The sequence below is a fragment of the Gavia stellata genome, chromosome 11, assembly GCF_030936135.1.
Source record: "Gavia stellata isolate bGavSte3 chromosome 11, bGavSte3.hap2, whole genome shotgun sequence".
Taxonomy (NCBI): Eukaryota; Metazoa; Chordata; class Aves; order Gaviiformes; family Gaviidae; genus Gavia; species Gavia stellata.
The window spans coordinates 28,996,598-29,057,545 of record NC_082604.1 but is presented as its reverse complement, the minus strand read 5'-3'; the positions used below and the strand labels follow the sequence as shown (position 1 = coordinate 29,057,545).

General features: G+C 47.4%; 1 protein-coding gene across 1 annotated transcript; it reads left to right on the top strand.

Annotated features, from left to right (window-relative positions):
• Positions 1-3,114: 3,114 nt before the first annotated feature.
• On the top strand, positions 3,115-28,217 carry TIPARP (TCDD inducible poly(ADP-ribose) polymerase). Its single transcript, XM_009809485.2, has 6 exons — positions 3,115-3,158; positions 5,295-6,295; positions 20,224-20,392; positions 21,928-22,109; positions 26,283-26,558; positions 27,597-28,217. Exons 2-6 carry the CDS (start codon positions 5,358-5,360, stop codon positions 28,042-28,044), a joined length of 2,013 nt encoding a protein of 670 aa, XP_009807787.2. The 5' UTR covers positions 3,115-3,158; positions 5,295-5,357; the 3' UTR covers positions 28,045-28,217.
• Positions 28,218-60,948: the final 32,731 nt, after the last annotated feature.

Genomic DNA, 60,948 nt, shown 5'->3' with positions numbered 1-60,948 from the left:
TCCTGGGAACATGTGAAATACAACTGTGGAAAAGGTTAGACTTTGATTTCTGGGTCTCTATATTAATTGGGGTCTATTGGAACCTTCTTAGCATTGCCTGATTTTAAAATGGTGGTATAGACCACTCTTGTTGGGAGGGGAGAGGTTGTGGAAGACAGAGAATGTGGAGTCTTAACAGCTTGCTTTACTGCTGCATTGTCTGGCAGAAATACATTGAGCTAAAACAAGAGCTTGTGGCAGTGACTGCTCCTCTCCCTTTTCCTTCTTGCTGAAAATGCAGGGAGCGAGAGTCTGTGCCAGGCAGACTTGGGATGCAATGGCTTCAGAGGGACTGAGGAGATGCAGCACACGGTTTGTGTGCCACCTTGTTCCCCAGCATCCTTCCAATTCCCACCAACATTTGTTGCCTTCACTTCATGTAGAACTTGATCAGAGAAGGACAGGTAACCTTCCCGTAGTGGGATGTGTTCTAAGGAGTTAAGAATGTTCATTGTGCAAGTACTGAGGTAGAAAAGGAGCTCTTGTTGCTGTCACTAGAAAAAAATGTGTTGGAGCCTGAGAACTTTTTTTTTCTTGTGAACATTTAAGTCAAAGACATTTCCTTTCTTTCATCAGCAAATAAGTGAAGTGTGCATACTGATTATTCCATTATTTGCAAGTCAGAATTGTAAATTGCTGCATTCACTCTGATGCAGTTTACCATCTGAAAGAAATAATTAAAGCTTTCTTTCTCTTGCTTAAGATTTAAACGTGTATTTAAAAATGAGATCATACTTCCATGGTGATCATAGTTTCTTTATATATTTGTGTGGGGTAGCCTCAGAAGTGGGTGTATGATCTGCTGGTGTGCCGTGATGTATTTTCCTTAATTATACATTTGTTTTGAGAAAGATGGTTATGCCAGGCCCCCGTCTTTCCGCAGTTACATCCTTGCAGTCCCACTGCAGTGGGAGTTGTGCGTACCTTAGTGTGTACTTCAGCCATATGTGCTACTTATTTATATCTCATGCATGAAAGAAGCTATTCCAAACAGATAATTTCTGTTCTGGTAATAGAAGATAAATGCAAGTGCGTATACAGCTCTTTCTCACTAAATGAGGATGTGACACATCGCCAGTCACCGTGCTTGGTAAAGCTCTTGTTGAGTCCAGACGGAGTGCAAGGCTGTGCCTGTCTGGTGTTTCAGATGCTCAAGAGTTCAATTAATTTACAGATGCTAATTTGTTTTCGGCTCCTGTAGATAGGGATGCCTTCTTTACTCAGCCTCTATTGTGTCATTCTGTAAGAAGTCAGCTCCAACTGCATGAAGCTCAATTTCGGTAATTTGTTTGTAGAAATGGCATATTCTCCCTGCATTATAAACGCAGCTGTGCAGCATTTTCAAAACGCCCTGTAAAGCTTATGTCATCTTAAAATGACACTTTCTTTCCAGATGCCTGTAATGTCTGCATTCGTAATTTCATAAAATCACTGAGCATTTATATACATAGGGAATGAAAGACCGGCTTTATTTAAAAAGAAAATGGTAACAGAGATAATATGTGTCCCATCAACATAAATTTTACCTTCCGAAGGTATTTACCTCTTCAGGAGTTATTTTATCTGGCCAAGTTAGTGATGCAGCTGCATGTACTGCCGGTGGCGTCAAGCCCGCGTGAATTGATGGACGTGTCCTGTTGAAATTCACTGCAGCAGCCCAAGCGTGTGATTCACCGGGGAGCATCCCAGGCCGTCACAGCGGCAGCCGTGCTCTCGCACACGCACAGCGTGCAGCCAGACGATGACAGCACGCTCACGGCTTCTGGAGAAAAGAAAGTTAACGATGCGCTTAACGAGTCCCACCTATAGTAACTTACTGGAATGCATTGTATTTGCTGCAGTCCGTGCTTTCTTTTTCAGGGCGTGTCACGGGCAGTGAGGAGCACAGGCCCAAATCCTGGCGGCCCCGTGCGAGAGGCGGGCTGAGCTCAGGCCGCGTAGGTACAGAAAATGAGTCACGGTGACTGTTCCAGGATGGACTCCTGGTTTGCTTCTTAGTCATTAATTAGTGTTCTCTGAGTAAGTTACACTGTGAACTGCAGTGCCGTTTGGAAGCTGAGAGTGCTGTCTTTGCCTTTAGCGAGGACTGTTCCTTCCCGTGCCCTGCCTGACTTCTAAGCGGCGCGGGCTGGCGGAGTTGCCCGTTCTGGGAAGCGGCTCCCGCCTCGCGCGCAGGCCGGGGGCTGCCGCTGGCCTCCCGCCCCTTGGTCTGTCCCTGAGGAAACCCTCCCCGCTGAGGCGCCGGGGCTCGCGCGGTTTACAGGGGTGAAACGAAAGGCTCACGGCGCGGTAGATCAAAGGCGAGGGAATTTCTTGTCCCTTTGCTGTTGGGAAGGGTCTAGTCACGGCGCTCTGCCTTTTCCCTGGCGTCCCTAGTGAGAGGCGGGTGCGATACGGGGCCCTCAGACGCGCGAAAGGACACGAAGCGCCGTCACGCCTGGGGGAGCAGGGCACGCTTCAGCCTGCCCGCCTTTTGTCCCTGCCTTCCGGAGCCCCCGCGCTGCCCCCGGGACCCCTCGGCGGCCGGGGCCGGGGCCGGGGCCGGGGCCGGGGGCGGTTTCTGGCGGGGCGGAGCGGAGCGGAGCGGAGGGGGCGGGCCGGCTTCCCGGCACAGGCGGCGGGGAGCAGCTGCGCCGCCGCCTCGGAGCTCCTCCCCGGGCCGCGCAGCTGCCCGCCGAGCGCTCTGGGGAAGCGATATTTAAAACAGCGAGGAGAACATGTGAGGAGCAGAGGGAGCTGCGGGGCGGGATGGGCGGCGGGTCACCTACCGCTGGGCGGGCAGGGCGGCGGTGAGCCCGAGCGGCCGCTCCCGCAGCGCCGGGCTCGGCTCCGGCGGCCCCCGGCCTGCTCCCTCCCTCCCTGCCTGCCTCCCTCCCTCCCTGCGCCGCCGTCTCTTGGTAACCCCGAAGGCAACTGCAGAAACAGCCCGGGACGGGCGACCTGGGACGCGGGCGTTTCTGCCTCTTTAAGGTGGAAATACGGGCGTGCGAGCGCCCGGCTGCAGCAGTCAGTTAATGCATGTATTTTTTTTTTCCCCCACCAGAAGGCTAATCGTGTTCTGGAGGTGCCCTTAAATTGGGCCACCACGCAGGAATCTCCCTCCAGGGGAGCAAAAGCCGGTAGGTCGCTGCGGGGGGACGCCGGGGCAGGTTGCGGGGCGGTCTGTCCGTCAGGGTTTGCGTGCTCTTGTTGTTGTTCGGTTCTGCGTTCGGGCTGTTGCTCTTATTTTTCATTTTTTAAATTTATTTTGGGACCGCTAGACTTGCTTTCTTCAGCGAAGGAGGTGTGGTTCGCCTGAGATGGCTATTGCTGAGGGACTGAAACCTCCCCCCGAGAGACCCTCCTCTGTTGAACTGTATCGTGCAAATAGAGCATTGCTCTTGGTGATTGTTAATGTTCTTTCTAAGTAAGAGCGACTGGTCTGGGATGTTAAAATGCTGAAAGAGAAACGCCAACAAATTCTGGTGTTCTTCACTCCTGCTGCTTTCTGTGTTTAGAGCTGTTGAGGGATTCAACTCTGAACAGTACGGCAGTTCTTTAAAAATAGCAGCAAAACTTAAATGATAGTCAAGTGAGCAACACCAGTGTTGAAATAGCATTAAAGATACGGCTGAAAAATGACCACAGGTCACTTATTTAGTTCCTCGGCACAGCAGGTTTCCTTGAACCCTGGGAGACCCTCTTGCATGTCGCAGGGGCTGTTAAACCTGGGCACGATGAAGCGAAGCGTCCGATTCCTTTCCTTTCGGAGTTGAGGATTCTTAAACCTTCAAGTAACTTCAGAGGTTTAAGGTACCCTTGGTCGTTTAGAAAGAGAATTCCCTGGGACGCCTGTGGAAGAATAACAGAGATACCGATAATTTTAGAGTGTGTTTTAACTGGCAGGCAACTATACCGGTAGCTTTAAATTTAATCAGAAAAGGGGAAACCGGAGAGGTACAACTTTTTTTCCTGGCAACCCTGGTGTGCTGTTTCCCTGGGTAATGCAAAAGCCTTATAAATGAATGTTCCAAAATAAGGAAGACTCGGTGGGAAATTTTCCGGAGCAAATCATCAGTAGTAGGAAATTATTGCCAAACTTTATCTGTTTTCTGGGATTTTGTTTTGCCGTGAGAAGTTGCTCTGCTTGGAATGCATTTATCCAGGAAGTAGTCCTTAATGTGCTCCACTCTAAGCTTTGAGGCTATGTGCAAGGAGATTGAAGAGGGTTTAATTAAATGTAATCAAATATTACAAGATTCCTGATTAAAAGGTACAGAGCTTGCTTTCTGGTGACGTACATGGCATACTATTTATTTGTACTTTAGGAAAAAATATTTTTCATCTTGCAAATAATTGGATTTTTCTCTGTTCCTGAGTAACTAGCACCCCTTTGTTTTCTTCACTGCCCGGTTTTCATTCTTGTTGACTGGCCTTGCCAGAGGGAAATGAGCTTGGTGTGTCCCGGCGGGGTGACGGCGTGCAGCCTGTGCGTCTGAGTCAGAGTGTGTGGGCATGTGAGAACGGCTGTGTGTGAAGTGGGAGTGTCTGGACATGCAAGAGACTGTCAGTGTCAGATGCGCAGCAGGAGGAACAGGGTGTAAGCACTTGAATTCCCGTGTCTAAAAACCCAAGGATTAAATCCTGGCCCCTGCTGAAGTCAGTAGGAAGTTTGCTGCTCGTTGAAGTGAAGCCAAGCAGTTCTCTGATGATGCTGCTGGGTGGCTGTGTGAGATTGCATGAGGGAAGATATATGTGAATGGAATGGGAATGTGTATGTCTGCCCGTTTATCTGGTGGGAGAAGAAATGGTGCGTGAATGTTTGAGGTGTGGTGGGAACATTCAGGGCTGTGTGTCTGCTAATGGGTCTGTTCTCAGGTCTGTGTGTGAGGGAGGCATAAAAATGAACAATGCGATGTTCACTTTTGTGGAATATAATGAACTGAAGTGCTGTTTATTATTAAACATTGTCACCAGGAGGAGGGCATCAGACCATCCCCCTTTCCTGCTTCCCCCCCCCCCCCCGGGACTGTGTGTGCGTGCGTGCCTGAGTGTCTCTGAGATTTCATGTGTGAGAAGACGATGAGTGTGTGTTTGGGATTAATTAGCCTGAGTTTAGCTGGTTTCATGCTTTACGTGCCTAGGGGCTACCCACAGTCACAGAGAAGGGAGGAGTTTGCTGTTGCTGGCTCGAAATCCTCTCCAGGGGTGATCTTGTTCGTGTCAACCATGAGCAATTAGAGAGATTAACTGTCTTGTTTTCCTTTCTGCCCTAGATTGATTCTTGTGAGGCTCTGGGACATTTGAAAGTGATTTGGAGAGAGCAAAGTCTGTGTCTGATGGACACCGAACCAAAGCCAGCGTGTGTTGTGCAGCCGGCTCACTGCCCAGGAATGAAGTGCCCTCCTTCAGAGGACTTTCCTCCTCAGATAAGACTGTCTGAAAAGATACCACCAGTGAAGCCTTGCTTCAAGAAGAAGCAGCAAGTGCAGAAGAGACTGGACACGGAAACTCTCCGGGCTTTGCGGCCAATCTTCACCAGTTTGCTGGGAGCTGGGACCTTGGATAGGGTCTTTGTGCCCCGAGGCCAAGGTGGTGGTCATAGTGATTTATGTGAACCTGCTGTGAAAAAGACTCTGGACCTCGGTACTTCCTGCCCCCAGCCAGAAAGTAACGTGACTGTGCTGATGCCAGCAGCTCCAGATGTGCAGAGCCAGTTGCCAGTAGCTTGTCCTTCTTCTGGGCATCCCGAGCAGGATGTCCAGTCAGGAGAGCAAGGCTTCTCACCAGAAACTACTCCTGGAACTGCTGCTGATAATCGTAATGAATCATTCCAGGATCATCCTTTGCACCCCGCTGCTAGTGATGGTGCAGCTTGTCCTTTGTTCCCAGACAAGATTCTGGAAAGCTACACATCTGGCTTATGCCAAGAGAGTAGCTGTCCGATGCAATACAATTTGAACCCAAGCAATAAATTCAGTGCTGGGATATTCCAGGATAAAAGTGAAGAAGCTTCTCTTGATCTGGTGTTTGAGCTCTTGAACCAGCTGCAATATCACACCCATCAGGAAGACGGGATAGAAATCTGTGTGGATTTTCTCCAGGGCACTTGTGTTTATGGCAATGATTGTCCCAAACATCACACCGTCTTGCCTTATCATTGGCAAGTGAGGAGGACAGCAACCCAGAGTTGGCAAAGTGTGACCAATGACTCCCAGGAGCATCTGGAAAGACTCTACTGCAACCCTGACAACGATAGGATCAAAGTGAAATATCGGTAGGTAACTCAATTTACTCCCTTACTAGCAAAGCCAAGGGCACTTAACTCGGCAGCGGTGCAGAAATATAACAGAATGTGCGTTCTTTTTTCCCCGATGTTTTGTATACAAGTGTTTTATAAACCCTGCGATGATGTTACCTCAATAATATCTAACAAATTTGCCACAACAGAAAATTATTGCATGCCTAATTGAAACTGCTGTTTATCGTCTGGAAAGTATTCTTTGAAGCTGAAGGACTTGAAGTGTATGAAATAAGAAAATCTCAGTTCTGTAGACATAGAGAGTTGATAGAGACTGTTGTGTAACATTGTACTTGCCCTCGACATTCCTAATGAGTCTTTTCTCCGTATTAGAAAAAGTGGCAGCAGGAATGAGCCTTTGAAGCGATTCAAACAGGAGTGATAGAGCAGTTGCTTTCTGTCACTGTGAATCCAGACTGACTATGCACTCCAAGCGCAGTTTTCATAATTACATTCTGAGCAGCTAAAATCAGATGGGTACTCTGTTAAGTCCTTTGGCTGGTAATTTCATATAGTTGCTAATACATGGTGATGTTTCAGCTAATTCACTGTGAACGACCTGAGCAATACCTTCAGAAACGCCGATCATCTGTTAAAGTTGTCATCTAAAAACGTTAAATCATTTATTAGATGCTATTGTTTCTTCTATACATAGTAGTGTTTATCTACTCATTTTCTGAAATTAGAAACCAGCTTTTAAGTTTCCCTGGCTATCAATTGAGGCTTGATCCTGCACCCTGAGATCTAAAACAAAACTTTAACTTCTATAATGCATGTTCCATTTCGAATAGTAGCAGGGAGTGCTCATGTTTACAAGTTCATCAGATCAATACAGTCCATGGTTGTATGAGCGCAGGGTGTAGGCTGCTCTTCTTTTTTTTTTCTTTTTTCTGGAGAAAACATACAATGCAAATTTCTCATATCTTATCTGCCCTGCCATAATCTGTAAGCCCGGTGCAACTCATTCTAGCCACAGTCAGTTCAAAGCGACGCTTCTGTAGCTGCGTGGTAAAAACTTCAAATTGCCTTTGCCATGAGTCCTCATGGATTTGTTCTCGCTGCCTCTTCTCCCTCCCACTTCTGAAGAAGTATATCCCTTCTTCCTTAATGTTTTAATTTACATTTACTATGCTGAAATTTCTCATTTAGGCATCAGAGACCCAATCTAATGCTTAAAGTCAGTGCGAGTCTTTACTTTCACCTAACTGGATGTTGGATTAGGCCCTAAAACTCAGGCTCCATCAGCCTACGGATTCATCCTTTTTACTGAAGACAATACCAGAATATAGATACCCCACACTGAAAATGAAAGTGAAGTAGGAAATAAGAATTACATGTAATGGGGAATAATAATATTTTATAAAACTGTCTTGAAAAAATGTGCCAGTCTGTTTTAAAAAAAAAAAAAAATCCTGTAACTGCATAGCAGATAAAATTTGCTGTATTTTACAACAGAGAAACTTCCATTTTTTTCCAAGTATTTTAAATTATTTCTGAAAACAAAAGAGCAAATGTAGAAATAAGACAAGCCCATGCAAGTAATTCAAATTTGAGCTCTGTGCAAGTGTGCAAAAAGTTTTCTTTTTGAAACCTGTATCACAGGATGCATCACTACACACATGACCTCCATGTTCTAAATGGTGGAGTTAAGAATGATTAATTTTACAAGAAACAATGCTTCATATTTGCTTAGTCATCTCCAGCCTGTAAAATTGGCTGAATAGCGTTGTCCGCCTTTACACTTACTCTGCAGGTTTCCAGTCTGGTGGGTATTTTGGTCTCTTGGTACACAGAGTTTCTGTCTGTCTGAACTGGTGAGGAAGAAGCTTACTGGCTGCGTTGCCAGACACATGACATTGTTACCGTGAATGAAGTCAGAGAAACAGCGTGGCCTCGGAAAACCCAGGTGTGCTGGGCCAGAGCTCTGCTGCTGGTTCCACGCTCAGCGTGAAACTCTGCTGTCGAAGTGGAGGCAGATTCTTTGAATACAAACTAGACTTCATCTCGCTGAGTTGAACTGGCTACCCAGTGAGCGTCTGCCTAACGGTTTTCTTCAGGTAAAAGTAGTCTACTGAGACTAAAATTATTTTGAACAGCAGTACTTCTAACTAAATTCTGTTTCAAGCTGCTAATTCTATAGCCTGTACTCTTCCTTCTCTTAAAAGACATTGTGAAGACCTTCGCTTCACTCAGTGCTACAAAATCATGCCCCAGTGCAAGGTTGGATGACTGTTGTAAATTTGTAATAGACGCTTACCATGGAATGACATATTGGCAGTTTCGGTAACTCCTGTATGTATTTCATCCCGTGGAAGAGCTTGGAGAGCTTCCAAGCTGTTTGTGGATAAGTATCAGTGAGAACCTAGGAGTGAAACTTGAAGACTAGAGCTTCTGATTTCAAACATTGAATCTGATATGCATTAAAACCTAGACTTAACATGGGTTTGAATTAAATTTTGAAGTGGGGGGGTGAATGTTTTTCTATGTACTGTTGCCAGTTTCTTCTTACGCAACATCATCTTGTATCAGAAGAACCTGTTAAACCTTTCGATGTGGACTGCTTGGACTCAGCGTGACTCTCCATGGAGTTCACTGGTGCACACTGCAGCCTGGCTTCCCTTCTGTTCCCAGGCGATGTTGTGTCTCCTGGCAACAAGATGCAGATAGCAGCGTGTTGAACCTTGCCGAGAGGCTCGCAAACATGCTAGAACAGCTCATCGTTCACATGGTTACCGCATTATTTGGCTAAAGCTATTAATCTCTTGTGGTCAGACTAGCTTTACAGGCCGATCTATACAGATTGCATACAACAAGGAAATGTCTGTTCAGCAGTTCGCATGTCCAAGAAGGGCCGTGCAGAAGCTAGGCTGACAACCAGTGGGTGGTAGTTGTTTATTCTCCTTTGTTTTAAATACAGTTTATATGCCATAGTAAGTAATCATTACAGTCTGCATGCATAATATTGCCATTGTGTGCTGCTCCAAGAAAGTTGGGCCGTTCAAGAAAGTGTTGGGCTATTGGCTCAATTAGAGAATAAGCTCTGAATTCAAATATGATGTTCTTCAAGTAGCTATTGATATGAATCTTTCTTCATCTCAGTGTTACTGAGATGACTAATGTGAAATACACATTCAGTTGTTGTCTTTCACCTAAGGGAACATGATCTTAAAGGAGGAGAAGTGGTAAACCTTGTTTAGTTACTTTTTTGTAATGCGACTGCCCAAGATACTCATTGCAGTTTGGCCTCGAACTGAATATAAAACTTCATCATAAATTGTTTATACTTTTGCTTTCTTAAGTCTATCAAATACCAAGCTCCCTAAACAAATGGGGAATATGAACTGAAGCAGGTTAAAACACTGAGAAGCACTCACTTTTCTTCACACATGTGAGGAGAAGCCCTGGAGAAGTTCCAGCTTGCAGCTAAGTATTTGAGAGAACAATGCCAAGTACTGCTTTCCAGCACGAGAGTACCCAAGCGGGGATATTTTCAGATGCTCTTTAGTAAGGGGAAATAGTTGGCTGCAGAACTGAGCAGGTTTTCCCCACATGCACACACCTGTCCAATCGTGCATATGTTGCTTTTCAAAATAAGCAACATCATTACTGATTACAGGAGGATTTGTTTAAAACAACTCTGCAGTTCCTGACCCATCAGTTCCCCCTCTTTGGCTGAAAATTCCACCCTTTCTCTTGGCAAAGAGGCATTCCCTGTGTGCCATGGGAACTGCAGCGTCTGTTCAACTACGTGTACCCGGCATATCCCAACGCATGTGAAACAACACCTTCTCATAGTTGCTTTGGTTTTCTTTTTTTTTTTTTTCCCCCCCATGTAACTTCTGTAAGTTTTATGAAATGGCTCCTTCCAGTGAGAAGAGAAAGGCCAAAATGAAATGGCTCCAGTCAGGGAAAAGCAGGTGGACCTCCAGTGGTACGTAGTCTGCCTGGGAGCGGTTGACTAATTACTCGGTATACATGCATGGTTCTTGGATGAAGTCAGAGTAATTACTGCGTGTTCCCCAGTGGGGTTGTCGATGGGCACATGGAGGCACCTGGGAAGGAAAGGTAAGAACAAAAATAAATGTAAAGGAAACTAGTTTTCCTTCGTTCTTGTGTTCATGGGATAACTCGTTTCTCTGATGCTGTTAGAATATGCTTATATGATTTTAAAATCATACAGGGCACAGTGGAAGCATTTCAGTTGTTCACAGACTTCTGCGTGTCATCTGACTAATTGAATAGTTAAATTTAGGAAGTTATCTTTCTGGTCTGCACAGCTGCCACAGTGTATGAGGTAACTCATGTTATTGATAGCACCGGAGATGAGAAAACAGCTGAAATTCACTGTGTCTGGTGATTTTGTGTGTGGTGTTTTCTTGAATGTACACAGCTGAATGGTTTTGAACTTCTTTTAATTCCTTGCTAGAAGGAATGCAAGACAGAGACCCTAAATAAAAAGCATGTGAAGTGATTTTAGAAGTGTTTGCCTTGTGCTTTATAATAGTCCACTTCAGTGAATTCCTGTTTGCTCCACTTCATAGTATCATTTCCATATGAAATAAAACTAATTGGCTTCTAGCTATACAAATCTAGGGAATTTAGAAGTGTTCTGCTGAGCTGCCGTAGGAATCGTCAGTCACTCATATATCCCTCTTCTTGTTTCATGTCAATAAACAGATTACAGTTTTGGAAACAGCTGTCACCTGGCTTCAGGTTGAGGTCAGTCCGTTCCCTGTGTACTTACAGTAATAAAACAGTCCTTTCTGAAACAAAGATTTATAATTGGTGAAACAGATTGCTCAGAAGAGTTGCTTACAGGCAACAAGAGTTGCTTATGGTTGTGCTTAGCAGGCACAGTGTTGTAGCATTGTCTGCCTGCCCGTTCCGGTAGGGATGAGGAACAGAAAGAGTCTGTTACAATTATTTGCTTAGCAAGAGCAGTGATCATGAAGTTCCTTCCTAGCTGGTACATGTATTTGTTGAAATCAGTAGGGATTTGAGCTGAGCAATAATTGCAAAATTTGGTACTCGTAGTCAAAAGTATAAAGGAGTCCTTTTTTTGGGAAGCTGCCTGTGGCGGGTGAGGCATGAAACATTGGATGGAACATTCAGAAACTGAAACATCCAGAATTGGTGGTCACTAGTGAGTGTGAGCCTTGTATAATACCATCTTATGTAAAGCATTGATGAAATTGATGCAGTTTCATTATTTATTGTAAATCTCAGAGGTATTTCAAGCCCTGAGATTGGATAGAATTCTAAGAAAAGGCAGTAGGCGTGTCTGTGCAGAACATTTTTTAAAAATGGGACTTCAGACTCCATCTAAGTGCTTTAGAATGTGTTCATATTGCAGCTTTGTGAAAGCAAATACCTTGCTCGAGACGTGAAAACCCTGCGCCGTATCGGATCTGTTGCCACTCGGAGCTGTGCTTGTGCTGTCTCTAGAACATCTACTGATACAGAAATTAAAACTAACAAATAAAACTCTCTGCAAAATGTATCCTCCTCTGGTGTGGATAGGAGACCTTTGAAACCAGCAATCTATCTCAGACAGGGACATGCATGTTTGTCCTCTACTGCAAATAGAAGGTGCAGCTTGGATTTGAATTATGAAATACGGTACATGCAGTAATCCTTGGAAGATTTGAATGCTTTTGACATCCTCATTGCTACACATTTTTAGAACTTAGCAGTAGTTCACACCAAAGGACTGTTTTAACCCAGTACCTCATGTCCAAAAGTGGCCAACAGTGAGTTTCTTGGGAAGAGTAGAACAGAACAAACATGCTTCTCAGTACAGTTGCTTATCTTCCAGCAGTCATGCCTTAATGACTTCCCGATCCAGAGATGGTATCTCGGTATGTCAGACAGCTTGGTGGATTTTTTTTATTTTCTTTTTTTTCCCTGCCAGAAAAGAGCTGGGGCCAGGCTTTCATCGAAGCTGCGTCTGTATCTGGACCAGCATCCCAGCAGTTGGCTCAGCTTTACAAACACCAAGTCAGGCTAGACCCTCTCACTGTGGGTATTACAGAAGATTGCTTTTCAAGCACCCCCAGTCAGCTTCTTAAAAAATAAATATAAGAAAAGCAGTAAAGCTACTACTCTATTGATAGGTTATTTTTTTTTCTCTTTGATGATGGAGCCTTTTAAGCGTAGAGGTAAATCTGTCTGTAGCACCTTGCTCTTTTCTGAGTCTTTCTCACTGTACACCTCCTGCATGGCTTTCAGTCGCAGCAGAGAGATGAGGGAACAAACTGAGTAAAATACGAAACTAATTTCCTGCCCTGTCACCTGCTGCCCCCTCTTCAGTTTAAGAATGATGAGGTACTGATAAGATCAGGACTGCAGGACCATGTTTACCAGCTTGTTTTTGTTCTTGCCCTGGTGCAAAGTATTGCTTCTGTGAGGGAAGGCTCCTGTTTTCCTTTCATGCTCCTTATAGCAGTACCTAGGATTTGGCTGCATTTTTATTGCTGCCTTGTGAAGAGCTGTTTGAAGAATGTCCCTTCGTGAGCGTTACCTGGGCCCTTGCTTACTGTTACCTCCTATGGAATTGGTATGGGTTTCAATGGGAGCAAATTTTGGCTGCTGTTGTCCGAGATCTGACGTTCCTGTTGCAGTACCTTTGCTTCAAATATATCCTCTTAATAAGATCTTTCTTTTTAAAGTGAAGTTCAGTTTCATACAGTGGCGTTTAAACCCTTGGTCCCTCGCCCAAAGCTGAACTACAGCTTGCAACTTCAAACAACTGTTTGCTACGAAAAAGATGAAGTATTGCCGATTTTGGGTCCCCAGAAAGTCTAAATGCCTGACTTGTACCTCCTGCAGTAGCTGAGTTCCATCTGACTAATCTTTCAACCTTAAGTACAGAAGGTTGTACTGTTTCATACCTGTTTGGATCTTTTAAGCTCATCCGTTCCCCGGAGCGGCTTTCGGGTTGTTGCTATTGCAGAGAGGAACTGGTTTAGTCATAGAGAGAAAATCAACAGTTTCATCACCTAAGTGGTGTTTAACTCGCAGTCTTGCTTTGTATCACAGCTGTTCTGATGGGAACCGAGTTTCATTTCCTGCACAGACCTTTGTTGATCGCTACGTTTCTTTTTTTTCTGAACCCTGTTTGCGATAAGACTCATGACATATAGCTGAACTTGGGAGAAGAGTTCGAAACCACATGCATTTTCATAGCACTTACAAAAAATATTTCTCCTAGTTAGCTATTTGTACATAACATCGAGCGAACGTTTGTCTTAATGGAAAGAGCGCAGGAGATTGATGCATTAGGATGAAGTTCTTCAGAAGAATGCAAGGAAGAGTGAGTCCCAATACCCTTATTTTAGCAGGCCACGTTCGCCTGAGAAAAGACTTCGATGTGTGACTTGCTAGTTGAGACACCTACTCGGTTCAGTGTCCTGACGAGATTATGTCTTTGTGTTATTTTTTATAGAAAGGGTACAGGGATAATGTAACTTAGTCGGGGAACCAGGTTCTGCTGTTGAAAGCACTTGTGGAATTTTATTTTGAACTGCACTGTTGTACAGCACCAAATTTGGGGTTGTGTGCTGTGTTCTTAAGAGAGTTCAATATGCTTATTCTTTCAGTGCAAATAATTCCATCGAACTGCTTTATTTTATAAATAGAGACCTTTATTTGGTTAGTCAGTGAAGAGAAGTTCTTAAGAAATCTCTGTTCCCACCTCTGGCACAGATTCTCTGTGGGACTTTGGAGTCTATTTTAGTCTCTCTCTGCCTCTGTCTCTCCTGGGGAAAAAATGGGGCTAGTAATTCTCTACCTCAGAAGCAAGATGAGGCAAGGTTTTCTGGTGTTTGCAGAGAGGTTTAATAAATTTTACTGTAGAAAAAGCATTGTTTTTATTCCTGGTTTCAAGCTGTACTGAAGGCTGTTCTGCTGCGTGATGCAAAGAGGCAGTGGGAGTAGCACTTTGCCCCACCAAGGAATTTGAGTACGTTTCCTGCTTTCCCAGATGTCTGACAAACAGTAGCCTTCATCATCTCCTTCCCACTCTTCTCCAGAACAGTATTTCCAGATAGAGACTTCAAAGTCCATGAGTAGCAATACTAGATTATTTTTTTAGTCATCTTATCTACAAAACTCTCCTCTTCCTTAACACGAACTGCCCAAGAAAAGCGTAACGAGCGATGGACCCTGTTCACGGAGCTCGTCTTTTGGAGACGGTGCAGAGGAATCGTTGGGATGGGTCTGTTTCACCCCTGCGTACCAGAGAGGATTTTAATTGCTGGGTTTGTGTGGTTTTGTTCTGCCTCCGTCATCATGATAGTACCCGAATGGTTCATCGCCGTTGCATGCGAGCATCTCCCGGAGGTGCAGTTACCCGTGCAGTCACGTGCCCGTGATGTGTTACGTGTTCTCTTGTGCTCCTTTCAGGGCACAAAACCAGGCGATGTGTGTCTTGCTGCTTCATTGTTGGTTTTTCCCTCTCCCAATCTATATGTTATCCATAACCTATACCCTTTACTTTAGCTAGTGTACGCTGTACCTCAGAAGTAGTAAATCATTATACTGTGTGAAGATAAAGTGATGTTATGCTAAAGAACATATCAAACGTAACCTTGAGCATCTCGCATTCTTACTGTTCTTGAACCCTAAATTTGGGGTCTTTCGCCTGTATTTAGGCCTCGGGTAGTTGAGAGGTACAGTTGTTGCATTTGCTTTCGTCACCGGTGTCTTAAAGCTGAAGCCAGGAATGTAATCACGCCATCGCTTGCTGTAATCACAATTCATTTTTTTTCATGGCTTTGCATTATGTAAGCTGGTAATAGGCTTTTCAATACACGGGGGAAGTGCTTTAACTGAAGAGCTATTATTAAACAACTTTGCTAAATATAAATAAGGATTTCAGAGCGTGAAAGCCAGTAAATATTATAATTTGAAAAAGTTAATACTTCTGAAGAGAGAAATACACTGTTAAAAATGTAAATGAGCATTGGAGTAATATATATTTTCTGTGAATCAAGGTTTTTTGTGAAAGGGTATCTTTCCTTATTCCCAATGTTATAATTAGGAAAAAAAAAAAATCAGGTAGGCTTTTGGGCACATAGTGTGTTTTTCAGATGCAGTCATTTAAATAAATGCATTTGTCTAAAATTTTCAGCTGTATAAAATAATGTGGTGTTATTACAAATAATTTATTGTTAGGTAGAAAATGTGTGTGGAGTTTAAAAGTTTTTAAAGTATTCAGCGGAAAAATAAAACACTGTTGTGTAGATTTCAGGGCGTTTAGATATTGTGGTCACTTAATTTTCTGTTAAAATTAATGGGAAGTAGCATTCCAGACACTTTACCAAGTTGAAAAATAAAAATACCATTTTTTAAAGCATCCCTAATTTAACAGAAGTTTGAGTTTCAGGAAAATTCTGCATATGTTACATCCCAAAACTGCTGAACCTTTCCCTGTTCACAGCTAAGGGAAATTGGTAGATACCATACCAAGAAATGACTGCATTTTTTCTTCAAGAAACAATTAGAGAGCACTTTTTTGGGTTCTGAGCTGCAGCTCTTTCTCTGAGAGAAACTGTAAGTAACCCAGGTAGCAACTGCCTGGAGCTGGCATCCCCATCTTTAGGTGAAGAATGATGGATTTCTGTTAAACAGGCTGAAAGCCAGTGCTAGGTGTGCAGGAGCCTGGAGAGCTCTGCTCTCCGTGGCACGGGTGCACACCGAAAGGTGGGTCACTCAGAACTGCTGTGACCTTTACAGTCTGATAGACTGAGCCGTTCTATTTAGGAAGGGGGAGACAAGAACAATGCATGTGTTGTATTGTACATAGGCTTTCAAGAAGAATGTCTGAAGGGGTGGTGATGGGCTGTTTCGGTGCTTGATGCCTGGGTTCTTGTTACAGTGAATTGTCGCCGTAAGTCAACGAGCGATGACCATCCTGTCCTCAGTTTGCTTACAGGGGAGGGGAATCTGATAAAGAAGAGGCAGAAGCAGTGAGCTACAAAAATGTAAAAAATCCCAAACAGCAGACAACCATTACATTTTTCAGTACTGAGAAGTAATTTGGCACATTCTCTACAGGTTTCGCAGAAAAATGTTGAGCTTTCAGAGAAGCTATTTTCATTGTAAGCTGTTGTTAGCCTTACAAATCTTAAACAGAGCCTTACTGGAATTGTATGTGAAGTTTTCATGTTGTCGTTAGCACTGCTAGCAGAAAGCCATGCAGAAGCCCTATGGTTCCCCACTCGTTCTGCAGTTAGAACGTGTCTGCACGCAACCCCCCTTTTTTGCATAGGCGCTGTCAACCCAGAGTTTTAGGAGTTCATCCTGAAGATCTGCTTGCTCCGCATTGAAAGCGTGAGGAAAAGCAGTCTCATACTGTGTTCATCTCGGGAAGCGTTTTTCCTTCTACGGGGTCCTTCCCATTGCATTGCTTTGATTCTCCTTGCTTTGCTACGGAGCTGTGCATGTCTGTTGGAGTCTGTATTTTAACACAGTTAAGCCCATGTTAGAAATACCCAAGTCGTGTATCAGAAGCCAGCCATATTTTAAGTGTCTGTGGAATTTGTTTTCCAGTCTTCAAAATCTTACAGACCTTTAACTTTTTAGGATATTAACCAGTATGTGATTACTTTTGAAAGAGCTCAGCATGCTAGTGGCTAATCTTCATCGTGTTTGGAGTGTTATGTTGATTTTCAGATTCTCTTTACTTTGCACTGCATTAGCATAGAACTACTGCAAACATTTTTTCATTATCAGTTTTCAGTATAACACATGCAACATGCAAAGTTATACTAAAATTAAATAATCCGCTGGGTTTTACCACCTTTAAAAGAAAATAATTTACTCATAAAGAAAAGGTTTTCCATTTCTTTGCACTTTCTTGGAGGTCACAGATCTTTGGGGTAGGGAGAACCATGTTACGGTATTTGACCTGGAAAGAGATCGAAGTGAGAATGAATGCTCGAATTGTGAGGTTTTGTATTGGGAAATACCTGTTGAGGTGTTCGTTTCATACAAAATGCAGCACGGTACCTGGGGGTCTTGATTCAGGACTTGGATTTGTAGGTGCAACATAGCCCCAAAACAGCAAGTCCAACTTCTCACTCCAAAAGGATAATATAAATTATATCAATCGCTAAACGCGCTTTTCTGAAAAATGACAGCTTTATTAGGGACTGAAATTCAGAATTGTAACACTATGTTTTGATAAGAAAAAGCAAATGTCCCTAAAGCAGCATTAAAAATATATTCATGAAGAAATTCACTCAAAAAATCATGCTTATGGTGCTGCCTGCAAATACTATAAATAAAATCACAGCCTTGGTATTTCAGAGAGATGATTTCCTCATGATTTCACACATTGTTTTCAAATAAAGTAGATTGTAGCTTGCTGTTATGGAACAAAATGACTACATACCAGGAAGGTGGGGTGATCTGTTACTAGTTTTTTCACTCCAGAAAGTGTGTCTGGTTTTTTCAGCCCTACTTTTTTAAGCCCTGCGTTTACTTTAAGTCCCTTTGTACTGATCATTGATTTTGCCAAGTGCTAGTTTGCCTTCTGACAAGATCTGTCTTGTGTCACTTGTCTCTGACGTTTGTCTTGTCGTCCTATTGTTATATGTGTTTTCTTGAGTGGCGTGGGTGCCCGTGCACTAGCCGCTGATGCAGCGGGCTCTGGAATGTCAGCTTTAATTAGTCTATCGGACTTCTCGCGGCGGGATGCAGCTTGGATGGGAAGACACGGGTTCTTAAAATACAACTCCTACGCAGAATAGCCAGTTTCCTCCTGTGCTCATATTCTAACCGTAATGAGTTTGTATGCCGTTGACGCAAGTAGGGAACACACTGTTAAACCGTCTACAGATTTGGTGTGATAGTGTCGTCTTGACAAAATTTTCATCTTAATTAGTGTGGTTCTATGCCGGTTTTTAGAGAACCACGTGCAGGGACTGGCAAGATGTTCCTTTTCGGTAATAAGTTCTCAGCGTAAAGGGGAAGAAAGCTGGCTGGAGCCGTTCCTGCTGCAGGCAGGTCTGCTGTGGCAGGGACAGATGTCCCTGACGCGAGTGGGACAAACCCATGCTGGCTTGGCTTGGTCTGGGGGTGCCAAGGGAGTTGCAAGAAGAATGATTTTTGTGTCCAAAGAATTTTAAAATTGTGGAGCTGCATTTTTAAGACATTTGATTTGACTTTTGCAACTGTTCTGTCTTTTCTTTAAGTCTATATGAACACTTATTGAAAACACAGACAGCAATCTAAATTTACCCAAAGAGCAGTGGGTGAGGTCCCCTGACTGTGAGCCCGGAGGAACAGATGCGTTGTCCTTTCGTCTATGTCAGGAAAGCGCTTCATACTTCCAACTGTGCTTAGCACTTCACAGACCCAAATGCAATTAATTGATGATGATAAACACTGGGAACAGCTACGCACCTGAACCTCCTGTTGAGAAATGAAGGCTCACTCCAACTGATCATCGTTTTTTTGAAGTGGGAACTCTTCAGTAGTTTTCTGTGGAAGTAGTATAATAAAACTCTTCAGCAACTGTACCAGTAAGAGTGTGAAATAGCTAGCAAAATTGCAGCCATTCTCAAGCAACTCTGTATTCATAAAATCGTAGAGATGTTTAGAACAGCTGTCACTTGATGTGGCAAATTTCATACACAGTACTTTGATCTCTATGGTATTCATGTGCCCAAGTTTTAAAAATAAACTGTAGATTTCAAGTATCAGCTTGATTTCTGTTGGCTGTTAAGAAGTCAAAGGAAATATTTTATATTGTCTCAAAAGCTGCATTTCCAGTTGCCAAAGATTAGTAACTGTTAATGAATAGCAGTAAGCTGGCAACTTGTAAAGAGATTATAAAAGTATAAAACTAATTATGTAAACAGCATGATTTTGGAAATACGTTAATCCCAGTTCTAAAAAAATGACTTTTGTAGGAATAAATATTACTGTTATTTCTTCCAATTTCTATGAATTTCTGAAGTTCTTGATTGCTAAGAAACCAGTGGTTGTCTAATGATCAGCAGAGCTTCAGAACTCCATGCTTTACTTGAGAATGTTCTTTAATTTGATGCCTCTCAACACTGACTAATGAAACAGCGTTAGAAACTGTTTGCCGAGGCCTTCCACAGCGCTGTTAAACATGACTTTGTAAAGTGTAGAGGAAATGCACTTCTGTTTTTCTCCTCTTGATGAAGGGTATACTCTGGTTCTTAGTCCGTAGCCCTCTGTTGTTGTTAGGTCCTTTTGAAAGCGCTGCTTCACTTTACATGAAGTTGCATGCTGGCATTGATTTTTGTAGCAGCAATAGAGCTACTGGAAAAAAGCCGGTATTCCTAAGCATAGGCTCCAAAAGTGCGAAATCATGTTTCCTTTTCATATTATGCTAGTTCTTTCCTGCTGCACGTGATGAAAGATACTGGAACTCTCTGGTGGATTGGCAGCAGATGCTCCTCGTCTGGAGCCATTTACATTTTCTTTTCTTCCCTGAAGCACTAACTTTCACAAGAATAACCTTTTGAATAGTATGTGGCTGCTTCATCCAATGTGGTTGCGTGTTGTATTTACTTAGTCTGCTCAAAATGTCAAGGATATGTATATTGATTTTTGTGCCATTCATGCATACTGAATAAATACCACTGGACTATGAAGACTGCTGGGTTTGGGTTTTCGTCTTTCTGCACTGAAGCCCACGTTTTTTCCACCGTTGGCCCTGGCAGCTCTCGAAGAGTTACTTTGCTCTCACAGCTCTTCAGTGGCCTGCTCTATGCACTTGTCTCTGTGTTGTGCCCGCTTGAAGCTCGTGGGACTCCTGAAGTGGACTATGCTAACTGTAGTTCTGACTGTCTGTTTTAGTATCTCTGAAAGATCTTTTTAATGGATTACAAAAGGTGAGAATTCTTTGGTTTTCTTGTTCTTTCCAGGGGACATGAGTTTTGGGTGGATTTGAATGTTATGAAATTATATGAAACTGTTGAGTTTGACCAAATGCGGCGGCTGTCCACACCTTCCTGCCCCAGCTCCAGCTCCAGCTACTACACGGTCTGGAAATACTTCTGCAGGGACCACTTTGGCTGGAGAGAATACTCTGAGGTATTTAACACGTTCCAGAATCCTGCTTTTGGCTTGTAACCCAAAACGCTATGTACAGTGTATACTATAAACTATAGATACATTTTTAGTCTGTTTCCTCTTTGAACATTCAGGAAAGTTACTTACTGTTGAGGAAGATAGTCAAGAAGGTCAGCGTTGAACTGAAAAAGCAATAAAAGGAGAACTCTGCTCTGCTGAGCTGCACCTTGAATTATCCCTGAAAACATCGGAGACACAGGGGCTGACCAAATTGTCGACTTAAGAGAGCAAACTGGCCAGTGTCAGTACCAAGAAAGTCCTTTCTAATCCCTAGAAATCTGGTTTTAAGATGGGGGGCAGCTTTCTGCAGCCTTTTTAACACCACTACCATTTTGCTTTGCAGTTTTTAATTTATTTACCTGTCCCCAAAGATACCGCGACGCAGGGCGTGAGCCTCCAGGCTCACAGGATCCAGCCTTTGCTGTCTTGTAGGCTGCACCACACACGCTGCGGCTGGATGGTCCTGCAGCTGCCTGCCCCTGCTCCTTCGGGACCTTTTCCTAATGTCTAGTTCAAATCTATTCAGCGATGGCTTATGCACACTCGTTCTAGTGTCACCGCTGCCCTTTGGTCTTTAATGGCCACAGTTTTCCATACCAGGTACCTTCCAACCCAAATTATTCTATGATTCTATGAAAGAGGGCTTCTCTCTTCCAACCCTGTAACCCCAATGATAGGCACAGAAGTCAAATTCACTGTCAAACAGGATTGTGCTAGACAAAAACCAGAATACTTCTGTTCATTCAAGTAAGCTCTCCGGTAAGCCTTTTAAATACCAGTGATAGTTAAGAGCTGATCTTTGGCTGGCCAGAGCCGTACATAGTATTTTGAATAAAATCTCATCAGTGTCATACAATTTTGGCAGTGCCAGAAATACCTCCACCAGTGTAAACTAGATCACATTCATCTTTTTCATGCGTCAGGCTGACTTTATAAGCGTGGTAGGAAGCTTAAGGTGGAGCACTGTATACAGTTTGGGGCTTTGCAAAGGAAAAAAATATGCAAGAACTGGAGAGTCTGGAAGAAAGCACCACAAATAACAAGAAGTTTAGGATGTTTGACCTGCGAGGAGAAGTTAAAAGAACTGGGTTTCTCTAGCGTAGAAAAGAAAAAAAAAAAAACAATGAGAATATATTCATATATAAAGATTGTTCTACAGCAGACTTCCGCTTTTCACATTCAGCGGGCAAAGACAAAATGTAAGTCGTTTGTGGCAAGGGAGTTTCAGGGTAGATATTGGGAATAACATTTGACATGTGAAAATATGATAGCACCAGCACCAATTACATTGGAAAGTTGTGAAACCTGTCTTGTTGGCAGATCTTACAAACGCGTAACGTTTTTCAGTGGTGTAAATGTACTTGTGCCTCAGAGCAGGGGAGAGAGGGGAAGGGAGTAGAGAGAGGGATTCTTTGAGGTCTCTGGCAAAAATATTAATTTTTGAACATGTAATTGATCATGCGTATGCTTTTGTTTTCTTAATTTTCTTAAAACAGCCTGTTGTAAGATTGATAGAAGAAGCCAGCTGCCGGGGTCTGAAAGAGGTTCGGTTTGTTACCTGGCATAATCAGTATATCTTAAACATCAAAGATGGATTCCAGCAAAATGCATGTTTCAGAAGAGAAATCAAGAGGAGACCCCTTCTTCGCTCATGCGTTGTGCTGATGCCGTTTCTACAGTAAGTATCCCAGCAAAATGGAAACTTTGCCTTTGTTCTCCGCGTTGGTCTGTCTGGGAGAATTGTGTTCCTTAAGATGTGACAAAGAAATAGGCACCATTGGGTAGAAAAATCAGAAGCAATATTACTGGCAGTTCTCACTTGCCACCTTTCAAGATAAGTATTATCTGAGGAACTCCTTACTGCTCGGCTCTGTTTGTTATTTAAAGGTTATGATGTACCTTGTGGATCTCGGAACATCAGAAACACAGATGTACTTAAGTTTCCAAAAGCATTGTCCAGCTTTCAGCATCTCACCGGCTATAGTGATTGCCAGGCTATCACTTCTAGGTCCCATAAAAATGAGCATTCACAAACATTTTGTAATTTTTCAAGCGCAATTAAAGCATGCCTTGTTTTTATTGTCATCCCAACTGGGGGTGAACCCGCTCGCCCATCAAAGGCAGGGTGAGGAAAGTGTTGCACTGTAGTCATTTTTGATTACAACTCATAAAAATGCCATTTTTGTGATCTCACCAGCACAGCTGGAAACATTATCGTCAGAGTTCGGTAGTTAGGAACATATTGTCCTGTTAGCAAAGGGGTGGAAGTCATTAGTCTGACTGGCAGCTTGGCATGCTGGGCCAGTCAAAGGAGCTTTAACTGCTGCACTAGGGCTAGAATGCTCATTAGCTTGCAGGGTCGTTACCGCATCTAATTGCGAGGTGAACGTGAATTTGGTCAGAGCCTCAAAACACGTGGTGGTTAGAAATGTTTTTAGATACGGTTTTACAGGAAGGAAACCCAAAATTATTAAAGAGATACTGGGAGGGTGCAGGTAAAAAGACCAAGCGCGGACTTTCTGGTTATATCAATTCTGATTGTCATCTTAATGAAAAATAAGGATTTCGGGTATTCCTCTGATGTTTTGCTACCAGTGACTGTTTTACTACAGTGTAAGTATAATTTTGAGATATGCTAAAACTATGCAATTCCCACTAATTTTAGTGGACCCTTGAGGACTCTACACTCATGAGGGCTTGACCATAACTATTCATGCCAGCTACCAAATCCATAAACTAAGGTCTGAAATTTCTGTTGTTCTGCAGTAAACCTCATTCTTTTCTTTTCTTTATCTAAAGACCATGTAATGCTTACTTAAAAATCCACCAATTCTTAGCAGAGAACAAAAGAATGTTTTAAATATGCATGGGAGCTATCCTTGAGAAGTCAGCCTTTGCCTGCACTTACCACACAACACTACCTGAGATTTTTTATTTCCCCCCGCTACCTGCTTGAATCAGTTATAAAATGGGGAAAGAATACTTGAATAGAAGCTGGGGGAAGTGGGTGATAGTGGTTGACAAATGTTGGCTTTTTAATGGCTTTCCTTGTATAATAAATGCTTACAAATAATTTACACTAGTCAGAAGAAATGAACAAAGTACACCAAAGGATTGCAGTGGTTTTATTGTGTTTGACGACTTACTCATTAATCCATAACTTGCTGTTAATCTGTGCTTGGTCTTCCAGTCCAAGTGTGAGTGAATGAGGTTCTATAGTAATATTTTTTACCCACTGACTTTAGGAGGGAAAAGAAATAAATTAAATGCACACCGTAATATTGCAGTCTGCGATTTTAATAATCATTCTTAGAAAAATCCATCTTCTGGGTTTCTGTTAAACTATGAATAAACAGTGAGAAGAATTTTGAGTTGAGTCAAATCCATGCAAATAAAGTGAGGTCTCTTTTGAGCTTTGAACAGCAGGTGAAAGCCACGTGAACAATTTTTTAAAGAGTATGTCTGCTCTGAAAAGTGTGAGTGGTGTTATAATTTACTATCTCTCTGATGCAAATCGAATGTATCAATTTAAAAATAGAGCTTTTTCCTCCCAACTTTTTTTATAGACCTGAAAAGCTCAACCTGCAATCAGAAAATCACATTAAATTATTTCTGGGTCACACAAAAAAATCACACACGTTTCTTTCAGGCTCATATATCACTAGCATTAAACATTCTGAAAGGCAACCTTAATTGACATCTCTGTAGGTATGATGGGACTAGCAGTAGAATTCTTACTTATCTAGATAATTATGTTGGCGCTGCAGAGAAAAGCAGGCTAACGAGCAAGGACAATCAGAAGTTCCTCTGATTGTGTTTCAGTACCTTGAGAACAGATTGGCTGAGTGCAGAAGTCACGATTACGCGGCTTTTCAGGCAGCATCGTGCCTGAACAAGAGAAGATCGATTTCTGGAGAGTCACTCTGGAGGAAGTGGCTTTGCCTTTAGCAAAGCTTCAAGACTTTGTTCGCCAGTAAACTTTTTATAAAGACGGCGTAGGGAACCGAGTTTGCCTGTCGCTGCTGTGTGCAAAATCCAATTGTGTATAGGCAGGGAGGCAGGATTTGGCCCGGGATGTTGTCAAACCTCAGTTTGCCCCAGACGAATACACAAAGGCTTCATGTTCCCCGTTTCCTCCCAGTCAGAGCAGGTTTTCTCCTTAAGCTTTGGCAGTGATGTGTTATCAGAACACAAGTGACCTGAGAAATTTCATGGACTTTAATGTTCATTAAACTTTAATTTAATGAAATTTAATGGCATTTAATTTAAGGTCGTCTGTGGGGTTTAGAGACAAGATTCATCTTGTGTCTTTCCAGCCAGCCAGTGGGCACCTCTGACTTTGTAGTCTTTCCTAGCAAGAGCTGCCTACTTCTGGGTGCACCTTACCCATCTGCATTCATTCTGGGTCGGTCCTGGAGTCAATAGCAGCTTTTCCTATGAAAACACTTTGATGAAATACTCAGCTGGTGAAATTCTGAGGTAGTTCCATATATTCTTGCAATTGAAAGGGAACCTCACCAGCTTGCAGGAGCCAAAGAGCTGTGTACTGAAAGTGGGAAAACCAGAGCCTGAACCCGCATGCTTTATATGTTCAAAGTGTTTTCATTGACCTAAGCGGGAGAACTCCAGTAAGTAAGGATTATTCACCTGAGTAAGGCTTGCTTGTTCAGATTATAATCAGGAGAAGATAAGCCATAAATGCCACACTCTTTCTCTAAATTTAGCAGCTTCAAGAGTGTGAAAAATTCCACGCAGGTGCAGGTATTTATTAAGAACAAAGTCTTGACACACCACAGTTGGTGTCCTTAACTGCATTTTACTGGTGTCCATTGTTTTTCTGGCATCCATGCTGCTTTCCTGCCAGGGCCGTTACAGGCAGCAGCTCCCCTCCTTCACCCCTTCCTGACTTCTTACCTGGCAGCACGCCCAAGAGGAGGGGCTGCTCTGTCGCGTGAAAATAAGCAACTGCAAGTGCAAATCTACATCTGGGCTGTGCAAATGAAAATGAGAGCGCCTTCCTCAGCACGATACTGGGTAGTACTGAAAACGTAGCATCTCCTCGCCAGGGGAGGTTCAGGCTGGATATTAGGAAAAATGTCTTTCCTGAGAGAGCGGTGAAGCACTGGCAGAGGCTGCCCAGGGAGGTGGTGGAGTCACCATCCCTGGAGGTGTTCAAGGACCGTGTGGATGTGGCACTGCGGGACATGGTTTACTGGGCATGGGGGGGTTGGGGTGGTGGTTGGACCTGATGATCTGACAGGGCTTTTCCAACCTTCATGATTCTGTGATAATGCAGTAAAATATCGGCAAGTTTCGCCTATAAAATGTTATTAGTTGGGGTTATTCCTTATTTATACTGTACAAGAAAGTACATGTTTCCACTCCTTATATTGTATTCTAAGGAAATAAGGTCAAATTTTTGCCATATTATTAACCTTTTCTTATTCCATACATCCTATTTGTTACATTAAAATCACTAATACTTTATAGCTAGCATACAAAAGAATTGTTTTTGGTAGCGTTCTGCCTTCCTGTAGTTTCTAACCCCGCCCCAGAATGTGAATAATGATGACAGTAGGCTTTTAAACACCATCAAGCAGTAAGATTTCCCTACGCGGAACAGCATCCCTGAAAGTCAAGATTTTGTTGTTAGTTTGTGTTGATGGAGGAGTTATGAAAATAGCAGAAATAGCTGGTGGGTTTGTTTTAAACGAGCAGTAAAAATACGTAATTTGTTACACAACTGAAGAACAGCAATTGCTTAAGATACGTTGGTGATGAAATAAATGTGATTCGAAGCTTTTCCGTTCGTGAATGTTTAAGCACAACCTTTTTCTCCTTCCCCAACTAGGACCTTGGGTGGCAACTCTCCAGTACCCTCTCCATCAGCTGAACCAGCTTCCTCGCATGTCTTATCTCCAACTGCTGTTACCTCCCCAAACTTCTATCCTGAAACCTGGATTACTATGGATCCATCTCAGGACTTCATCCAAGTGCCTGTTGTGAAGGAAGATAGAAGCTATAGAACCATTTATAACCTGTTTCACAAGACTGTGCCAGAGACCAAATACAAAATTTTGAAAATTCTGAGAGTGCAGAACCAGTTTCTTTGGGAGAAATATAAAAGGTAAGATGATGCAAACACCATTCTTTTACAATAGTGGAAAAAGTAGCCTAAAATATGTAATTTGGGCTGCAAAATATAAGTTGATCGTTAAGTAGAATACATAAACTCCAGATTTTCTGAGGAAAAGGAGCATCTTCAGTTGAACAACTTGATCTGAAAAGCTGAAAAATACCTTACCCTGAAAGTCCTGTGTCAGAAGTTTAATAACTATCTAGTAATAACTTCTGTAAAATGTATCTTCACAGAAACTTTTAAATAAATCTAGGATACCTAGTTGAAAAACCTTCCGTTCACTTTCAAGCCAAACTAGGAGGAATTGTTTTCATCAAGTAGGCTCTGTATTGAAGATAGCCATTAGTGCCTTGGCTCCCCAGAACATGGTGACCCAGGGTCTTACAGTGTGTCGCAGAGACGAACTCCTGTGTCAGTCAGTCCCGTTCAGACCAAAGACGCTGTCTCTGAAAGTTGTCATCCCTTGACCTCTTTGTAACAGATAGGAAATTAGATTTGTGGATTCTCTCTCCTTCCCAAAAAATGCAGAATCTCGGGAGAAGTCAAGGGACGGGCTGTGTGAGCAGAGACTCATACAGTATTCATGCTGGTCTAGAGCATCTTCATCCATCCTGTCTCTCCATAATTCCTCTCTGGGGCCTCTTCTGAAGATGTAGAGGAATTTCATTTTTGCACAGCCCTTGCTTTCACTTTGAGGAAGATTTCCTTTTGCATCCAAGGTGAAATACAGGCAAAGATAAGCAGGCACTTCTCAAGCTGCTTTGCCTTTGCTGCTGTGCAGGTGAGAGAGCTCTGCCTCCAGCAGCATCAGCTCAGGACCTTTCAAAAATACTTATTTCACACAGAAGCTTTATTTGAAAGTGGAAGACCCACACTGCTATCCATACAGAAATGTTTTCATATCTCCTCTTACAGCTCTGATACTCCGGAGGATAATACTGATACTTTAACAGCTGTAGTGAAAACTGCTTTTCCCTTGCAGATCTGCAATGAATGCTCACCTTCACTTTCCGTTTTCTATTCCAGAAAAAAGGAATATATGTCAAAAAAAATGACTGGGCTCGACAGGATAATGAACGAAAGGCATTTGTTCCATGGCACCTCCCAGGACGTGGTGGATGGAATCTGCAAGCACAACTTCGACCCACGCGTCTGTGGGAAGCATGCCACCATGTTTGGACAGGGCAGTTACTTTGCCAGAAAGGCAAGCTATTCCCACAACTTTTCCAAAAGGTCACCCAAAGGAGTTCATTACATGTTCCTGGCGAAAGTGCTGACCGGAAGGTACACGGTGGGTAACCACACCATGAGGAGACCTCCGCCGGTGAACCCTGGCAGCATTACCAGCGACCTCTACGACTCTTGTGTGGACAATTACTTTGAGCCTCAGATTTTTGTCATTTTTAATGATGATCAGAGCTACCCTTATTTTATTATCCAATACGAAGAAGTTAGTAACACTGTCTCCATTTGAAAACCTGTGCTGCTAAATTACTTGTTTTAATAAACTCTCTTATCCGGCATTGGTAGCAGTTTTTGTGGAAAAAAACCAACCTTGGACGTTGCAGAACTGATTAAATTACTTGCTTGGAAGGAACTAAATCTCAAAACATAGAAAAGAAGATCTGAAGTGACCAATTGTGCACTTGCTGTTTGATTATGTACGTGCAAATTGTAAATATTTTTCCATTGTTTATAGTTAAAAATCTGTGCCTTTTGTTATAAAACACTGTTTATTTATGTTAGTAAATATTCATGTTTAAAAATGTGTGTGTGTATAATTTCAATTGTGCTCTGTGTGTATTAGAGCAGCTAGAACATTGCTTATGCCCTGATCTCAAAATCTTACGGGTGGCCATTTCTAAATAATCAGAACCAGATAATTTTCATCCCAAGTATATTAAATAAGAGATTCTCCCAACCACTATTCTTTATTACTGTATTTCAGAAAGATTGAGGGACATTACAAAACTAACATCCTGCTCATACTTTGGGTTATTAAACAGGACCACAGGATACAGAAAAAGGAACAGAAAGTAGTGACTGATGTTTGCAGCTGACCCAAACCAGCCGGGGTAGATGGTGGAATAGGCAGGTCGGTCGTTCCCAGCCTCCTGCCTTGCTTGGGAAGATGAGCTCTTCCCAAGAAGGTCTGGAGGGGCTCCCATCTGCTACACGGCACGCTTTAGTGGAACAGCTGAAACCCTTGTGCTAGGGGGTTTTATCTAACCGTGCTTTATGAAAAAAAACAGTCTCTAAAGTGGGATCAGAATCATTTCAGAACTGCGATTTAAAACTCCAGAGAAGTTAAGTAAATAATGATAGAATCATAGAACGGTTTGGGTTGGAAGGAGCCTTAAAGATGACCTAGCTCCAACCCCCCTGCCACGGGCAGGGACACCTTCCACTAGACCAGGTTGCTCAAAGCCCCGTCCAACCTGGCCTTGGACACCTCCAGGGTTGGGGCATCCACAGCTTCTCTGGGCAGCCTGTTCCAGTGCCTCACCACCCTCATGGGGAAGAATTTCTTCCTAATATCTAACCTAAATGTACCCTCTTTCAGCTTAAAGCCATTACCCCTCGTCCTGTCACTACCTGCCCTTGTAGAAAGCCCCTCTCCAGCTTTCTTGTAGGCCCCTCCAGGTGCTGGAAGGCGGCTGTAGGGTCTCCCCGGAGCCTCCTCTTCTCCAGGCTGAACAACCCCAACTCTCTCAGCCTGTCTTCACAGGAGAGGTGCTCCAGCCCTCTGACCATCTTCGTGGCCTCCTCTGGACTCGCTCCAACAGGTCCATGTCCTTCTCATGTTGGGGGCCCCGAGCTGGAGGCAGTGCTGCAGGGGGGTCTCACAGGAGGGGAGTAGAGGGGGAGAATCCCTTCTGTCGACATGCTGGCCACGCTTCTTTTGATGCCAGCCAGGATACAGTTGGCCATTAATTAATAATAATTGCCCCCATTCCAAACCTTGGCATACTTCGTGTTCTTGGCTCAGTCTATTTTCTCTGAGCCATCTCTGAAGCACCACGGCCCGGCAGAGCCCATGCCACATGCCCACCAGCCACCGGGCCACCCCAGGAGCCGGCTTGCCTACTGACTATCGCCTGGACTTGTTCCACCAAAGCCATTAGAAGCTCATCACAGGCACGCGCGGGCCCCTGCCGCCTCACAAGAGCTGTAACAGCCTGGCTATAGCATTATGAAATTTTAGTCGTATGGCGAGTGACGTAGCCTATAGCCCAGCAAGACTGACTGTGATGCTTTATAATTGTTCACCTCAAGCAGCCTGTACCCGGCGTGCCCCATCCTCGTTACGATCTTTACCAAGTGTTATGTATCTCATTATAAAAGCTACACCTGCCTCATTAGCGCAGGTGTGGCCCAGGAGCGCTCGCCTGATGGTCAGGAAGCTCGGGTGGCCCCGGTGCCTCCGCCAGCCCGAGGAGCGGGGCTGGTGGGTGCTGGGGTGGGGAGGGAGCTTCACGCTCGGTGCTCTGTGCGTCTGCGGCTCAGCAGCAAACCCTATTCTGCTGAGTCTGGAGCTGTGCTTTTGTGATAACCCGCTCACTATCCACTTTCTCTCTGGGGCATAATAAAAATGTGTTTTGCCGTGGGACAGAATTAATGACGCCCGCCAGCACCCCTGCTTGTGTCTGTCCCGCTCCTCATTACCTGTAGTAGATCAAACCAGCTGGTCGGTGAGAGGAGGGGGAAGATGCAAGCAGCTGGTTCCAGTTAACTCCCAGTCTCTTCTGGGGCTCTTGGCAGCACAGGGGAGAGCTCAAATTTGAGGGGGTTTGTCTTGGAGGATGAGACGTTGGCATGGTGGGATGGGAGCTGCCAGCTGGGATGTGCAACACTGAGAAGCTGGTCCTGGCCGCAGCTTGCCTGCCCAAGGGATGACTTTGGAAAGGTAAGGTGGTTCGTAGAGGAAGGGATTGTGGCTGATGATGAAGTAAAGCTGAGATTGTCTCCTTTTAAAAGCTGCTAAATCTTCTGGCTTGCCTTCCCTTCGTTCTGACGATAATCAGGCTTTCCCGCAGCAGCTAAAGCAACAGCTCGGCGGTTCTGCTGCTGTGAGGCAGTGGGTGGTGTGCCCACGGGCGTGTTTGGTCCAGCCGTAGTGGAATGGGAGTTGAAGAGCAAAATTCTCTAATTGCTCGTGCGCGCCCTGGAGACACCTCGCTGACCACCTCAAGGGTGACGCTTGGTGTCTTGTCCCTGCCCTCTCCGGGAGCGCGAGGCGGCGTCTTGGGGGGCGACTGGGGCTGGGAGCGGCTCCGGCAGCACGAGCTGATGGTCTGAGATAGTTACAGAATCATTAAGGTTGGAAAAGAGCTGTAAGATCATCAGGTCCAACCACCACCCCAACCCCACCATGCCCACTAAACCATGTCCCGCAGTGCCACGTCCACACGGTCCTCGAACACCTCCAGGGATGGTGACTCCACCACCTCCCTGGGCAGCCTCTGCCAGTGCTTCACCGCTCTCTCAGGAAAGACATTTTTCCTAATATCCAGCCTGAACCTCCCCTGGTGCAACTTGAGGCCGTTTCCTCTTGTCCTATCAAACGTTACATTTCCAGCTGCATCTGCGCGTGCGTATTTTAGAAGTGTCTTTACACGGGATGCTGAAGCTGCTTCAGAATGAGATTTAAGATTTACTGAAGAGACAAAGATTTTGAATAAGGGTTAATGTTCTCGTGGCTTTTGTGTTCGGTAGTTCCCCCCATCAAAGGCTTCTGGCCAGTCTGAGGCTCGGATGGACAGGATCAGCGTGGGAGGTGGGACCGCTGCCAAGAGTGGGGAAACACATGCGTCGGGGCTACAAAGCCTCAGGCCAGGGATCGGAGGCTTCCCTCCGTTCTCAAGCCATCATCGGGGAAATCAGTTGTATTCTTTTAAATCTGATGTCGTAATGGGGTTTTGGTCTTCTGGAACCTTCTCTTCCACGTCGCTGGTTTGCTGCCGGCCGTTTGCTCTGGCCGGTGGAGTGCTCCCGCAGCCCCGCGCTTGCTGCCCGCTGATGTCCTGGGGTGGTTTTCCTGAACCTTCTCCTTTTTAGACTTTCCTCACGAGCACATTGAAACAGCTGCGGGGATCGGTGATAACCAGCTGCGGTGACACCGTGCTGACAATATATTAAAAATATTTATGTTGTTTCCATGCCAACCTGTTCCAAGTGTTTAAGCCGTCCCCCAAAGGCTTATCAAATTAGCGGCTCCTCAGCACGCGGCGCAGAGTGACGTGGTTCTGCGCGGAGGGCACAGGACCCCATTTCCCCTTTCGTGCCCGTGTAAGTCTGGCCCCGTAGCTCATGTTGCTGCCGCTGTTGGGAGCCCGGCCGGTCACAGGGATGTGCTGGCTGAAATTCGGCGCGGCTGGTCCGCAGCAGCGGAGGACGGGCAGAGGCGTGCCGTGTCCCCGCGTGCTGCCGATGCACGGCAAGGTGAACATCGATAACCCGCTGGTGCCCATCCGTGGCTCTCCCGGGGCTAGTGGAGGATCGCTCTTGGCTTCCAACCTCCCTGCGGGGCAGGACCTGGGCAGGAGCCACGGGGCTGCGTGGGCACCGGGGCAGAGCCCGGCGGGAACAGAGCGTGCCCCTAATCACCGAGCAGACTGTTAATTGCCTCCTACGTGCATCATTGCAGCTCCTTCCACGACACCAGTTGCTCAAGGGGCGTCTCAGCAGAGTACTCTGAGAAACCGGTTATTACTAAATCCTGCTCCGGAGCTGCCCCGAAGAGGAACATCAGGAGAGGATGGGCCTGATCCCAACCTCACTAATGGGAGTGTTCCCACTAGCTTAGGGGGGCTGCTGCAATTCTCCCTCTGTGCGTGTTTATGTATATTAAAACTACAGATAAATATAACTGAAGTGAAACCCTCACACAGCCATCACGGCTGCTCTATTTAAGTGCCTGTCACCAGATTTCCCACCCCTCCCACTTCCCCCTTACTGTTTGTTATCGAACTCGGCTTTTGCCTGTATCCGTGCACGAGGTTTCTGGGGCAGGATCTGTCCCCGCCCGGGGACCCGCAGCACCCTGCGCAGGGCTGCGCCGCGGCTGCCCAAGGAGGTCTGGGGGTTTGCCATGGTATGACTAACAAACAGTGTTTTCTTGCCCTGTTTTTGGTGGTGTCACTTGTCAAGAATTCGAAGACGAAACTAGGTGAAAATGAGTATTTGTGATAAAGATCTCACCGTGTCATTATTGAAATTGTAGGTGATGACACATGCTTTGGGCAAAGCCATGTCATTATGAAAAGCCGATCAGCACAGCTTGTGGCTGGTGTGGGGGTGGCAGTGAGGATCGCGTGTGCCAAGAGGGACCTTCTGGGCTGCGCCCGGCGTTTCCAGAGCCACGGGAAACCAGCACGGGCCGCAAGAGGCGGTGTGTACCCTGGTGGGTCCGCATCCCGGAGGGCTCCGCTAACTCACGCGCGTACGTGGGGACCCTGCCAGCGCAACGCTCCCTGCTTCTGGAGGGAGTCAGCAGTTCGAGCGCTGACTTGGGCGACAGTGAAAGGTGGGGTCACATCTGCTTCAGTCGCCTGTGGCGCTTGGGCACGACGAGCGATGACGGAGGGTTTTGTCGTGAAACAAACTGTTCTGGACAGCAGGATAAAGGCGTCTCAGTGACCGGGAGGAAGGAACAGCTTGAGCGTGTGCTGATTTGGAAGCTGGGCAGAAGGTCATGAGGCTGCTCCTGAAGGAGAGGTTTAAGTGCCAGCTGCCCAAGAGGTTGCGTGAGAACAGCCAGACCGTTGTGATTCCCGTCCACTCTTCCTACGTGTGCAGACACGCTGCTCACTGATAGCAACCGCTCTCCAAACAGAGGCTTCAGCCTGGCTGGGCTGTAAAACACCCTGGCAGGGACCCCGGCTGTGCGTCTGCTCTGGCCTCTGTATCTTGTACAAGTGATGTTTGGGGCTGTGAAGCTTCTAGACTTCTTCAAAGAATAATAATCTTAGAGCAGGAGATGCTCCCTGTACCCCCGTACAGGCGCTTGAGGACTGCTGTGCAGACCTCGCACCTCTGGGCGTAGCGGCTGTTGGGACAGCTCTGCAGGAGGTGTTTGGGGAAGTGTTTTGAAGAAATGTGGTAGCAGTGGGTGATCGTAGTGGGAAGGTTCCTCAGGAGGTGTCCTTCAAGTGGGAAGGAACCTCAGGAGATGTCTAGACCAACCTTCTGCTCAAAGCAGGGTCAGCTCCGAGGTCAGAGCGGGTAGTTCAGGGCTTCATCGAGCCCGCTCCTGAAAACCTCCAAGGGTGGAGGCTGCACAGCTTCCTGGGCAACCTGCTCCGCCACCCACAAGGTCCTCTTTGTGGCGTTAAAAAAATCTCCTTGTACCCAGGATTACGCTCCCCCGTGATTACATGCCTTGGCTTCTGGTGTCCATACATTGCAATCACTTTATATCATTTCCAAACTTGTTGCAGGGGAGTTTAGAAGGGGTAGTGTGGAAGAGTGTGTGGAGCACTCTTCCAAAACTGCTCTCTTGGGCATATGCAATGTTATATCTGTTATATCTTCCCGGTGAAGCGGGGGGTGATGGATATGAGAAGAAAATATTCATTAACCGAAGGCATATTGGAGCTCAACCCAATCTCAGGATGGTGTGAACCCAACAAGTTATGGCACAGAGCTGCTCTCTGTGGCCTTTCCTTCCTCAGCCCTGGAAAAAAACCTCTTCCCTCTCAACTTTTCTGGGAAAAGCAGAGTGGGACAAGGTGAGGAGAATCTTTGCTGTCGGTGTCACGGCAGGGTGGTCACCATCTGGCCCAGGGCTTCCTTCTGCTGGAGGGGAATTCAACGCCACCGGCTCCGAGGGCTGACACCTCACGCGATGGGCTACTGAAAACCAGGCTCCGAGTCGTGAGGCTTCGACAAAGCATACCGCACGATGAGTCCTCTTGCTTGCTGGTATCAAAACCCCTAGTAGCGCACACAACGTGTGGTTTGAGATTTATCTTTTTTTCGTGTGGAAATCGGAGGTTCTTGCACAGTAGCGAGAACTGGGTTACAGAAGTAGGGAGCGTCTCTGACTGCTGCCGGCGTTTCTCCATCGCTGGCAGTCCTCGGTGTCATCACCACACTAACTTCACGGCAACCGAAAACATCCTCTCCATTAATTTTTCCTTCTCTTGTGACTACAACGTCTGTTTTATGAGAATATTTTCCCACAGACTGGACAACAAATGTCAGGTTGACCTAAGGAAATTGAGGAAAGAACAATTCTTTGGGCTCCCTTTTCTTCTCCAGCTAGCTGGGTACAAGTTGTTTCAAGCGTAATTAGACTATTATAAATCATCTTTTGCGTATTTTTTTTTCCCTTCCACAAGGAGCATGTGTATCAATGCATGAGAACACTCGGGTTTGTTTTGCCTGTCAGACTTTGTGCAATCCTCATACCTCTGCAGCTGACCAGCACAAAAGCGTTTACCAAACCTCACCAAGAACGAATCTGCAATCTCTCTCCCAGCAGTGTTTGGAAGAGGAATCAGTCCAACAACCAAATACTGCAGGCGCCTGGACCTGCCACGCTCCGTGACGGGCTCGTGGTGGGACACAGGTTCAGGTTAGCGGACATGACCTGCCGCTGCCCACGTGGACAGGGGATGGACCTGTCAGCCTGCTCCGAGACCAGGTCACGGATCAGCTTTGAGAGTGAACTTCTCTTTTTGTCCATCCCAGGTGACGATGGGGAAGTTCCGAACAATTTTCACTTCTGTTATCCATGGTGCAGCATCCCAGGGCCGTGCCTGGCTGTATCTCCGTGCCGTGGTGGCTTCTCGAGGGACACTCTGCTGGGTTCCCCCGCTGCTGCCCGGGCTCGTGGATGGGAAAGCAATTTTCCTCTGCCCGAGCAGACACGGGGTACCAAAGCAGGCTCAGCCCACGGCTGCGGTGCGGACGTGCCCTTCGGGCTCCTGCCGGCGTGCCATTAAATACGGGGCCTCTTCTGTACTCCACCCTCATCCCAGGTGAGAGGAAGGGTTACGAGAGAGAGAACTGAACTGAAAACGTGTCCAGGACCTTCTGGATGCCGGAGGGGAAGATGCTGTCTCTGATAACTTGCACACAAATACCCTCTTGGCATCGCCTGGCTCAATATATCTTAGTGGATGAAAGCAAAAAGCCGCAGCCCAACGGAGCTCAACACAGAGCCCATGCTAGTGGGGAGCAAAGTGAAGGAGGAGATGATTGCGCGAGAAGGAAAGGAGGAAGTGATCTAAGGAAAGTGAGAATTCGTTTCTTGTGAGGAGGAGGAGGAAGGGAGGGCGAAAGGAACAGAAACGGGGCGAGGGATGACAAGAAGCACTCAAGGAAACGTGCAGCAGGAAAAAACACAAATAGAAAGTGAGAGAAGGAGAGAGGAAACTTGAGGAAATGGAAACGGAGGTGCCAATGGCAAGAAATCATCAACAGTCAGAAAAATAAGGGTATGCAAAACCCGCAGAAATCCAGCCCCCAGGTGCGGTTGCGGGTGCTTTATGACGAGTGGATGCCTCTGCGAAACCAGGTGCTGCTTTACATGTGCTTCTGTGCTTCGGGCTCTCTCCCCTCCGCTGCTTGCCGGGGGCTGATGCCGGGGGGGCGGCTGGCGGCGATACGGCATGCGGGGGTCTCGCAGGGGCCGGGCTGCCCGTGATGGTCTTGCAAGGACATCAGCTCTGCAAGGGGGCAGATGGTCGTCTTGCTCTTCTTGCATCCTCTAGCAAGTGTTTAATCGCTCAGTCGGGTGTTTCGCAGTCAGAACCTGCTCGGTGGCCCCTCCTGGGGGGCTGGCCGCTGGCGGGACCTGCTGCCCCACGGCTCTTTTGGTGACCAGGGAGCGATGGGCAGGACTGCGGGGCTGGAAACACCCGCTGCTGAGTGGCGGAGGGCAGGGCTCTCGAAAGGGCAGCTCATTTCTTTCTTTTTTTTCTTAGATTTCCACTTAACTTTTGGTGTCGTGTTGGAGGATGCAAATACACCCTCGGCCCCTGAACACGGATGCAGCTGCTCAAACTTGTGTGCACACGGTTTCTGATGTGACCGCTGGCTTTCACAGCCTTCTAATGAAGGGAGGGCTGCGCGTTTGGAAAGACTGGGCAGGGATTGGCGGGCAAGCCGTAAAGCATTTGTGGGTTTTGTTTAATTTTTTGGGGGGCTTCTGAAAAATCTTGCCTTTTAACCTGGATTTAAAAGCTAATTAAGTTAAATTATAGCTGCTCTACCTGGATAAAGCCGTGCTCTTGTTACCAGACCCTTTGTGAAAGCCAGTGCCTGCGGACTGTCGTGCCAGGGACCGCGCTGCCCTTCCGCACACTGCGGCTTTCAGCGGAGCTGACGGGGGATGGATGCAGGGCAGGGCTGGGCCGGGGCTGTGTCTCATGCACTCAGCCGATTTCTGAGCACTCTCATGCCAGTAGCTTCTTGAAACAGCGACTAAGCCCATAGGAGAGCGCTGGGCGACAGATTAACACTTCACGGGTTTGTTGCTGCCGTGCACTCCAGGTGAAAATTTTGCACGTGCCACCTTCTGCGCTGTGCTCCAAACGCTGAGCGGTTACCGGGGCTTTTGGGTGCTTTTCCCACATCAGGCCTGCGCGCTACATCCCTGTCCTCAGGCGCCGAGTGATGTTAAAGCGGTGATGAGGGAGCAGCCGCCAACACGAGCTTACTGACTGCCGAGATCTGCCCAGCCCCGGCAGCGGTGGCCGGAGGCTCGTGCCCGCCTGCACCGTGGGCAGGCGATGGGCAGCTCTGCCGGGGCTGCACCGGGGGGAGGCGGACGGGAAGCGTCCCCCGGAGACGGGACCGCAGCTCACGGGCTTTCCTTGGGCTTGGCCGGCAACAGGGTGCAAGCGGGGCAAGGCTCGGACCCCATTTCTCACCATTTCCCTTAGCGCCGCTCATGCTGATGTTGCCTTGCCCAGCACCCGAGCCACGGCGCGGTGCTTTGTGTTGTCAGAGCTGATTGCTCCTGTTGTTTCCTCTTGGGGCGACTCCTGAAACAAAACTGTAAAGGACTGTTTCAAAACAGTTCTGCATTTCCTGTTACTTGGGAAAATAAGCCTGAAAAACTCGCTAGGTTTGAGTATGTGATGTGAGCACAAAGCCTGGCCGGCTGAGCCTCGAACGAAGCCCTTGCCTGCGGGCTGGCTGTGATTGATTCCTAACCAATAAAATACTAGCGGGCTTGTAACAGAACTAAAACCAGGCTGGGGTGACACTTTCTCCGTGCCGCAGCTGTTCAGGGCGCTCGGGGCTCCCCTGTCATTACTGCTCATCCTAAAGGAAGGCTCTCGCGGGGCACGTTTGCCTTGGGGTCGGTTTCGGAGGGCCGGCTCCTGCTCCCCTCTCTGCCAGCAGCGAGGCTCCATGCGGGATACCATGGGATGCCCTCCGCCGGTGCCGGGCTGCTGCGCTCCCAACGGGCTTCCCGGTGCCCCTCGAGCGAAGGGGAGGCAGGCCAAGTCTCGTTTGGGTGCATTTTGGTTTATTATCTTCATTTCTCTCTCACCCCTTGCAGATCCTGTAAAATAACACAGAAGCATAAAAATTGGGGCTGTGACTTTTCCAAAAGCAGTCACTAATTTCCCCCGCACATGCTCCGCCGCTTTTACAACACCCGCTTGGTGCAAAACATCAGCCCTCCTTCACGTGTCGAGCGGGACGTGCCAAGATGCGTCTAAAACCACACGAAAATATACACCGGGTTTGTAAAAGCAGCGGAATGAAGGAGTTGCTCAATTCTCTGGTTCCCACCAAGGGCTGCAGCCGGGAGGCGGCTCCAGCCGACCCACGGAGCTGGAAGCACGTACCCGGAGCGTGCATCGACTGCGGGTCAGTGCCGCCCTGGCAGGAGCTACGGACCTGGGCTTGGGTTTGCTGGGAGCAGGGGGAGGACAAGGTGCAGAAAGGAGCTCTCTTGTCCGGATAGCACCGGCTCCATCGAGGATCCGAGGTCTTTACTGCAGCCAGGCCAGGCTGGGGTGGAGAACCACAACCCAGCGAGTGGCAAATCTGCATGTGGGATACGCAGATATCTCTGTTCCTGCCTTTTTTTTGGAAGGCCAGGCCTTCTGCAAGAGGAAATGGAAATTGTGAAGCCACTGCCTGGAGTGGTTCCTGCTAATATTTTTCCATAGAGTGAAATTGGAAATGACTTTTTAGAAAAATATAGGGTGATTTGTCAGAGTATTTTTGTTCTGCAAAAATACCTCATCGTAATCAACAGCATCCTTGCTAGGGAACAAAAATAAGCGCATTGCTAAAGACGAGCTGATGTTTATTCCTCCTTGCATAGCAATAGAAAGCTGACTGGGCTCCAGTTACCAACATTGCACAAATCCAGAGAATTTCGTTGGTGTTACTACAGGTGTCTTTTGCTTGGCAGAACGCTGCCCGTAAAATGAGTAAAGGAAAGGGACGGGCTGGGCACTGTTTAACCGTGAACATTCACAGGGGCAGTCGCTTGCAGTAGTGCTGAGCATCAGTCCCGACGTTGGTTTGGCGGCCGGGGAATGCCGCTCGGCTGATACCCGGAGCCCGGCGAGCGCAGCCGTGAGCAGTCCCATTAAATTATGATTATTCTCCTCCTTCCTGAGCTGGAAGATGCCTTCAGGCTTGTACCAAGCCTTCAGCTAGATCGCCTGGCAGCGCGCTGTCTGGGTCACAGCCCTTCCCTGCTCAGGAGAAGTCAGAGTATGCTTCATGTATCACAAAAAGACCTCTGTGCCTGTCCCGAGGCAAGATCCACTTCTGAATTCGCCCTGATTAAAGGCAGTCCAGCATATTTCTGAAATCCTTCAGAGCTGGGAAATGCAGAAGCCTCCTGAATGCCCGAGCCTGACACTGAGCCTAACTTTTCTTTGCTGAAAGGTAAACCTGTTGTTACATGTGCTTCCCGCAGCAGTCACAGGCAGTTTGTACCTTTCCCTCTGCAGCAGCTTCTTACATACTTGGAGAGCGCTGTCAGGCCGTGCCTCCGGCTTATCTGCCGCAGCCTAAACAACCCGGGTGCTGCGGGGGCTCCCCGCAGGCCGTGCTCCCCGGCCTCCCATCGCTCCTCCTGCCTTCCTCGGCTTACCCCACACCGGGCTGCGCCTTCGGTCACGGCCGGTGCCGGGGTCCCCCAGGGCTGAGAGCAACAGGCGGGTTATTGCACGCGTCCTTCACAAATGCTTATACAAAGCGAAGTTGGTATTTGATTTTTTGTTTGTGGGGTGGGGTGGTTATTTTTTGGTTTTGGCAAGAGATGCCATTATCAGCTGGCTTTTCCAGCGAGCAGCAGGCTTCCCGGCCCCCGACGTGCCGGATCTCTGCTGGCGCTCGGGGACGAGGCGGCTCAGGCGCACGGGCCACTGCGCTTCGGGAGGGCGTGTGCTCATCCAGAGCGGTGCTTCAAATGCATTTAAATTTAATAAGCGTCCTTATTAATTAAATATCAACAGGTTATTAAAAACAGCTTTATTGGAGATTAGCAGCTGAGAAGGAATGACATCCCCATTTAAATAAACTGGGGCTGCTTGCGTTGTGGGGTTTTGTTTTGTTTTGTTTTTCTTAGCTTGGAGAGCATGTGAAAACCACTCATTTGGCCCATACGGGCTCTGCTAAAGATCTCGTAGCTTTGCCTTTTTGTTGCTCACCCCTGCGCTGTCAGCCAGGGCGGGCAGAGTGCAGCAGTGGAAGGACGGCAGGTCTCCCCCAGACCCCTGCCCCGCTCGTGCATGTGTCCCTGAGCGCTGGGCCACCTTTACGTCCACTCCATCGCCCTCCAGTTAAACCTGACATCCAGGAAAGGGCTGGAGACGATGTGCCAAGGGCGCTGCCAGCTGTGCGCTCACCCCGCTCCATCACCCTCCCTCCGTCCCGACCTCATCCGGGGTCTAGCACAACGCACACAAATGGCACCAAACTGGACTCTGAGGCTTGCCTCCTCCCGTGGACAGCTCTGCCAAAGCCAGACGGCACTCGGTAGCAAGGGCCCCGCTTTGGGCCCTTCCTCGGACCCCTGGGCAGCCGCTCACCTGAGCGCTCCCCGCTCAAGCAGTCGGTTTGGGATGTGAGGAGGGGACCCGCAGCCCACGCCTCCCACCTGGGACACAAACACCCGGCGGCAGCGGCCGGGGAGCCCTTCCCCTCCACCAGCAGTCCAGGTCTGTGTTCAAACCCCATCCCCAAATCAGCTCTGTGATAGACCAGCACCGATTTAATCCACTGCAGCAGGACGAGAGCCCCGGCCAGCGCTGGTGGAGCACTCTGTGCCGTAATTGCTCTCCTGCAGATTGCACCCGGCGCCTTGTTTACTCTTCTATAAACAGCTCCTGTTGAACCCTGCTCACAGAGCAAAACCCAAACAGGGTATTACCAAAGAGCTGTCAGAACAGTTCTCAAATTGAAATATATGCATACGAAGTAGTTCTGCTGCCAGTCGCTTTAAATTACAGCTTCCACACCTGCAATTTTTGGTAAATATTCTAATGCATTTCTTCACACACGGGCATTAGAGCAGCAAAACTTGCCTTAGCATGGTGTACAGGCGTCCTGCCCTCAACTGGGTCTGCACGTCCAGAGTACTCCGTGGAAGCAGTCCCTGGCCTCAGCACCCCACGCCTTGTACGAACGGCTGCGCTGGATCACGGCAGGGGTCCAGCTGGTGCTGTTCTCCGTCCCTGCTAGCAGATGCTCAGAGGGTAGAAGAACACAGGAGAGTATAAACTCTTCCTGAGACACAGATTGAGTCCAGTGAAGGATCTCTCTGTCTTCTGTGGTCTTTTATGGCTCGCCCTCCCACGGCCTAAGCGGTAGCGTGAGGCTGCGTGCCTCTGCTGAAGACAAAAAGCAGGGCAGGGCAGGGTCTCAGCGGCCTTTCAGCATCTTCTGTCATGCAGGTGTAGGTGGCCAAAGTACAGCGGCTTTGGCACCGAGCACCTCACTTCTCCCGTGCTGTTCTTTTTTTGAATGATGCAGTTTTTTTCCTGAGTTTCCTTATGGAAAGCTGTGGGAAGCAGCGTGCTAGCAGGCAGGCTTCATTGATTTCCTGCAGAACCTTGTCAAATCCTCTCTGTGGGGATTTTCCCTCTCTGCTTCGTGTCAGATATGCGGGGGTACATGACACAGCGCACGTTTCCACCTCTCTCCTCCATCCTCACTGTTTCCCAACTTCTGCAGTATCCCAGCTGTGGGAAATAAAAGGCTGACTGTCTTATTTGATAGAAAAATTTGATTCTCAGATGGCTGGCAACCCAGAAACCCAAGATAATTTCCATTTTGTGACAGTGCCTCCCCCTCCTACCAGCCACCAGTTCAGTCATGCACAAACTTTTTACAGTACTGTGCCTGTGGATCAGCTTAATCAAAAGAGTTGGAGCGAGTGGCCCTTGGGATGTGCAGTGCCCTCCTAAGCGCAACTCTCCTCGTTCGAAGGAACATTTGCAGAAAAAAGGGGAGATTTTGAATTAGGAAGGTCACAGTGACGGGGCCAGATTTTGCTTGCTGTGTTCATGTGAGTAGCCGCAATGAAATCGGAATGCTGCGATATGTAGGATTGATAGATGACTTAGGATTAGTTGGGGGGGGAGTTGGTACGCAATATTTAAAGCTAACAGAGCCTAAAGTGGCTTTGATAAATGTCGTGTGGACTGGTCCAAAGCTACTCTGTATTTTGAGGCTGGGCTGGGCAAGGCGTGAGTTTACAGCCTCCCAAACGCTGCAGCTGAGCAGCCACACAAAACCTTGAAAAACATGCTGGTAGGTTTGCCGGATCCCTTGAGGCTACCCCTGAATCGTTAACAGGGCTGTGATTAGGCAGCCACTCCAAAGTGCACAAACAATCTCAAGCACCGATTCTCATGGCTGGAGAAGTAATAAATGTGAACTGGGGCCAGAGAGCGGGGAGCTCGTCTCCTGATGCTGGGCTCTGCCCTTCGCCGGAGAGCGGCAGAGCCGGCGTGCACCGTGGCGGCAAGGCTGAGGAGAACAAGAGCAATGGCTCTGTCTCCAGGAAAGAAAAGCAGTTCATTTGCCACCTGTGCCAAGGGTCTGGCTGCTTCAGTACAGCCTGAGCTCTCTGCTGAAACATCCGTGCGGAAGCTGGGCTGGGAGCTTTCCTCTGACAAGCGTTGCTCCGCAGGGTACTGGCTGTTCCTGGCATGAAGGGCGTGAAGGGTGTGCTGCTGCTGACGTGCGGTTTTTCTCCTCTGATGTCCAGAGAAGCCTGAGTTCCCGGGACTGCGCTGCTTCGGCTGTGCTGCCCGGCACAAGAGGCTCCTCTTGGTGTGGCTTTGCTGGTCCTCCTTGTTCCAGCCAGAGAGAGGGAAGAGACAGAGCTGGAAAAGGAGCTGAGAGCAAAGCTGTCTTGACACAAGCCCGGCACGCAAGGTAGGACACGGGCTCCCCAGGGCTGTCCCGGGCAGCCGGGATGTGCTCTGCAAATGTCTTTATCACTAGCTCTTCTCTTTTTGCTCCAAAGATCGCTCTTCACGTTGAAAGGCCTTTCCCAAAGCCCAATTTTGCAAAGACGTTGCATCCCTCCCAGCGTCCAGTGTGGCTTTGCCCACATGGGCATTGAGGAGGGGGAGTCTCCCAGTTACGCTTGCTTCGGCTTGATGGGGCGGGTCAGACGTGCCTGGAACAATGCTTACAGGTACCTGGGACCCTTTTACTTTAAAAGCAATGCAGCCCTGTTGATGCCGCTAACCTTTAGTAGCAAATCCTCTTCTTTAATGGTCCTTTCAGCAGGCACAGCACAACACGGGGTAGCTGCGCTCTCATTTCCAAGATTATTCTTACCAGAGCTGCTTGCTAGCTCTGCTTCCAGCCCCTGAGCTCTTCCGCCTGACTTGTGTACGTCATGCATTCATTTTGTACATCGTGCATTTGTTTTGTACACCTACTAAGTTGTTTCTGCCTGTGGTAAATACGGCACGTCTCCAACCACAAGACTATCATAAACCCCTCAAACCTTGTATCCAAGGTGCAGCAGATCTGGTAAGAAAGATGGAAAACAGAGGTCCAGAGAGCATAAATAGCTTCTTACATGATCATATGTATTTTTTGGCCAGTACAAGAGATCAAACTCCATTTTTAAACTAGTGTCCTCATCAGTGGACTGTCCTGCCCTCTCTGGGGCTGTGGATGCTCAGTACTTAGAAGAAGTCAACCCCAAGTGTTTAGATCTGGAAGAGAAATATGTGAATATAGTCCCTCGTTAGAGATGGCTGTTGTCACTCCATTCTAGGCTAGAGCTTTGTGATCTACTCTTTATTTTCCTTTTGGTTGTTGGGGCAATTTCTTTATGGACCCGTGCAAAGGGACTCTCCTTCCACGTCCCCTCTATAGGGGATTCCTGTTTGGAAGATGTTAGTATGTGACCCAAGAAAAGGCTCCAGGATAGGAACTAATGGTTGGCTGTCGGTGCCTGGAGCTCTTGTACTGCTGATGTCAAAGTCTAGTTGAGCTTTCACTGAATCACAGAATCACTAAGGTTGGAAAAGAGCTGTAAGATCATCAGGTCCAACCACCACCCCAACCCCACCATGCCCACTAAACCATGTCCCGCAGTGCCACGTCCACATGGTCCTGGAACACCTCCAGTGATGGTGACTCCACCACCTCCCTGGGCAACCTCTGCCAGTGCTTGAACTGGCAGAACTTGCCTGTGTGGCCAGACCTTGGTGTACTGGCCACCTCGGTTTTCAGCAGCGTCTCTGCTCACTGCCCACCAGTGAAATTCTTGCCTCTTTCCTTTTAGAAAGAGCAGTCTTACTGTCCGGCTGCACAGATGTCTGAGGAGCACCAGAAATTTACTCCTTGTTGGACAATATTTATTTGCCTTCATCCAAATGATAGAAGAAAGCCCAAACCCTGCTGCTTCAGAGAGAGGGAGCAGTGCCAATACCTCCATAAACAGCCAGTCTGGAGCTGCTGTCCTCTTGCATGAACTTGTATGTGTAGTAAAATTTCCCAGGAAAACAGCCTGGAGGAAGAGTATCTGGGTTTGTGGCACCTAAATAGGAGAGCATAGTATCAGGCTCATGCCAGGAAATAGGGAATCTGATGTACTGACACTACTGATAGCAAGATGGATTCACACCCGCCAAAAATAACTTCATAGAGCTAAAATCACTGTAAAATTAGCATGAATAATTGTGTGCCTTCACAGACCTTGTGAGCTCATCCATATGACTAGCAGGCCGCTGGAAATAGGGCTTTGTAATAAAGGCAGGGGAAGAGCTCTTGGCCAGGCTGCCGCACAATATCATCCTTTGGCGCTTGTTACCTGCAGCTTCAGTTCTGACCGATCCTATCACAGCCATAAAGAAGGAGTAGCAGCAATTTTATCAGCGCTAAGAGAGGGTATCTCCCAGGGAGCACAGAGAGGAGACACATACCCCTAGAAATCCAGATCTAGCCTCAAAACCTAAAGCATTCGCCAAATTTGGGGTCTTCAATTCTACTTCGTACAGGGATAGGCTGGACTACCTTCCATCATTTTGTTTTAGGAGCTGGGGTGCAGAGTAAGAATTTAAACAACTGTGATAACATTGTGGATCAGGCCTAGGTTTGTAAGGCATTTTATGTTCTTCCCTTCATGGAAGAAGTAAAGCCTGATATTTAAATGCAATGATATTTCAGTACTATAGACTTACAGGATTTCTTTTGTTTTGCATGCCAAGACAAACCCTGTACAGATGTGTAAGAACCAGGACCTCCTTCAGAAAAATCCTAAACAACTAAGTTTTATGCAAGAGTTCATACTCTTGCCCACCAGGACAGGTTTTTATTGAAAATACCATTACAGAAAGCCTGTTGTGCAGTTGCACAAAGGACTGGGTAAGGAAATTTTGCAGTAAATACCACTATGGAATCAAATTCCTGTTTATTTCCCATGAACTCAATATTTGCATAGTCAGACCAAACGGCTTTACTTTTCACTCGGATGTAACGATGAGGCCGACACACCAACTGACGCCTTTTCCAGATAATCTCTAGCTGTCATCTGCTGAAGTCAGAAGACTCCTGCTGACGGAGACGTTTCAGGTGCTTTCTCTCTCGTTCCTGTACCTTTTCCATACCCAGAGCATTAAGCACGTGAAACAGATTTTAGAAACTTTCGATAAAACCGCAGAAGTGTTTATAGGAGTCTACATTTTTTTTACCACATTCTGGAGGCCATTATAATACACAAAAATGAACTGCAAGCAGCATACCAGTTACATGACGATTATTGTTTTGCATTAAAAGCACACCATGTGTCCTAGCCCAGCTTGCGGACTGGTTTCTAGCAGCAGTTGACCAGCTGTACCTACCAAACGTTGCTGCTTGGTTTTCATCACCCCAGATCTTCAGCATAAGCCCTAAAATGCTGAGACTGCCTGCTACGCAGCAAGCCGTGGAGTGAACTCCACTTAACCTTCCTCGGTTGCTCACCGCCACGTCTGACCTCTGCGCTGGAGCTGCTCCAGAGGGAGAAGGCGAATTCTTCCTATTGCCCCGCTCTCGTAGAGGACTTCCTTGTGAATGAGCTATTGGGGGGGCAGGTTTAATTTACTGCTTGAGTTGTGAAGTCTTCTAAAGAAGTACTGGAGATTTCTTGTTCTGCTGCCAAGTGATATTTATGCAGCTTGACAAAACTTCTCGAGTGTGCAGGAGGTACGTGCTGGGACACCGAGGGTTGCATGGGGCAGGTGCTAATTAGCAGCGCTGTCAGGTCCTATATCAGCACCCAAACAGCTGATTGAAAGGAAAAGATGTCCAAAGACAGGCGGTTGATACTGCTCTTTCATAAGCCGTGGGTAACTGGTTGTGCTTCTGGAACCAGTTGTTCCCCTGGGATCTCCTGCCCGGGCACAGCGCAGGCAGGCATGGGGTGGTGGCAGCTCCTCCCGGGGGGGGACGTGGCCCCGTCCCCCTCCCCGTGCTCAGCACAGGGGTTTGCAAGAGGCTGCTGTCCTGCCAGCGCTCGGCCGGGGCTGAGGAGGGCTTGTGAAACGGCTCACTGGTGATTTGTGTCTTTTGTTCTTAAAAGGGGATGAATCTAGGCCTGAAACACAGGCGGTGGGAACTTCTCAGTCATGGCAGTGGCTTCATGTAAATAAAAGCTGTACCAGCGCATCGCTGCTGTGTCCCAGCTGCCGGGGCTGCGTTAGGTGAGCCCTGAGCACCTCAACGTGTGTGTAAAGGAGAGGATTGCCTGCTTTTCCCCTTGCACATACAGCCTCCCAAACCTCTAACTGCTCTCACTGCCCTTCTTCGAACATCTTTTGGTTTGAACATCTCTGCCCTCAGAGAAGAGGCTGAATCTACCTGCGCACCCCTTTTAGAAGGCACGAGGTCCGGTGCCCCTCTGCCCAGGCCGCTGGTGACGATGTGCGGGATGCGGGCGGTGGTGGCTGCCCCAGCCCAGGGTCTCGGGCGCCGGCGCATCTCGCAGGGAGCAGCTGCCTGCTGAAAGCAACCGTGGGGAGATGTTTCTGTTTGGGCAGATGCTCATGCCAAGGGAGAATGAAGAAGTAACAACAGCTTTAGCCGAGAACAGAAGCACCAAAAAGGCTCCTTATTGCTCCCATCCTCCTATTTGCTTCCCCTGGTTGTGAGACAGATGCTCAAACCTTTCTCTTTAGCTGGTGCTAAAAATCTCTCTTGAAGGAAGACTAAAACTGTGGCCAGCTGCACCCAGGCAAGGGTTTGCTATAATCCCAGTGCTGTTACAGACCTGCTGCTAATTCTGCTTCAATATCCGCTGGGCCCAGCTCATGTGTGCATTGAATGGAGCCACCTCAAGGAGGAATGTGCCCCCCCAAGTCTCCTCACCACTGGGGCCAGAATGCAAACCAGCTTAATCGCTGGCGGTGGCGAGGGGCTGCAAGAGCCGGAGCCACGGCTCTCACTTCAGGCTCACTCGACACCACGCAGAGTTCATCTGCCCTCCCCAGACATCTCTATTTCTGCCCGCGGAGGCTGCTACAACACGAGAACTCGGCGTGTGAGTTGTTCTGATTGTTCCTTCTGATACGCTGGGTCTTGTCTGTGTCTTCCCTGCACTTCATGTGCTGGCCTATTGCTCAATGAGCTACCCCGCTACAGTCCTGCCGAGCTCTTGCCAAATCTCTTGCGGTACAGACAGAATTTGCTGCCTTGCTCTTCGTCTTCTAGGTTAAGCGTTAACAGAAGTGTGAGGAAATGCTGTCGTTAGGCTGGCTGCTCTTTCCAGGGTGGTACCTAGCTGTTGCTCCTTCTCTTTTGCTTTCCCTCTCTCTCTCATGCACACAGCGCTTATTTGGCAGCCAGACTTTAGCTCTCCCCTAAAGCCTGCGTGCTTTGCTGAGAGCTTCTCACGAGGGGCTGTATCAAAAGCTGCAAGAGCTCTCAAGAAATGATTTTTCACTGATAACACTTCAGAAGTGCTGAAGTAACCAGGACTAAATGTACAAATGCCGCAACAGGTTGTCCTTCCCCATTAACCCCTCTTCACAGGGAACGTTGCCTGCTGGCCAGAGCGTGAGCTGGGTGAGAGACTTGGGCAGGATTACAACCAACGCTGAATGCAAACCCTGGGGAGAACCGCAATAAGGCACAAGCGAGGGCCAGCAAAGCTGAGCTCCCCTGCAGAGCCAGACAATCCCCCAGCCCAGCAGTGCAAAGTTCAGCGTGAGCTTGCTCTGGCATCTCGGCCGAGGGGCAGGGAGCGGGGAGCGTGGCGAGGCGCAGAGGAGCACGGCTGCATCTGCAAGACACCTTGATGCCTCTAACGGCTGAAATTCTCATCATCTCCGATCTCTCCCTGCAATGGGCAACTCCAGGATGCAAATACGGAAAACGCAGTAGTATGTCTATGTGACTCTAAGGGATGCAGCACCGAAATACCACGCTCCTGCTTCAGCTACAAGCTTGGCAGCTTCTCCAGCCTGGCTTGGAAGTGCAACATGAGCAACAGCTTCTCCTGTGAGCTCTGCATTCCTTAGCTTTGTGTTGCAAACATCTGGCAGGATTCTGTTTGTTTGTTTTTCCACACTTGCACACATTTTAGTCATTTCTGCCATGCTCTGAACGTGCTGCTGTGGACGATGCTGGGGAAGCATCAGCGCTCTGCAGGAAGTGAGTCTAGCCGGTGCAAATCTGTACTTGCTTTGGGAGGGAAGTCGGGAGGGATGAGTATTATTTGCCCTGTGGCATCAATTTCCTGTCTCGCATTGTCCAAAAAAAAGCTGGAAAACACCCAGGGACACAGATGTATATATGTGGGCCTGGCACCCTCGCGGCAGGGGTGAGAAGGAAAGCCTTTGGTCTTTCCCTCTGCTTGTCGTAGACCTTCTTCCTTAGCCCCAGCCGCTGTCCCCCTCCGAAATTCCCGAAGTCATCACTTTGCTGGAGAGCTCCTCTCCTCCGGAAATACAAATTCATTATTCAATTTAATGTACCATATGGGCCCATGTGGAAAAATGCAGATTCTGCCTCAGGAGACCAAGTGATGCAATCGAGTGGGTCAGCAAGATGCGTGCGAAGGAGGCTGGCTGCACGACAGCTCCCGGGCCAGCCGCGCAGCCAGCAGCTCCTCTGCCAGCACTGACAAAAAAGCCTCGCTCAGCTTGTCGGGACACCTCCGAACTACTTGACCTTTTTAACGATAGTGAATTTTAACGATTTCCTTCACGAGTCTGATGCATGGTAATTCAGCGTCATGTCCACTGCTGACATCCTTCGGTAGGAGTTGGTGGGATTAGAGGACAGAGGAATAGAGTTCATTAGTCGTAGGGAATTGCCTCTTGTTGCTGTGTAGTTTCAATAACAACAAAAAAAGCCCCCAAAACTGATTGATTTTAAATGTGCCTTACCTAAGAATGAAATTTTGTTGTGGATGTGGTGGAAATGGCTTTTAATGGCTCAAGTTTTGCATGTGTCAGGAGCACAGGTTTGCTTGAGCATGAACTGCCTTAGCAGGCAGCTGCAGTGTTGGGGCCTCGCTGGGCAGCGAGCGCAGACCTCCTGCCTCCTGCGCGGCTTGGGAAGACCCGTCTGTGCGCTCTGCTAACCAGGAGAGTTCACAGCACGTGCTGAGTCCACCTTCACGATCGGGTGCTGGATTATAGCCACTCCATTTACTGTTTCACTGTGTAGCATCTGAATCATATTCTATTAAATGATGCTGCTCGCACGTGAGGTTTCTAATGAAATGCTGTGCTGTCTTGGTCCTCGCAGATCAAAGAAATATTGGCCCCTTCCCAGGCATTTCTCGTGGCCCTCTGATGGCACAGAGCAGAAGCACATTGTCTCTCCCAGGTCCTTCCCACATGGGCAAACGTCAGCTAACGCAAGCTGGCTTCTTACTCTGACCCGAAACAAAACTTCCTGGTCCATGTTCTTGCTTTCCTTCTTATGAAACTTATTCAAGAAAGACTTTCTTTGTCACTTCACAAACTGCGGTTATTGGTTCTGGTTATGGAAATACTTTATTTGAATAGTTATGGGAACAAATTTCAGCCTATGGCTTGGTTCAGCTCCGATCGCCTCCCAGTAGCACTGATGCTGCTCTGGCCGGGTCTGGAGGCACTGGTTAGCTCTCCTCCAGCGCTGAAGAAAGGTGAAAATCAACTTCCCGGGATCCGGCCCTTCTGAGAAAGGGAAAGGGAGGCTGCAAGGGCGTGTGAAGGCTCCACGTTCACCCAGCAGTAAGGTTCCAGCTGCTGTTCAGTCCTACAGCCACGCACACAAAGCCACTGCTGTCACGTTTGTGATGAAGGGACTACAATAACAGCACGGCAGCAGTTCTCCTTGAGGAGGAAGGCAGGAAAGACGACAAAGGTTGTCTTGGGAGGGAATAACAACTGAAAAGAGTTGTATTATGGTAACAGGCAGAGGACGGCGAGCCCGCGGTGGAAGGCAGCGTGCAAACCAGTAAGATGATCTTTGCCCTAAGAGGCTCAGAGTCCAGCTGCGGGCAGCCGCTGCAGAGGGAAGAGCGCTGGATGGACGCGTGAGCACGGGGGGAGGATTAGCTGGCTAACAGCAACAGATTGCACAGATTAGCTACACTGGCGGCATGGGGCTACAGGGGCAGCGGAGGGGAATGCCACATCCGCGATGAGCCTTTCTGATAGCTCGTGACATCGCTCTGCCTCCGCTCGTGCCCTGGCGCAGCCTGGCTGTAGCTGGCCATCTTGGCCTGCACGCAAAGCAGTGAGTACAAAGAGCTCAAGACTCCCAAGGCCGTCCAGCGTCTGGCATCATTAGCTGAGATTTTTTGCTGATTTCACTGTAGGTCCAAGTCAGAAATGTGTTTAAATCTTATTTACAGTTCAAATACACGCTGAAAGTTAAGCCGACGCTAAGCGCTCCCCTGACACAGGGTGCTTGTAGTGGGTTTGGGGTTTATTTTTCTTTTTTGTATTAAATCGTGCACTGTTATAGCATAAATAATGTGACTGAATTTATTTGGCAATCTTTTAATCTGCAACATATCTCGTGGCTTTTGAGGGGGAGGTAAAGCAAAAATAGCTATAGCTGTTTACTAAATAAGGCTGTCACCAACCCCAGCTGTGGAACAGGGGATCATTACCTGTCTGGACAAATAAGTAGATTTTTCTGTCTTCTAGGGTACATTTTCTCTTTGCTGTGCCTCTGTAAGGCCAATTAACATTAATGGGAGTTGTATATACACACCCAGCAGAGACCAGACCCTTACAGGAGGACCTCGTTAGCTCTTTCTGACTGTGGCTTTCATTCTGAGTTGCTAAATTTAATGGATTAGTAAGAATGCTAAAAAATATGGAAAAGCAATCCTGGATATTGCCATGCCAAAGTGCTTACTTAATGAATTTTAACAAGTCAGGTTTGAGAATGAATTGGTAGGTCCATGTATAACTAGACCTCTGGAAAAACTATACAAAGGCAATCTGATCAGCCAGCTGTATAAATATCCCACTGCATGGTCCTGACCTCTTCCACTCAGACAGTATAATTCCCTGAGAAACTCTGCTTCCAAGGGAAAAACACTAGAAATTCTCATAAACTTTGCTTTCTCAACCTGCCAAAGAGGAGGCATTTGCAAAGGGAGTCACGCATAGGAGTACGCCCAGAGGACCTCCTTGGGACAATAATGCTACGAGGATTGCTCATCTCCTGGGACAACGCTGTGAGTCCCAACCATCCTCCATCCTCGAGCAAACTGAGCTTGTATTTTTAAGGACACTGTGTATTTAAGACAACTATGAGAAACCTGCAGCCCCTGACATCATTTCTCTGGCCTAGGGATGCTTGACTTTTCCCATGTTATGGTGGGATAACATTAGATGTGTTTTCATGTGTGGTCTCCCAATGGTATTTGAAGGGCCCTCAGCAAGGAAAGATTCTTCCCTGTTTCTTCTTCTCCCCGTGGGTTTGAGGGAATGTAACTGCAAGAGGAGGTAGGTTCAGCAGCAAAGCTGTTTCTCATCCCTGTCTTACCATACACACTCCGCACCCTGGAGCGAGGGGCCTGGGTTGTATCGGAACAAACACTACGAATTTGCAGGTCAAACAGTGAAGCATCTGACTTCAACGTGTATCGATGTGGATTAATTATCAGGACCATGGGAAAAATGAACACAGTTGAAAAGGAATGACAAAACCATGATAAAGCACACGGAGGTTGGGAAATCAGCCTCCCTTTTAAAGAAGCTAGTTTTGAAAATCTTAAACAAATGTAAGTTTTAAATAGAAAAATGTCCCTGTGCAGTAGCAATCATTTCATCCAGCTGGAATCTCACCACAAACTCTGCCTCCCGTTGCTGCTCGCCAGCACGCAAAACGTGTGATCTTCTGCTACGTGATGCCTTCCTGCCGTCCCCTCACAGAACACCCGTCTGCGAATGCAGCAGAACAGAACACAGCGGGCGATTGTGTGGGGACATGCGGCAGTATACAACCCCGCTAAATTCAACTCATTACTTTTTAAAAATGAAAGCAAGCTGCGTTTGTGGGGAATTGTCGAAGGCCTGGAAAGTCTCAGGACTATCCGAATACTCTCTTTCCTTCCCCGCAGTCACCTTCAAAAGTATTTCTGTTCTTTTCTGCTCGCCCATGGAATATTTTTTCATTCTTAAATTGATGATTTGTCCTTTGTGATGTTCCTGTGTGAGGATTTACATGTTCTCCAATGAGGCACATAAATAAAAAGCTGAATCCTGAAAGCCATGCAGCCTGGATTATGTATCTCTGAATTGCCGTGATTTTTCTCCTGACTGCTTGCCCTGAGCATCCACTTCTCTCTGCTCTGCACCAGACAGGTCTCACTGAACTAGGCTCACCACCAGACAAGACCTAGTTCAGTGTGCTTCCTCCAAACAGCGCACAGACGAAATACTGGCTCCGGGGGAACTGCACTGATTTCACTAGTTTGCCTTTGAAACCCAGCTACCTTGAATTGTGCCGTGCCCTGGTTGGGGCTTACTTGCGTTTGCACCTGTAGTACGCTGATTTAGCTCAGAAAAAGCTCTAGTTGCTGTGTCCGCTGGTGCAAAGTGTAAGGGCTGAGCACAGGGATGCCCAGAGAGGTGGGAGACAGTGAAACCCCCAAATACATTTGGGTATAGAGGAAGGGGCGAGTTAGACCTCCGGGAGAAACTCTGAGGGGGAGGACAGGGAGATCCATGAGAAAACCCAGTGAAGAGGAGACCCGGGGGTGTCTTCTTTGTCCTCAGACTGCCCATGGCCCATCACTCCCCTCCCTGCCTCTCCTCACCTCCCAAGTCCATGGAGAGAGGCCTCGTTTACCTCTTTCACCTCACCGTTTACCAAGGACGGGACTGCGGCAGAAACCATGCCAAGCAGGGAGAAGAGGCTCCTGCAGCCATCCCACACGAGCCACCTGGATATTTTGATATTCTCATCTCGCCTTTCAGGCCCTGTCATTTTGAAATGAGCTCTTAGGGTTGAATTTAGCATTCTTACTTTCAAAAAAGCAAGCAAACAATAAGACAAGGTTTTCTTTTTCGTTTTTATTGTTGTTTCCAGTCCAGCTCTTTAATGCTATTTTTAGAATCCTGTGGTTTAATGCTGTGGCATGAATTGCTGGGATTTCCCTTTGCTAACATAAAATAGATGATCTGCACTTTGGTATTAGCAGTCAGCCAGGAAATCCTTGCCTGGTGCCAAAAATGGGCCGCCTTTCATAAATCTGTATTTGTTTTAATTTCCTTCTGCAGCAATGACACGCCAGATCAGCTGCGTTGGTTTCTTGACATATTATGTAGTGCCATATAACATGACAGGCTTAACTGGAAATGAGAGACCAGATTTGTCTTTATTTGATTCACTGATGATACACACAGCTGGGAAACAGCGGTTTGCAAGAAATCAGGGAAGGGACTATTTTCTCATCCCTATAAAGAAGAACTGGCAGAAGGCAGTCATTCTACAGGGAGCTTTAAATGTTTGAAAACATAAATGATGAATCCTGTATGTCTAATTGCCTTTAATACCGTGACAGAATTATCTTTTATTGATTGTACATTTATTACAAGGCAAGGAAGCTGTAATCAAGTAGGCTGAAATCAGCTGAAGGATCCGGATCCTCTTCCAGCTCTGCCACTGTCTGAGCAACCCGCCTCTGTTTTGCTGTGAAATGAGAATCATTCTGTTGATCCACTTTTTGTGCAGTCTGTGAAGGAAAAAGGCTCTGTATAAATAACTTGTAATTATGCTTCTCTGGATCAGGGTTAATTTCCAAAACACTCGTGTCCTGTTGCTACCGTGGCTGGTCTCTTCCTCTCAGCCAGGAAGGTATTACGTGGTAAGGATTACGTGAAGCGATTTTTTAACTTCTATTTTTAAGAGTTCTGAAAGGCGATACCTAAATGTCAGTCATGGCCATCCTTAAAATAAACAAAATGGCAGCTCCAGGCACTTTGACATTCATGGTTAGCAGGGAACACACTCAGTGCGGGGAACGCAGACAGCAGCGTTGCCTACCCTGGCACGGCTCCGTACAGCTCGCTTTCAGACGGGGAAAGGTTCCCGGTGCGTCGTACCAGCTCTCTGGCACAGCTCCCTCAGACTGCCTCACAGAAATACAGCTCGTGCAGACGTGGTCCAGCAAGGACTGTGACAGCCAGTTCCTGGAACAGGGGTCAAAAGGGCTGCAGTTTATCTCACCGGGATGAACTCCCTTCTCGGGGGGAGGAAGTTTGGCAGAGCTGTCCAGAGCAGCCCTCTGCTCTGTGCTCGGCGGGGGGAAGAGCTCACCAGTCACCCAGCACGTGCTGCTCCGGGGGAGCTGGGATCCCTGGGGTAACCTCTTAAAACACGCTGGCAGATCAAGCCAGGTGATTCGTGTACCACTGGCAACGCACGCAGAGTGTGAGGCAGCAGCCTATGAACAGGTTATGAGAGACCTAAATTCCTCTCACAAGCAGATCCCTGGAGGCTAATGAAGTCCCAGCAAGTACACCGGCACAAATGCCCGAGCGCTCCTCGCTACATTGTGCTGCAGCACGGTAATGCGCAGGAATGTGCACGTGAATAAGCAGGTCACAGGAAGCGGCAACAGAAAGCAAGGCACAAACACAGCAGTAGCAGCAGGTATCGCACTTGATTTACTCCTCCGTGGTTTGGCCCGCAGTATGCACTGCATCTGGCTCTGTAATCTGAGCTATGCCCAGTGCCTCACGTAAGGGATCTTCCCTTGGCGTGCTACGAGCCACAAGTCAGGCTGGAGGGAAAGGTGAGCTTGGCCTCGCTTGCTTTGCTGTGCTAAAGCTGACCACTTCAGGCACAGCAAGCACGGTGGGGAGCAAGCGCTAGAGGAAGATGTTCAATAATCTTCCAGATGTGGATGAAGATGATGATTAGGGGCATGTTATGCACTCTCGGATTGCTGAGTACCAGACCTTATTTACTCGCAAGCCTGTATTTCCATAGGCAGACTTGTATTAGGAGACAAGTCCTGTTGATGCCACTGCTGTCCCAGCCAGCGAGAGGTCCAAATGCCACCCCTGCACTTCCCTTCACTTGCTTCCAGGATTTCCTCTGCAGTCAATGCCAGGCTGCCCTGACCAGAAACTGCTCCTCTCACTCAATCTCCAGTCTTGGGCTTAGTCACTTCCAGCCACTGGTTCTGCTTCCCGCCCTGCTGCTGCTGAGGCCTCTTCTAATTGTGAAACCAGTGGTTAACATCATGCCCAGCAGTGAGCAAGCACACCCGTCCCACGGCCGTGTGCGGGCCACCCGCCTGAGGCAGGCTTGCCTCCTCGCCTGTGTTAATGCCTGCGACACGCCTGGGCGAAGCAGCAATACTTGATAGCTAAGGAGTTGCACAAGAAAGAAGCAGAGTCACTTGCCCAGGATGTCTGAGGAATAGAAATTGAACGTAGACCTCCCACGGTCAAGGACTGGGCTTCTGCCTACCAGAAATCCTCTTGTAATGGGGAAAAGGTTGTTCCACGAGAAGAGGTACTTCCCAATGCAGAAAGCATCCCCGGTGCTGTATGGTTTGGTTTTTTCCCAGCTCCCATCCTGCTCACTTCAGGAATGGTGCATCTTACAGAAGTCAGGCATTTTTAGCAGAGGGTCCTCATCTGTAAAACAAACAGGAGCTAGAACTCAGCATTAAAACAAAGCCTCCACCCTTTAGTACCAATGATAACTCAACTGGTCTTTCCACAAGCAGAAGGTGTATGAAATAGGTATGGCAGGACAGCTCAGGCAAACCACCACCCCAGGGCGGTGGGTAAGCCTGAGCTGGGGCTGCATTCTTTTGGGGCAGGAACTGGCTCTTATCACAAGTTTTTAGAGCACCAAGTACTGTGGACCTTAATCCTGATGGGGCCTCTAGGCGTGACAGCTATATAAATATTTAATGTGCCTTTAATCGTGGGGTGGGGAATGTGACTTGTATCCCCAATAGGAAGTGCTGATCCTCTGTTTGTGTGACTGTGTCGTTGTTGTACTTAAAGGTACTATGCTGAGTATCTACTACAGTATCAACTAAGATACTGTAAAGTGTACTTAAAGGGATATTGCACAAAGAGCAAACAGCAGCATGGGAGTGCTTTTATTCTGCAGGAACTAATCCCAGCTCAGCAAGCGAAACACCCCAGAGCTCCCGAAATCGCAGAGTCTTTGAGTCATATCTGACTTGGATCCTAGAAAGAGGGGGTTCTGTTGTTCAGCGCGGTGCCCTCCCGCAGAGGAATGGTATGAAGGAAGAATGCAAGGACAGTGGGATACATTCTGTCCTGCTGAGCTGATCCCAGCCCGTGGGGCTGCCGGGCAGCTCAAACCCCGCTGAGGGATGTGGGAAGTGGCCTTCACCCATTTGCCAACAGCTGGCTGGTTTGGCTAGAGAAGGCTTTCTGCACACCTTGCGGAACAAAACCACAGCCTTTTCTCTCACGTTTGGAAAAAGGCCATCAGGTAAAGGTCAGGAAGCTTACATTTTTTTTGTATTTTGTATTCTGTAGGGAAGAAAAACATTGACAGCGAAAGGAGCCTGTAAACTGTAGGATGCAAGATTTGTTCTTTTCCGCAGCTCTCCTGTGGCTAAGGACATGACTAATGCTCCGTGACAGCCCCATGCTTGGAGCCTGCTGCTCTTTCTGGTGCAGCTGGGGACTCTGTCGCTTTTCACCATCACAACGTGAAATGAAAACTCGTTTGCAATGAAATGGTTTCTGCAATGAAATGGAGGATCACTAAAGCACTTGCCACAACCACTGGGAATAGATTCACTTTTATTTTATTCACAGTATAAAAACCTTTGGTTTTAAGCCATGAGCTACTGCACTTTAAGATGGACCCAGAAAGCGTGGCAGCACCCTCTTGGTCACTCTGGTGGAACCCCAGTTCAAGCCTGACTCCCCAGCGAGGTTCAGTCTCGCACAGGTACCGACAAAATGTAGGTTGTACCTTGCTGTTCGAGATCCCCTGGGGAGCAATTTCACCCCCATGACATATCTGGGCAACCTTGCAGTCTGCCCTCACTTGTACCTCAGCGGCTGCAGCCTCGGTGGGCTTTCAGCAAAGAGGAGGCCATGGCTGCAGCTCCTCTCAGCCCACCGCGATGCAGCCCCCTGCACCGCAGCATCCTGCGGCAAGCCCAGGCTCAGCGCAGTCAGCCCCGTGCCTGCCGGGGAGCCTCGTTATTTCAGACCATAAAAAAGCTCTGGCAAGTTTTATTGCCGTGGCGTGTCAATGTGGCTTGAAAATTGTGGCTGCAGTTCACCAGAGATGGGTGCAAAGCTACTGGTGAAATGTTCTGTAAACAGGAAGAAAATACGCCTGTTCCCTTAGTAACTCCTTAGTGACAGGGAAACGCCATCCAGTTTCACAATCATCTCTTTCCTCTCACGGGTCAAGTTCACCGGCTCTCCTGACTAGGCCTGCTGCTGTCAGGTGAGTAAGACCAGCTGGATTCAGCCCTCCTCTGCACGTCATGACATGTCTCTGCTTCTCGACTGCCGACCTCCCGCTTCTCCCTAGAGACAAGCTGCTAGGCAGCTAAAACTTACACCAGAGGCACCAAGCTCTGGTAAACAGCTGGACGTTAACCTGTCATGAACCTTACCTAGGGGTGAAGCAGTGTAGAAATCAGGCAGCAGAACTAAGGTCAGTCCATGTGCTGAACCTCTCTTGGAGCCTAGCAAAGGGCACACTGCTGGTGAAAGGCTGCAGCCTGAGCCCGGCTGGCACTAGGGATGTTCTTAGCAGGAACTATCAACACCTCTTTGTGTGTATCTCTGATAACATACTGTAGTCTCCACTCGTGCTCCCAAACATCTCAACAGTTCTGGGCCTTCTGCTGACAACCGTGCCAAATTCTTCAATAGCTTTTTTCAGGACAAATGGCAAAGAAACCTAGAACTTTTAAAGCAAGCGTTTTGTCTAAAATTTCCTTTCTTAAAAAGTTTAGGATAATGACAAGTAGCAAACAGTTTACGTAAATCATGACTTGCTGACAGAGGATTCACAGGAATGAGAGCTAAATTAATGCAATGAATTGTCGTGCTGAGCAGGTCATCATGCTCTTCTTACGTGCTACAGGAGACCTGAAGCAACCACCTTGCAACTTGTGCTGATTTCTGTTCCAGGCCCCTCATAAACCAGTTCGCACGATGACGGTGACGCCTGCCACAATTCATTTAACAACATGAGCTCTCACAAGCTGCCAGCTTAGGCAGCATCAGAGCAGCAATGCGATGCCAGTTACCTGAGGCGGCCACAGGCCATGGCTGCTGAGCTCTCTTTTGCTTAGTATGTTTGCCTGCAGCAGTGCAGTTGGTCGTAACAGTGCACAGGGGTAAGGGAGCAGAATCAGGTCAAACTCACTTGGCCATCATCTACCCCTGTACCTATCTTCAGATCCCAGAAATAACCATTTTTGCACGTCAGTAAATGTTATCTATACTGTGGGTAACAAAAATATAGGCCCCCATTTTGGACGGGGTCTTGACCTTGCCCCATTTGAAGTCAATGGGTTTAACTAACTGATGAGTGTAAGAAGAAAGAGGTTCTAAAGCAGAGCAGGAAAAAACTTATTCTATCTTATTTTAATCCGAGTTCCACACACCAAGGTATAAGGGTATGGCTGCATTTTAACAGCAAGGTTGTAGCAAGAGCACGCAATCAACATCCACATGGTGTTATCTCTTTGTGGGAGATAAATTTAAATTGTCAGGCCATGCCATGGAAATGCAACATTTGCATTTTCCTATCAGGATGTGCCAGGACATTACACTGCAATCGCAAATCATGAGGTAATAAGTGGAGGAAGGAGTAGCCTCATCTACAGCAAAGTACTATATGCTGCTATTTAGTATTTTAAAAGGGTGCCCATAGCATCAGGAGATGGAGTGGAGCCCGAGAAAAGCTCCAGAACTGTTTCAACAGTAGATACCATAATACAATTTCAGGGCTTGCAAACCTCAATATTCCTTATTCAGATGGATAATCCCTTTCCCTTCATTGCAGGCTGGGAGACCAATGCATTGTTTTTGCATGTTGGATCTCGGAATGATGTATACGGACTGATCTTGCCTCCTAGACTGAAGTCAGCCTCACCATCCTCCTTGGCATGCTCTGTCCTCTAACCATCCAGTCTTCCGTCATTTGTTTTTTCTCTTTCTCTTTTCCTGTTTCACAATGACTCCATAGTTCCTTCATCACTGCCTGATACTTCTTCCAGTAGCTCGCTAAGACGGTAACATCTGTCTTGTTTCATCCATTCTCACCCTTTCTCAATGGGGACGGCTTTGTGTGCAGTTTCTATTTTGGCAAGATTTTCAGAGTGTTGTTTTTTTTTTTTTTAAAGCCAACAGTATAAACGTTTTCCTCCCTACAGACTGTGTGTTTAAATTAGGAAAAAGCAGATCACTCTGCTCGTGGATGGGGGAAAGGGGAAAGATTTATGGGGTTTCTGAGTTCCCGTGGGAGTTTCCTAGCAGGCCCCTGGGAAACTGCTGAGTTCTGCACAGATGAACCTCACCCTGATGGTAAAAGTTCTGTTTTGCCCGAGGAGCCATCAGAAGTGCCACCATCATCGTCGTCCCGGAGCATGAGGTGATCTTTTAGATATGCTGAGCCCGGACCCTTGAATGCCTTAAAGATAAAGAACAAAACCTTGAACCCTTCTGCACCAATCTCCCAGGGGTCTGGGCTTTTGCTTGGTCATTTCCTCCCCAAATCACGTCCTGCTAGCTGGCTGTCCGTGCCCTCTTGCCCTTCGTGCTCGTTCCTAACCGCTCGACTGCTGAAGCTGACCCTGTGCTCTGTATTCCTTTCTCACTTTAGCCTCGCATCTGCGATGCTTTTCCTGGCACCCTTCCCAAGTTCTCTTGCTGCCAACTCAGACTCAGTATGAGCTTCTTGTATTCCCTTTCAAATCCCTTTCTATCGTGGCAAATAAACCCACTGTCCTCTACACATACACTCCTGATATTATCCTTGACAGCTCTTTGCTTCTGGCGCTCAGCTGCTGCTTAATCATACAGATTCCTTCTCTGATTCACCTCGTGCTCTTGCAGCCAAAAGCTTGACTTTGATTTGGCAATGTCACAACAGGAGTACTGGGATTGCCTCCCTCATGATCCGATTCCTGCCTCACACACCCCACTGTCATTGGCAAGCTCCTGTTTCACTCTGTTTGGGCCGGCATCACGTCACCTTCAGAGCCCGGTACCATCACCTCACCTCTGCCTTTCTGCACATACCACCAGTACCCTGCTCCTTTACGCTTGTCCTGATTTTATCATTTTCACGCTGCTTTGGAGAGTTTCTATCCTACTGCTGTCCCTTTGCACAGAACAACCCACCTGACCTTGACTCCCAGGTAGCCCTCATGCTCAGATCCCTCCTCCAAACATCCTTCCACCGAGACTGCTCTCCCACCACGGTCTCGTCCTTGTGACATTTGCAA

Coding starts and splice junctions, on each gene's coding strand:
- TIPARP (XM_009809485.2), top strand. CDS start 5,358: ATGGACACCGAACCAAAGCCAGCGTGTGTTGTGCAGCCGGCTCACTGC. Junction 6,296..20,223: donor AGGATCAAAGTGAAATATCG/GTAGGTAACTCA, acceptor TGTTCTTTCCAG/GGGACATGAGTTTTGGGTGG. Junction 26,559..27,596: donor CTTTGGGAGAAATATAAAAG/GTAAGATGATGC, acceptor TTTCTATTCCAG/AAAAAAGGAATATATGTCAA.